At 39.8% G+C, this 60,948-nt stretch overlaps 4 protein-coding genes and 1 long non-coding RNA gene across 5 annotated transcripts; 3 read left to right on the forward strand and 2 right to left on the reverse strand.

Moving 5' to 3' along the window:
* Positions 1-2,195: 2,195 nt before the first annotated feature.
* LOC133965391 (carcinoembryonic antigen-related cell adhesion molecule 5-like) lies at positions 2,196-10,302 on the reverse strand. The gene is made up of 14 exons (XM_062399915.1): positions 10,257-10,302; positions 9,260-9,592; positions 8,015-8,275; positions 7,593-7,859; positions 6,841-7,119; positions 6,343-6,612; positions 5,600-5,878; positions 5,007-5,273; positions 4,371-4,652; positions 3,734-3,988; positions 3,540-3,663; positions 2,595-2,620; positions 2,413-2,496; positions 2,196-2,326 (listed from the first exon to the last, which is right to left on the reverse strand). The coding sequence occupies exons 1-14, from the start codon at positions 10,300-10,302 to the stop codon at positions 2,277-2,279; spliced, it is 2,823 nt and encodes a 940-aa protein (XP_062255899.1). The 3' UTR covers positions 2,196-2,276.
* Positions 10,303-13,221: 2,919 nt separating this feature from the next.
* LOC133965461 (carcinoembryonic antigen-related cell adhesion molecule 1-like) lies at positions 13,222-14,860 on the reverse strand. Its single transcript, XM_062400034.1, has 4 exons — positions 14,678-14,860; positions 14,268-14,591; positions 13,827-14,099; positions 13,222-13,735 (listed from the first exon to the last, which is right to left on the reverse strand). The coding sequence occupies exons 1-4, from the start codon at positions 14,724-14,726 to the stop codon at positions 13,482-13,484; spliced, it is 900 nt and encodes a 299-aa protein (XP_062256018.1). The 5' UTR covers positions 14,727-14,860; the 3' UTR covers positions 13,222-13,481.
* A 954-nt stretch (positions 14,861-15,814) lies between these two features.
* Positions 15,815-47,782, forward strand: LOC133965505 (carcinoembryonic antigen-related cell adhesion molecule 5-like). Its single transcript, XM_062400094.1, has 14 exons — positions 15,815-15,918; positions 16,134-16,466; positions 17,580-17,858; positions 17,978-18,232; positions 25,636-25,914; positions 26,034-26,288; positions 36,992-37,264; positions 37,384-37,638; positions 37,953-38,225; positions 38,306-38,560; positions 45,725-45,833; positions 46,352-46,392; positions 46,496-46,536; positions 46,849-47,782. The coding sequence occupies exons 1-14, from the start codon at positions 15,873-15,875 to the stop codon at positions 46,918-46,920; spliced, it is 2,766 nt and encodes a 921-aa protein (XP_062256078.1). The 5' UTR covers positions 15,815-15,872; the 3' UTR covers positions 46,921-47,782.
* On the forward strand, positions 19,251-21,462 carry LOC133965507 (uncharacterized). Its single transcript, XR_009923869.1, has 3 exons — positions 19,251-19,565; positions 19,649-19,698; positions 21,405-21,462. It is a non-coding gene; the product is annotated as an uncharacterized LOC133965507 (long non-coding RNA).
* Positions 47,783-53,024: 5,242 nt separating the features above from the next.
* On the forward strand, positions 53,025-60,294 carry LOC133965412 (carcinoembryonic antigen-related cell adhesion molecule 1-like). Its single transcript, XM_062399955.1, has 10 exons — positions 53,025-53,122; positions 53,346-53,669; positions 54,828-55,100; positions 55,220-55,474; positions 56,341-56,613; positions 56,693-56,947; positions 57,083-57,191; positions 57,459-57,499; positions 57,583-57,632; positions 58,345-60,294. The coding sequence occupies exons 1-10, from the start codon at positions 53,077-53,079 to the stop codon at positions 58,510-58,512; spliced, it is 1,794 nt and encodes a 597-aa protein (XP_062255939.1). The 5' UTR covers positions 53,025-53,076; the 3' UTR covers positions 58,513-60,294.
* The last annotated feature ends 654 nt before the right edge of the window (positions 60,295-60,948 follow it).

Consider the following 60,948-nt stretch of genomic DNA (forward strand, 5'->3'; position numbering starts at 1 on the left):
CCCCCTGCAGCCCCTGCTGGAGCCCTACCTGTTAAATTAGTTAATATTTGACAGCTGAGAAAAGCCACTGATTTGTATCTCAGACAGACGTCAGCGGTGACGTAGTAACATCGCCTGCAGGCTGACACGAACCAAACCATATAATTAAATCACACTCACTGATTTTATATCTTTACTCTCAGTAGAAGTGTTGTTTTGCACTGTACTGGTTCTTCCACTAAATGCAGGATACTATAACTTTTTTCAAAAATTCTATAGTAAAATCACTTGAAACTTGACAAACAGAAAGTGCAGGTCACCATGAACAAGAGTGAGGGGAAATATGAATGTGACCTGTGATGCCCACAAAAGTGTGATCAAATATAAGCAATATATAACTGAAGTCTACTGTTGGTAATAATTAAAAAATATTCGAAATGTTCCGCCTTTTGGAATAATTGTCTTTAAGATTGTTTATTTGGAAAGTAAACTCATTTCAAACCAAGATGATTGAGCCATTGCAGATATTCTAGATCAGTAGGGGGCAGTGTGAGAGGGAGGCTGGACCGAGGCCCTGCTGGTCTGCTAGAACTCAGCGAAGGTCAGCCACGTCTCTGGGTCTCAGTAGTCTCTCCTTTATTTCAGGTTGGTAATATGTCAAAAAGACAAGTGAGTGTTATCTTCAGGCCACTCATCATTCAGAGTATTTGAATGAAAAGGCTGGCTCTGTGTGTTATTGTTCATGTTGAATATGTTCATCATTTTTGCATAATGTTAAATATGTTTGAAATGACAAGCCACTAATACGGTTCTGCTGTCCTAGGGAGACTAAACAGGATCTATGAGCGTGCATTTATGATGCTAATATGACCAAAACATAATTGGAAAAAGTGAATGTAGAGATATTTTTGGGGAATTAATCCACTTGCTAAATTTTTGGTCTGTTCAGTCAGTCGAATCAAATTTTATAGCCCATATTCGCAAATCACAGTTTGTCTTATAGGGCTTAAACAAGGTGTGACATCCTCCGACTTTACCCCTCAGCAAGAGTGAGGAAAAACTATTTCAATAAAAAACGTATTTTTTACGTAGGAGGAAAAGTTTGCAGATAATCAGAACGAGGAGTGTTATCAACAGAACGTCGACAATTGTAGCTGTGATCATGTTAACATTCATATTTTGTTGATTTGACATCACCGTGAGCAGATGACCTGAATTTCCCCCTGTCCTTGGCCTGCTCTGACAGCCCCCTGTGGTTGAGTCAAGGCCTACCTGTAATAATACAGATGATAAGATTTCAACTTCTCTGCCAGAACGGCTCGATACACATCTGCTTGAGGGTCAAATTCATTACTACTGTCCGCAATAAATAACTGATAAAGGTCCTTTGTTTTTACGCAGGTGTCATAAAATATTTATCGCAGACATAAAATATGATCTCTGAGACAATGTTCTGTGAAGTCCATTACAAGTGATTCATTTATGGAGCTGATGGAAAAGTGATTTTCCACTTGAGTCGACACGTTTGTTGTGCTGAGGGGAAACTGGTCTGACAGTGGTTTGTCTCACCCTGTATATTTAATGGGGTTGGGATATTTTTAGGTTGCCATCAACAGTGTCGCCTCGCAGCAAGAACGTTCCCGGTTTAAATCGATGTGGTGTTTCTTTGAGGGGGTTTGCGAGTATTCCTGTGTTTACATGGGGTGTGGGGGGTGTTCTCCAGGTAATTCAGTCCAAAGACCTGCACATTGGCGAATAGGTTGACTGGAGACTCTAAATTGACTGCAAGGACTGATTGTTAGGCTATGTGTGTTGGCCCTGTGATTCACTGGCAAACTTTTTCAAGGTGTTCCCCTCCTCATGGCAAATGTCCGCTGGGATAGACTCCATCTCCCCTGTGACCCTCAAATGAGAAGCACTAAAGATTATGGATGGATGGGTGGAGGAATGGACTGATGGATCGATCATTTTAACGGTTATTACTTCTACTGCCCGTCTGGGTGATACAGAAGATTCTGAGTGTCCTTGGTCTGTTTTAAAAATGTTTATTGAATATATACTTATATACATACCATATAATAGACATTTCTTCATTTTATTTTGAAAATCCCTTGAAATAGCTATTATTGAAACTATTTACAGCTTTTGAAATATGTTACATATTTATAAGATAATCAAAGTGACTTTGAATTCAATCATTTGAGCCATCATTATTTATCGAGTCACATGGAAGTTATCAAAGTTATATTTAAATAAAGTCAAACTTAGCCAAGTGAAGGAGGCAGAAAACAGTTCATCTAGAATCTTGTAGAAATCTTCCTTTGTGGGTTTTCAGATTTTAATTCTGCTGCAGGAAGTAAAGTTTGCAGATGATTAGAATGAGGAATGATACAATCAACAGTATGTCGATAAAAACAAAAACTTTAAACTCACCGCTGAAGGACTTCAAATTGCTTTGTTTAGCTGTTCCTGTGATCTTGTACGTGTCTGAATGCTTCACCCTCACACTTAATTTATCTAAGGGGTCAAAACAGAGGTTTAGCTTCATTAGATCTTTTTTATGATTCAGATATACATCTTTCCATTGTCAGTGTTTAGATGAGACAAGGACTTACGTTTGTGACGTGCTGGGTAATTGCTGCTAAAATAAAGAAAGATCTTATTTGTCAGCAGTGAAGACATAAGGAACGTTCAATGCTCAGAAATTAATATTAAATGTGGCCATATATTATTAAAAATATAACTGCACACTGTCCTAGTGATAATTTGTAAACATTTCAGTACTAGACCTTCACTCCCTTTTCTCTGATGCACCTGTCACCTAATAGATGTGCAAAGTGATTTTAAATGTGATCATACAACATCAAATACAGATCAAATACATTATGTATGTGATTAACTTGCAATCTTACGTCATGTTTAAATTATTGTAAGTTAAACCATCAAATACATTTTTATATTGCATTACATAGCCTATCAATTAATTAATTCGCTGTGAAAAGTGAGGCCATAACCATTGTTTTACATTACATTACATGTCATTTAGCTGACGCTTTTATCCAAAGCGACTTACATTTTAAGAACACTCAACATTTTTGAGGGGCCATTTAGGGGTTCAGTATCTTGCCAAGGACACTTAGGCATGCAGATGGGACAGAGTGGGATTCAAACCGGCAACCTTCTTGTTGCAGAGCACCCGCTCTATCCCCTAGGCCACGCTCTCCCCATGTTTCATTAAAACTATTAACCATCAATAGATGAAATACATAGATGCAATTATTTAATATTTATATGTCACATATCAATTTAGTTATGTAAATTTAATACATAGAAATATCTATATATAGAAATATAAAGTACAATTTTTTGAAAATTATAAATTATACATTTAAGAGCATTATTACATTTCATTTAGCTGACGCTTTTATCCAAAGCGACTTACAATTAGTGCATTCCACCAAGAAGGTACAAACCACAACAAGAATCAAGAAAGTACAATTTTCTTCAAGAAAGCCAAACTACAAATTGCTATAGGTAAGTGCCATGTGCCTTGTGCTTACCTCCTCCTCTTCCTCACCAGACAGTACACGAATAGACCGCCCACAGCCAAAATAATGAGAAAACACCCAGCTGCGAGGATGCCCGCTCCGGCAGCAGCAGCTGAGCAGCCACAGTCTGAGAAATCTGAAAAACAACAAGAACTCGTTAAGAAAACATTTAAAAGTTTGAAATCGTCTCGTTGTTGTTCACGTACCGGTGACAGTTAAAGCGTGGTGCACTGTTTGACTCCGCCCTGTCACAGTGTTCTCAGCCGTGCAGGTGTACGTCCCGCTGTCTGAGTCTCCTCCTGATTGGATGACGTACACAGCCTCTCGTACAGCCGATGGTTTTCCTTGAAACATCCAGGTGAACTTTGCGGGTGGGACAGAAACACTGGAGCAGTAGAGCATCGTGATAACACCAGTGTGTGTGGATGTGGGTCCGACAATGTGCACGTTGTCAGGTCCATCTGCAACACGAGCAGATCAATCAGATCTTGTGGTGTTTTTGTAGAAGCTTTCGGTTCTGTTGCTAGTTTATACTCAATTCTTCTTCACCTTGTTTTGTTGTTATGGAAAAAAAATCAAGAAATGAGTACATAAAGCTTTAAGTACTCAAAAGGCACTTCTGGCAAATATAGATTTTATAATATGGGAAATGTATTTAAGTGTGTCTGTAAATACACACTTAAATACATTTTCCAAACTGTTAATGTATCTTAATCCCAATATACAAAAATAATCAGATATATTTAGGAGACTGCTATTTATAAGTGTTGCAATGTGATGGAGATCCACCAAACTAAATCTATTTAACTCAGGGATGTTTATTCGCCTTAGTCACAAACTCACATTGGATGATGATATTCATTGACTGGCTGATTCCATAAGTGAAGCCATTGGACACGTTGCACCTGAACGGTCCCTGGTCGTAGCGGGTCACATTGAAGATAGTGAGATTGGAGCCTCCGTGGCTGAGCTGAACTCTGTCGCTGGCCGTCACCTCCGAGCTGCCGTTCAGCCAGAGGAAGGAGAGCGAGGATCCAGGGGAGGAGCAGGACAGACTGACGGAGCTGTGGAACTCCAACAAAGCTGTGCTGCTGCTCTGTGTGACTGTGATGTTGGCAACCGGCACTTTGGGTTGAAGACACAACAAAAACCATTAACAGCATCATTAATGTAATATGTGGTCACTGATAGCTAGCTGATGGACAAGATGACTATATCCAAATTGTCAGTTAGATGTTCATCTCTTGACAGTGAAGCACGGCAAATTACATTTTTTTATATATTCGATAAGGGATCAAATTGAAAGAGTACAAAAGAGTTATGCAGTAAACTAAGAAATCAAAAGGTTATTTTTATCTATATAATATGTTTCATGCCAAGATTAGGGAGTCATTTGACCCAAGAGTGAATTTGTATTATATCCAGATGTTATCAGGTGTTAGTGGGTGACCAGTGGTAAAAGGGGATGAAATAACTCACCCAGTATCAACACAACAGCAGGGTCAGATGTTTCATATCTCAGAGTTTTGCTGTTGAAGGCCTGACAGCTGTATTTCCCACTGTGACTCTGCTCAATCTTCACCAGTTGGAGCTCTGGTCCTGTGGCTGACAGCCTCTCTCCATTCAGGAACCAGTGATACGTGGCTGCAGGTCTGGACACAGCCGAGCAGAGCAGCTTTATATCTGATCCTTCTTCATAGAATTGTTGTGATGGAAACAGCTTCAGGTTAATATTTTCTGGGCCGACTGTGGAGAGAAAAGACATAAAACGGTACGATCACCCATAAAATCAATGTAACTCGAGGAAAGCTGAAAAAAGCATAAAGCCGGGCTCAGAAGACGAAGAGGCCATTATGTCGTTCAAATACAGAACTGTATCATTAAGCTACATTCATATAAGCCTCGGTATCAGTACCAGACGAGCACTGCAGCAATGGAACAGCAAGGAGGAGAATAAAAAGCAATGGAGGCAAAACAAATTTGCAATTTGCAATTTCAAAGCTCTAGATGGTATTTGAATGCAAATGCTGCCATGTAAGACTGAGCGTGTACTTTAGGGCAGTACAACTCACAGCTGATGGAGAGTTTCACCGGATCACTGGTGGAATTACTGAAATCGTTGAACACGTGACACCTGAGCGGTCCCTGGTCGTAGCGGGTCACGTTTATTATGGTGAGAGCGGCGCCATCGTCGGTGAGCTGAACGCTGTCGCTGGCCGTGACCTCCGAGCTGCCGTTCAGCCAGAGGAAGGAGAGCGAGGATCCGGAGGAGGAGCAGGACAGACGTACGGAGCTGTTGAACTCGATCAAGTCTGCGGCGTCGGGAGTTATCACCACATTGGAGACGTTAGCTGGGAGAGGACATAAAGATGTTAGGAGTCACTGAAGATGAAAAGAAAGCACAAATCAAGTCTTTGTTTCTGTAGCAGGGACACATTATAAACAATGCCAATACAACACAAAACTTGCTTGAGGGGGCGGATCCAGCAAAATAGTTTTCACCCTTTTAGCATCTTAAGACATATCTCTTTTTTTACGGTGGCCCTGAAGTGTGAAACACGACAACAAACAAACAAAATAAAAACAACAAATCACATTTTGTCAGCATTTCCTGTTGAATAGATGGACAGTGCACCAGTGTCCAGCCCCTTTTGAAAGTTGGCGCCTACATTTCATAGGTTAATGCGGTTGTGATTTCTTATTTGCATTTGTATTTTGCACTTAAGAGCCTCTGTAATATTTTTTTAATGTATACTGTTTCCTAGGGATGATCTTGATTAGGTGCTATATATCTTAGGCATTGACTCACACCTACATTTCAGTACAGATAAAATAACAGGCTGAGATGTTTGACTCCTCATGGTTTTGTTGTTGAAGGCCTGACAGCTGTAGTTTCCACTCTGACTCAAATGGATGTTGACCAGTCTGAGCTCTGGTCCAGTATCCGACAGTCTGTCTCCATTCAGGAACCAGTAATAGAGCGCTGCAGGTCTGGAGACAGCTGAGCACGTCAGGCGGACGTCTGACCCCTCATCGTGGTGCTCTTGTGCCGGAGACACTGTCAGATTAATGTTTTCTGGGCCCACTGTGGCGAGAAAACATAAAAAGAAATGGCCGCCAGTAAAACAAGGGAAGTAACAACAACAAAAGGGAACATCACAGATTAATAGAGTTTGTGGCTTGATGAAAAAGGTTTATGTGATATGCAGCTTGTGCTTTCTATCGGTCAAATGCAGAAATAACCAGGACAATAACAAAAAGTTACTCAGACATATTTCATCGAACATCAGGAACATGTCCCTTAGTGACTCACAGATGATGAGGAGGTTGACTGGAGCAGTGGCGCCGCTACTGACAGGGTTAGACACGCGACACCTGAAGGGTCCCTGGTCATAACGGGTCACATTGTATATGATGAGAGAGGAGTTTCCATCTGTGAGCTGAACTCTGTCGCTGGCCGTGACCTCGGAGCTGCCGTTTATCCAGAGGAAGGAGAGCGAGGATCCAGAGGAGGAGCAGGACAGACGGACGGAGCTGTGGAACTCAAACATGACGGTGCTGCTGGCGTTCATTTCTATATTAGACACTGGAACTGTGAGAGAAGAATAGATACACTTTCATTTTATGCATTTTAAACAATGACAACACGAGTCACGGGTTTGGCAACCGGCTAGGCAGGGCAGGCAAATGCTTGGGAGACCCAAGCTCAGAGGGGGTCCCCGAGAATGGCTGGTTATGTAAGTCCACATGCATCAGCAATTTTTGGAGAACCCCCTTGAATTCAGTAATCGGAAACATGCAGGAGACTGCAGGTTCATGGTTAGAAACCACCGAACAAGGCTTCATTAGCTTCACTAGCACTAGTAATTTCAACTGTTTGGTTGAAGACTACAACGTCTAAAGGCATGTGTGTTGCGGGGGGGGGGGGGGTGGTTGGTTCAATAGAGTGCCTTTCACCTGGGGCCCCCAAAGTCCCTTGAAACACACCTGCCACCAGTTGACACTAAAACCCCATCTTGTTTAATAACGTGTCACATCGATATAAAGACGTTCATGGCGACTCACCCAGTACAGTGAGTGCTGGCACTTGAGCTGTTTGAGATCTCAGAGTTTTGTTGTTGAAGGCCTGACAGCTGTAGCTTCCACTCTGACTCTCCTGGACGTGGATCAGTCTGAGCTCCGGGCCAGCTTCAGAGAGTATGTCCCCGTTCAGGAACCAGTAATACTGGGCTGCAGGTCTGGAGACAGCCGAGCAGGAGAGACTGACGTTGGACCCTGCCGCGTGGTATTCTTGTGGCGGGTTGAGTGTGACACTGACGTTTTCTGGGCCATCTGCAGAGAAGAAGAATGAATGTGCACCAATCAAAATACTAGAAAATAAAGGAAAAAGGTATAAATGTATAAATGATCAGATGACAATATGAAGGCCCCATGAAGCTAATGTACTCCAGCTCTGGGGTTTTAAGGGAACATGCAGCCAGACTCACAGCTGATGGAGAGGCTGACTGGGTCACTGGTGCCGTTACTGACAGGATTGAACACGTGACACCTGAATGGTCCCTGGTCGAAACGGGTCACATTGACTATAGTGAGAACGGAGCCCCCGTCGCCGGCTGTGATCGCAGAGCTGCCGTTCAGCCAGAGGTAAGAGAGGGAGGATCCAGAGGCGGAGCAGGACAGACGGATGGAGCTGAACTCCACCAGGTCTGTGCTGCTGCTCGGTGTTACCGTTACCCTTGAGACCGGCACTGTGGATTAAAAACACAACACAAATCATGAAAGAGTGAATCATGACAACCACTGATGAAAATGTGTTATGCCCAGTACAGGGCAAATATATCTATTGTGTCTGTGTCAGATGCAAGTGAACAATCACAAAATAAGATTCTATACTTTTGCAGGATGGGATAATATACCCTTATGGATAACTGTAATATGGTTTTATTCACTATTATTTTTATTTATCTTTTTGATGCATTATTTTTGACTGTTTTTATCTCTGTCTTGAAAGTGACTTTGAGTGCTTTGAAAGGTGCAAATAAATAAAATCTGTTATTATTAATATTACCTAGTTGTTCCCTGTTTGTCGCTTATGCACTTACAGTATTCATGATATAATGTCATGGAAGGACCCATGGTGTTGATGTTTTCACTTATTTCCAAGACTTATTTCCAAGACAATAATTCTATAGGTGGAAGACTAAACCTCGCGTCACCTGAACAGCTTTTTCCCCATGGCAGTGGGGCTCACAAACAAGCCCCCCCCATCACACTGACTCTGCTGACCCCCCCCCCCCCACCCTCGCACATAATTTATAACACTACATTATTGGCACTACCACCAATCTTTGCACCTTAAAACCGCACACAACACATTTACTGTATATATTATTTTTTCGATATTGTTGTTTTTTATATTGATGTTTATATTGCTCTATATTGTTGTTTTTATATTGTTGTTTGTAAAGTGCACCAACCACACCAAGGCAATTTCCTGTATGTGAAAATATACAAGGCAATAAAAAGAATTCTGATTCTGATTCTGATTCTGATTCTAAATCTGGTATATTTAGGGGACTGACATTTATGAGTTTGTGCAATGTGGTGCAGCTTGATTGAATTTCAAGGGACTTTAGGGCCTTAGTGGAGGTTCACACTCTTCTGATTGCTAATCCAGTTGATAGTGTGGTCAGTGTTATGTTCTTCATTGTGACAGTTATGCATCAAATTACCTTCTAACAGCAGTCGGCAGCTTCCTTTCTGCTGCGCGCCACCAGTTGGTATGATGGTGACTTTGTATTTGCCGGTGTCGTTAATGGTCAGATTACTAAACTCCAGAGATCCAGTAGATCTGAAGAGTTTCACCCGGCCGGTGTACGCTGGTCCAATTACATCTGCGTTAGTTGAGGTTATTATATTAACACTAGAACCTTGACTATCCTCAAAACTCCAGGTGACAACCAGGAATGTTATCTCAGCTGGAGTCACGGTGGTGGTGAACATCACTGTCTCTCCGACAACGGCAGTCAGACTGTCGGGCAGCAGGCCAGCTCCATGGATTACACCTGGAGGAGACAGCCACAGGTCACTGAGAGAACGTCAACACTTAATAACTTGAAATATGTAATAACATGAACTTGTAAACAACTTGAAAAACAAGCATTAAATAAAATCCACTCTTTAATACTGTTAGTGCAAGAAAATCTAAGTCAGGTGCAACCACTTCTTTGGTAATAAATGTAAACACACACCCACACGCACACACACACACACACAAATACACACACACACACACACCCACACACGCACACAAAGAGAGCGAAGATTATTAAAGCTTATCTGTCTATCTCAAATCTCCTACTAACAAGATAAGATTTACATAAACACATGAGAACTTAGTTCTCCTGCATTTTTTCATTACCAATTTTATATCATCCAAATTGAATTATACAAAATATAAATTTGTTTGAAAACCAATTATTATCTAAACACAGCAAGTCTGAATGCTTCTAATGAATCAATATTGTCTGCTTTTAGATTATAAGAAATTAAAAATTAAAAATATATAAGAAGCATTATTCTTATGCTCTCTATAATCAACATTGAGTTGGAATAATACCGAATAACATGAGTAATTATGAGCTGACAATAATCGTGTGGTTTTGGAGTCAAATATTTCTCACAAGCAAAAGAAAAACTTTTTTAAATACTGAAATGATAAAAGCTCACCTGAGATGGCTCCCAGGAAGACCAGCAGTGTCACAGATGTCTCCATATCTATCACAGCCTCAGGAACATAGAAAGTGTTTCTTTCTGAGAGGAGGTGATGTTAACACATCTGGAGGAGGCGGAACCGTGCACTTCTTCTCTGGTGATCAACCCTGGACTCTGCGATCGAACGACAGCAGTGAAAACCAATGAACTCTATAGCCTTGCAGATGATGTGGGTTGGGTTTGTGTTGAATCTGATACATACACAAACTTCGCTGGTTTCATTAATCAACAACAAAAGTTCCACAGCAGGAATTGTTGTTGATCGAAGAACAAAATGGCAACAGCTCATAAAATCAATTAAACAGCCGAGAAAGCGAATAATAAAATAATACTTGTATTTTTCTTAATACGGACTTGAGCAAAGTGTAGAAAGAAATATGTGTCCACAGCCAATTGTATCGTGGCCTCAAAATATTTTAACATTATGTTAGTGTCACCATGTTTTCCTTTATTAGTTTTTCAGTCATTTGCAGTATCAATAAGTACCCTCAGTATTTTGATTTAAAATTGTATGCATATACAGTGAGCTGCAGCATGTTTAATTAAATCAGTATTTCCATATTATTACTTGAATTTATAACTATGATTTCTGCTGCATCAGCTTCATTGACAGGTTATGTATTCACCTCTATATGTTTGTTTATTGTCTATTTTTGTTTTGTTATCTTTAACAGGTAACAGTTGTTCAGGGAACTGATATTTGTGTGTGTGTGTGTGTGTGTGTTTGTGCGCGATTTGGTGCAGATCTAAATACATGTACCTGTATATAGTGAATTTAAATGTGGTCTCATAAGACATTTATTTTAATGAATGCAAATATTTAACTTTTCAATCAGTTTCACAATTAATTCCTTACCTACAGTAATGATGGAGAAAACCTGTTTTACATCTGCCTTAAAGACGTTGATCTTTTTATTTGATTAATTATAGTCTCAGGATCACTAAATGTAACAGGTAGTTCCTGTTCTCTGACATTTTCACATGCGTCTGAGTGTTTGCTTGGCTCCCTCAGAATGTTGCAGCCTCCTCATTGCTGATTACACTGGTTTGATTAATTTATAATCCTGTGTTCTCGCTGGTAATAAAGTAATGAAAGCACATTCTGTACATGATGTGCTTTTTATCTATAAAGATGATTATTAATTTCTCAGATTTCTCTGTAAAGCACAATTTGGGAGATTTTGAGAAAAATGTTATGATCTGCTGGTTTGACGGCCTCAGGTCTGAGGAACAGGCTACAGGGAGGATTGTAGAACTCTAAAACAGAACACCGGCACTAACCTGAATAACCTTGTCCTTGTTCGTGAAGTTAAGGCCACTCAGGGGGCAAAGGGCCTTTGTGTGGAAACTCAACGCCCGCTTCTCCCAGAGTTTTGTCTCCTGCCGTCAGGGAGGAGGTGAAGAAATCTGACCGTCTCTTTAGTTCATTTGTCCCGTCAATTGTTCTGTTTTTCAACTAACTATATAACAGGCTTTTAAACTTTTAACTGAGAAAGTGACTCTTAATGTTTTCATATTTCATTGTCATTTCAAAGTGATGGCTCCCAATGCACGTCTATGTATTTTTATAATTTCCTCTCGTTGATTTTCTGTAAGGTGCATTGTCTTTTTACTACTGTGGGTTATATAGTCCACTGGGAGAGAATATAGATCTATGTGCATCCATCCACCATCTGGCAGCTAACACTTCCCAACTGAAAAAATAAAACTAACTAAATCTATGTCACCTGTGAGACACAAAGGTATACGTTTCTATGCGAACAGTGTTTCATATATAATGTAACGGCTGTAAAGACATTTATCTCGTCCACTGGATGAAGTCAGAGAGTTGTCTCTTTGACCACCTACCTTGACCGACGGGCGGGTTTCAGGTAGCTCATGCTGCTTGTCAACATTCCAACTGACTTTGATAAAGGGTTTGATAGGAAGGTGATAAAAGTGATAAGACGGTGATAGTCCCATCGGCTTGTGAGTTGTTGCAGATAAAGATATACAGTCATAAAACTTGAATTACAGATGTTGCTGGTAGAATAAGGGAAGAACAAATTTATCAGAGGATAATTAATCAAATTTGTTGTCTTGTGTTGCTGCTTCAGACGACTGGATTAAAGGGTGAAGAAAGTGTTGGTATAAATCAAGAAAACAGGTCCATCAGGAAATGACACTGGATGTTCAGATTCTAAAAAGACTTATCTCCCATTTTCAGTAGCAAAACAATAACTAGTCGAAATCACCATTAAAGGAATGTACTGTACATTGAGTTGATTATATGTTTGGTTTATGCTACTTATATGTTATATGGTTTGAATTGTGATCTTTTACTTCTAGAATTTGATAAATACTCTAATCAACCATTAGTCCATTTAGTATTTTTGGTTATATACATATATGGATATATGATTTTATTAATACTATACTTTGGACATGAAGTAAAATAAGATGAAACTACTGTTAAATAGTCCCTAACCTATTGTTGTCTTCTGTTTGGAGTTGATACGCAGTTGGCACCTGTGACCAAAAACAGCACTAGGCTGAGTCTCTGTTGCAGCACAAGGGCGCATCCTTGTGGAACATGAGAGCAGAGCTGGGTGTTGCCTGATAGTGTTTATGAGGACAGTGACACCATGACAAGATGTTATCAGGCTGCTGCTGGTGTGAAACAGCATAAGACATGTTATCATGTTGTTGAAGGTTGAATGAAACTGGAACAAACCTGGGAAGTCGCGTATTGTGAAGATTTATTTATTAAAACTGGATTTGTATCAAAAAAACAATAAAATATCATTTATTTGTTTGATTATAGAATATAAAGACATTGTAACAAGGCTGTGACTCAATGAATACAATTAAAAATAATAACGACTGCCACAGTTTAGTATAACCAAAGAACTGGAGATAATACAAATACAAAAGATTATTGATTAGTCATTTATTATTTTACATTTCATCCACATTAGAAACTCGATGGGGCAGAGCAGTAATATTCTACAGATGTAAGTGTTGAGTCTATATCCACAGACACAATGCAGTCTTTACATCAACATGAGTCCCACCAAGCTCAGGACAGTGCAAACCATTGTGGAAATAGAACCACTGATGGCAGTGGATGAGTCTGGATCAGAAAAAGAAAGACATTACTCCACAAACAGATCCACGGCATGCAAAAGAGAGAAAGAGAGCTTAAGTACCATGCAGTTTGTGGACCTCAGAGGTCTCCAGACCAGTGACAGAGTTTTGGGCGGTGCAGGTGTACTTCCCCAGGTGCCTCTCTTCCATCTCGTGGATGAAGTGCACAGGCCCGTACATCAGCATGTGTTTGAATCTCCAGTAGTAAGTCGCCTTTGGCAGTGAGTCAGCAGAGCACCTCAGAGTGACCCTATCCTCCAGCTCTGCTCCGATTGGCGTCTGATCGATTATCGGTCTGTCAGGTCCATCTGCACGGATGAGGAAAGAGATCTTTAAGAAGGCTGAAAAAAAGGAGCTTGAGCAGCTGAATGTTAATAAAGTAGAAATTAAAGTACATACAGAAGACTTTGAGACTGCAATTGGTTGTTTCAAAACTGATATCATTGCTGACGTTGCAGAGAAACCCTCCAGTATCCATCCGGTCCACTGGGCTGATGGACAACACTCTGTTGCCCTCGTGAAAACTGAATCTGCCTCCAGGAGCAACAGGTTTTCCATCTTTCATCCACTCTCTGCTCACCAAGCCGTTGGCATCACAGGCTAGTTTCACAGAGGTTTTGCCCTCTATTAAGTTCCCTGTGGGACAGGCCATGGTGGGTTCTGACACTGGGGCTGTGCACAAAGGAATACATCAAATGAAAAGACGATGAGACACCATAAACCAAGCAATGTGACCTAATGTGTCCTTAGACTCAGACTTGTCATTCCAAACACATCGATAAAACACAAGCATTATTTGAACCTTTTTAAAGAGGTTTTGGATTCGTACATCTCACTTACTCAATACTTCCAGCTTGGCAGTTCCTTGAATCTGCTCTCCTCCATTTGGGATGATCATCAACTCGTATTCTCCGCTGTCTTTCTCTGTCAGATGTCTCAGCACCAGAGATCCAGTGGATTTATCCACTTCAACCCGGTTCTCGTAGCCTTGTCCCACGACGTCCGCAGTGGTGGAAGTGATCACATTGGTGGTGCCGTTGAAGCCCCAGGTCAGTGCCAGGAACGGCTCTGTGGTCGGTTTCACAGATGTTGTGAAGGTCACGCTCCCTCCTGTTATCCCACGAAGGACGTCAACAGTGACGAAACCGGCTCCATGGCAGAGACCTGCTGAGACATGCACGTATCAACCAACATGTCACAACTTTTAATTCTATCGATGAGACATTTGATCAATATTCCCAAAGTCTTACCTGAGGACAGAAGCACCAGTGTGGCTGACCAGAGAAGTGAGTATTTCATGGTGTATTGTCAGTTTGGTCCTCTTCTGATGTTGTGTGACCTTCTGGCTCCTGTGTTAGTGCCACAATGGAACAACTGCCCTGAAGATTATCTGTAATAAATGAAATGTCATCAAGATGTCCACAGGCCTGCCATGCTTAATTATTACCTACACTCACCTTTGATTATTGTTGTCGCACTGACTTACGTAAGCTAATAAAACAACTGAATATCAGAAATGATGATAACGATCCTTCATCAGCTCATCGTGAGAGAGACTACAGCTCTCTGAGATGGACACTTAGTAGGCACAGACTTTCTTTGAGCTAAATGCTGATAGTATATATAAACACACTCACGGAACTTTGTGTGTTTTCCATGGTTGAACCAGGATTAAAACATTTCATGACTCATAATATTTTAGAAATAAGGCAAAAGTGAAAAGGAATCATTATCCTCAATAAAAGCTTCACCTACGTTCAGTACTGTGCACACTTGTTTGTCTGTGACAGTGTAAACTATAAGCTCAGGCTTTTTTTAACATACTTATTATGGCATTTCAAATTAACTTAAAGTAAAGTGAGCAGGAAATGGGAAGAGAGAATTGAGGAAGATTCGCAGCAATTTACAGTCAGCCTTTTTTCTATGATTATTAATAATATAATGTTAATATCTGAGCAGTTTCAGATATCAAGATTTACCAAACTACTTTAAGACCTTACTACCAATTATTCTCAAGACTCAAAATTTGTATTTTGTATTGAAGGTGAGATTATAGAAATGAAACCTCTTCCATCTTATTTAAACTTACTCCAGGAGTTGATCTGATTAAGTATCACTTTTTCCTGTTTAATGGGATTGATTGAAAAGGAACTAAATATGATGAAGTTCAATATACAAAATATTATAGTTTTCGTTAGAAGGACAGAAAATACTTTTCATATGATGTATTTTAAAGAATATTCATATAATTGTCACTTGTATATTTTGTCCTGGTGATCCTTGATGTTCAAGTTTCACCAGAAGAGGGAGACATGTTGCAGCCTCTCCACCACAGACTTGAATGTGTTGCTTCAGTTTCGTTGGGTTGCTCTCATGGTGCAAAGGTTGTTGGAACAGTGTCAGTGTTGAGCTCTTCTCATCTGCACGTCTCAGGAAGAGGGAACAATGAACCTGTTGATTTCACTTTGCATTCTTTGTGCGACCTTTAAAGGTAAGAAGCAAGACCATGTGACATATTCACTGTTTTGTGGTTGTAGAAAAGTCGTGTTTTTTTTAACCAACATTAGTATGAATTAGTATGACAACTGTTTTCAACTAAATCAAAAACAATCTGGATTATAAGACTCCAAGAAATTAAAAGAGACTTTAAATAGTTAATGATACAGAGTCTCCTTTAAGGTTCCGTTATTAATTTGTCTCCTCCAGGTTTGTGTGAAGGCGCAGGGCTGTTGGTTGACGATCTGCTGAATGCACCTGTAGGAGGGAAGGTGCTGTTCACCACAAACCTGACGCCACAAGATCCACCTGTGATTTTCAACTCTGTGATCTGGAGCTTTGAAACTCTTCAAAGCATAATAACCTCGCTCCCACATGTGAATAAAACTACACCAGGGTATGAAGGCAGGATCACCCTCTTCATGTCTACTGGATCCCTGGAGCTCAGGAATTTGGCTCTTAATGACAGTGGAGAATACACTGTTACCATTGTAACACTTGACGGTGAAGCTCAAACAGGAAGCACCAAACTGATGATATATGGTGAGCACATATTCAATTCGAGCAATAAATGTGTGTGTTTTTCCTTATTGAGGCTTTTATTGACCTCTTAGAAATACTGTTTAGATTATTGGGGCAGTTTTTAGTCTCACATGGCTTCATTTCAATTATCTACAGATGCAGCTGTGAGACCTGTAGAAATAACAACAATAAGTAAAGAGTAGTGGCCTCCCTGCTGTGACTGATACATCTCCTTCCACCACCAGGACTGAAGTCTCCCAAACAATCACTGAATTCAACATCTAATGTTTTCATACAATGGTTGAAAGGCAAAAGTTTACAAAAATGATTTTAGTTTTGGGAAAAGTTAAAACTAAAACGATGTGGGAGTTAGTTCAACAATGGACCTTTGCTGGTTAGGGGCGTGTCAACAGTGCAAAGCAGACAATTGCCTGGCATCACAATCTAGGCTGCCCCAGACAATGGCTGATGTTAGTCCACAGCAAAGACAATTTTTTGAGAACCCCTTCAATTCTATGATCGTAAAGGAGAATGCAACAAGGCCCCATAACTGTTCTGGAAGTTTTCTGAAAGCTGGTGGAAGAAGGACTCAGGCAGCAGCTGATGTCTTATGCAGAACATTTTAATGTAGATTTGATGCATCAAGGAGAACAGAAGGTGGAACAATAAACAAACGCTAACAGATTAACATGAGCAATTATTGACCCCAAATGTGAAGATGTCTCCCACAGCATCCCAGTATATCTTCCACTTGCATCACCCATCCCAACAGCACATCCATGAAGGGCTAGAAATGCTGTCACTCTCCATGTAGGTGTTTGCATATTATTGGATAGTTAGGTCTAAAGTATGCATTCCTAAATCAGATTATGTCCTTACATCCTGCCACTGATAAAATACGCAAAAAAGTTGAAGTTGGTGAGAGGAGAAGTTGGTGCCTCTCTGTCTGGCATATTTGAAAGTTCCTGTACAATAATGATGTCAAGGTTTGGTTGAAGATAAGACAAAATAAATGTGTGTCACAGATGGTGGTCAAACATCAGCTATAACTTTCATGGTTCAGATGGAAATCATTCCTCGTCATTGTGGTGTTGGCTTTTACATTTGTTTCCCCTTTATCTCCTCCGCCCACAGAGCCAGTCTCCAATGTGACGATAACAACCAGCAGCCTAGACTTGGTAGAGTTCATCAGCTCTGTCCATCTGTCCTGCTCCTCCTCTGGAACCTCGCTCTCCTTCCTCTGGCTGAACGGCAGCTCAGAGGTCACAGCCAGTGACAGAGTTCAGCTCACTGGTGGGGGCTCCAATCTCACTATCTTCAATGTTACCCGTTACGACCATGTAACGCTCAGGTGTCGTGTGGTAAATCCTATCAGTACCGGCACCAGTGATCCAGTGTTCCTCTCCGTCAGCTGTGAGTGAATAACCTGCACCTCACTACGAGTCAGGGTGTGGGCCCTGCGCCTTTTCATTTCTCTTTCAACTAACGTTACATCTTGTTGATTTTCTTCTCTGCTGTTGTTCTACTTTCAGTTGGCCCAGAAAAAACAAGTTTAAATCTGTCTCCATCTGAACATTATTATGAGGACGGCTCGAACGTCAACCTGACGTGCTCAGCTGTCTCCAGTCCTCCTGCTCACTTTCAGTGGATTGGACTGTCTGTTTCTGGACCAGAGCTCCCACTGCTCAACATGAATATGAACCAGACTGGGAACTACAGCTGTCAGGCCTTTAACAACAAAACAAACAGAAGTCAGACATCTCAGCCTGCATTCATCTCTGTGCTACGTAAGTTTGAGTCAAAGTTTTTCTGGGTTTGTTTCAGGGCTAAAAAAGGAATCTATTTCCTACAAAAAACTGAGCTTGTTTTAATTTCCTTCAGTTGGCTCATAAACACCCGACTAACTACAAAAACACTTTATGTTTTAAATGTGTCAACTGTTTGAGAAACCTGTGGTTTTAAAGAAACACTTCATCATGTCTCCACATCGACAGCAAGTCGTCCGGCCTCTTCCTCTGAACACAATGTCTCAAGATCACCTCAACGGAATTGCTTCAAATTTGGCCGCAACCTTCACTCAGATTTAAGGAAGAACAAATTAGGAAGAATCAAAGTCAAAAGTCAATGATCAAGGTCACTGTGTTTGGTAACAAGTTGTGAATATACAAATGACAACAGGCTCACATTATTATACCTAGCTATATCAACTCATCTGAAGATAAAACTCATCTTAGATAGTTTGACAATTTTAAATCATGTTCGAATGATTTCTCTTTTTGATTTAGTCAAACGACCTCCAAGTTGTAACTCTGGTTGCATTAATGGAATAAAATTTGCTTGCTGTCTCCTCGTTGGACTTTGTGCTGGTGGATGGTATTTTGTTTCTCGAAGAAGGTAAGTGACCAACAGCTTTGTAATAATTCCCCGATTGGTGTGTTTGTGTCTTAGCCAAGTCATGACACACAATGCTGGAAGTTGATAAGTTTAACGTCTACTCTTCACGTACAAAACATGTTTTTTTTTACTTTAAAGGACCCATCATATGCCCATTCTACCACAGTTGATATGGTTCCTTGGGGTCTTAATGAAATGTCTGTAACATATTTTGGTCACAATACCACAGGGATCATTTAAAACAGCATCTTTTTAAAGATTGACCTGTTTTGAGTGCCCCACCCCCCATTCAGCGGCAGCTCTGGATGTTACTGGCGGGGAGCTTCCGCGAGCAGCCCAGCCCAAGTTGGCCTCTGGTGGAAGGGGGGGGGGGGCTCCGGAGGCTCAGGTAGCCTCCGAAGGAGTCCGGCCCACCGGCCCGGCTCCGTCGGCACGGTCTCTGTTTTTTCGAGAGTTTTTGGGACGGTAGACATGCCAGATACCCAAATTAAGGTCTAGAAGCACTACAAAAGTGGAATTTTCATAATATGTGTATCTTGAGTTAAATGATTAACTCAAGATACTATATTTTAATTTTATTACTGTAACCAAGAACTACAATTTGAATTTGCTAATGTCAAACTTCGTTTTTGCAGCTCAGATAATGCATGACTGTATATAATAATGACTCACACCCTCTAAACAGAAAACAGCCCAAAAATCTGTCTCATGGAGACACCAGAACAGGTGAGTTTATAACAAGTTTGTGAATTTATGCATTATTATTTACTCCCTTGATTGATTTCCTCTTATCACTGTTTCTTCTCCAGGTTCTACAGGAGCTGGAATCCAGAACAGTGTGGCATCGTCACGTAATCAGGTAAAATTCAATAGTGGGTTCACTTTCACTCAAGAAGCTCAGAAGTTTCAGTTCAACTTTAAAATATCAAGCCGTCATTGAATATGTCAATACTCCAATAAATGTGAAGTAAAAGGGGAAAAAACGACATGCAGTTTTTTAATTAAAGTAGCTGACTTTACTCCAATGGGATTCAGTCCATGTTATGTCTTTGTTGTGTTTTAGAGGCATAAAAGGGCAAAAGCTACAATTCTGCATCTCACAAAATCCTAAATTAATTATAACTGTATTAACTGTAATCCTAGTATGAAACAATGTGCATTAAATTGCATGAAATTCTGAAATTAGAGTTCAGGATCTTTACTTTAGATATTTTTTTTTTACAATTAGCTTTCATACATTTGTGGGCAAAGTATGGGTGACACGGAGCTCAGTGACTCACCTGCTGCTTCTTATCAGTGGAAACAGGGAAAACACAGAGTTTCTCTGGTCTCAGCTGCTCAGAGATCAGTGCAGAAGCTTCTTGATCAGAGCAGAAGCTGCAGGTGGTTTGTACCGAGCCACAGTTTAGGTGTCCGCCTCCAGTCTCTGACCTGCTGTCACGTTTTGTTTTAATATTTCGTCAACTAAAATATGCGTCCCATCCTATTACATCTACGGTCCAGCGCTCTTCCCTGCAGGTCGCTAATCTAGAGTTTCCGACCGGGCCTCGGTAAACTAACAAAGGATAAATCCCAAAAAAGAAAAGTCTGGGAGGAAAATAGAGTTTAATTCTGCGAGGATAGATTAATTTGCTTTCACTGCCAACGATGCAGGTTTACCTGTATGCTTGAAGTGTGGCGAGGAATTGGCAAACAACAAAAAAATCGAATGTTTAAAGACATTTCCAGAGCAAGCACACAGCATCTGCTGAAAAGTACCAAGCTGGAGATGAGCAAAAAAAGCATAGTTCTGTGTTTCATTTATTTCAAAGTAGGCCTACACATGTATTTGGTTCTGCTCTTCATACAAGTGTTGTGTTTTCCTTTTTTGTAACAGCGAAAAAAATAGCAATAAAATCTCCACCTATTTTTTATTGTCGTTCTATAATTTAATAAATGCAACAAACTATAGTTTTTATATAAATATTGTATAACTATATATATAACCTGTGTTATGGAATATGTTTTGCAACTCCAGACAGATTTTATTTGGGGGAAGAGGGGGCAAAATGTCTCTTTCGATAGTAAAGGTTGCCTACCCCTGGTTTACATTACATTACATTACATTTAGCTGACGCTTTTGTCCAAAGCGACTTACATTTTTAGTACACTCAACATTTATGAGGGGCCATTTAAGGGTTCAGTATCTTGCCAAGGACACTTCGGCATGCAGATGGGGAAGAGTGGGGATTAAACCGGCAACCTTCTTGTTGGAGAACGCCCGCTTTACCCCCTAGGCCACATTGCCCCGGTTACGGTTAGGGGTGGGGTTAGGGTTAGGGGTTATGGTTGTTTGTGCTTTTGCTTGAGTTTCCTCCAGGTTCCCCGGGTTTCCCTCGCTTTTGCTAATTGGAGACTCTAGATTGTCAGTAGGTGTGAGTGTGAATGGTTGTTTGTGTCTGTATACTGTCCCTTTGATAAGGTCTCACCCTATGTCAGCTGACAAACCAACTTTACACCAGGGAAGCAGTTATTCACAGTTGCCAAACATATATTTTTATAGGCTCACTTTATCATCTTTTGCAGGATGGGACCTACGAAAACATTGATTCCTTAAGGAACCAAGATGGTGGGACGGTGCAGCTGGAGTTAGAGAAAATCTCCTCCTCATAATCCTGAGGTCAAAGTGAAGAACAGGGATCCCGCAGCATCCTCCACTGACGCTCATGTGGAGCAAATGAACGAAGCCGCTCCACAGTCCGGTGCAAACTGTGCACAGACTGATGCTCAAGACCCAATGACCTGATCCCAGTGGATACGGTGGAAGAGAGGCAGCTAAAGTGTCACGATACCAACACACACTTCCCTGTCCTTTGTTTGTTTGTATAATCTGTAACGGTTTTCCAATAGTTTGGTTTATTGCTTTATCTGCGCTCTGTGAATGCAAATGTTAGTTAAAATTGGTGTCATCGATTTTTGCATAGTGTTGACACTGCTATGACCTATCTTTGACATGTAGAGGGAATTCTCCAAAGTTTAACTTTAATGTAAAGAAAAACAAGAGTTGATAGTCAACATTGTAATAATCTCCAAGAGGTTGTTTTTTATACATGTGCAATAAATGCCACAATTCTCAGGTAAGGAAAACCTGTGGCCTCAATCAGCACAGGTTTATAGTAAATGTCAATAAGTTAGTTGTTAAATAGATGATAAGGTGTTTTCACCAGGAAGCCTCAGAAGAAACAGTAACTAACTTGAAAAGCGTATTAGAAAAAGAGAAGCTAGTTGACATGGTTCATTTCTAACACCATACATGGTTTCATATGCAATAAAAAATAATTCAGTTTCTCAACACAGCACAACTTGATGCTTCTTAGGGCAAGTTCAGTTTGTAGATGTCAGGTGTCAGATCTGACACCTCAGTATTGTGCCCTGACAGTATGTTTCTGTGTAGATGTCTGGGAGGTTTTAAATATAAATGTATAGACGGAGTGACTTAATGGTATCTGATCTGAAATCTGAAGTCTGAACAAATCTGTAATTGTGTTTGTATTGTAATAATAATATGCCCTAACCCATTGAGAGGCAGGAGGTCATTGTTTTCACTTCCTTCAATTGGTCCAAAAACACCTGATTAATTGCAAAACATGTTATGTTTTAAATGTGGCAACTGTTTGAGAAACCTGTGGTTTTAAAGAAGAACTTCATTATGTCTCCACATCGACAGCCAGGCGTCCGGCCTCTTCCTCTGAACACAATGTCTCAAGAACACCTCAAAAGAACTCCTTCAAATGTTTCCAGCAACCTTCACTCCGATTCAAGGAAGAACAAATTAGAATCAAAGTCAAAAGTCAATGATCGAGGTCACTTTGACCTCACAAAACCCTTCTTATAAGCCTTGTGAGAAAATGAGATGAAACTCTGTCAAAGAGTCCCTAACTTATTATTGTCTGCTGTTTGGTGTTGACCTGTATACGTAGTTGGCAGCTGTTACCAAAAACAACACTATGAATCTGGTGACTTTGAACTTAAAAGAACGAGTAGTGTAGATAATGTCTGAATAGATTAAAATAGGTAAATGACACCTACTCCTACTAACTCTGCCAATCAGTTGTCCTTGAACACTTTCCAGTGTTCCAGTTGCTATTGTCTTCTTCTGAACTGTGATTATCTTTCTACTGTTGACTGAAGCTCTGTTGCAGCACAAGGGCGCTTCCTGGTGGAATGTTCAGTACTGTGCACACTTGTTTGTCTGTGACAGTGTAAACTATAAGCTCAGGCTTTTTTTAACATACTTATTATGGCATTTCTACTTTACGTACAGTTAAGAAAGCAGGAAATGGGGGGAGAGAATGGAGGAAGATTCACAGCAATTTACAGTCAGCCTTTTTTCTATGATTATTAATAATATAATGTTAATATCTGAGCAGTTTCAGATATCAAGATTTACCAAACTACTTTTAGACCTTACTACCAATTATTCTCAAGACTCAAAATTTGTATTTTGTATTGAAGGTGAGATTATAGAAATGAAACCTCTTCCATCTTATTTAAACTTACTCCAGGAGTTGATCTGATTAAGTATCACTTTTTCCTGTTTACTGGGATTGATTGAAAAGGAACTTACTATCATGAAGTTCAATATACAAAATATTATAGTTTTCGTTAGAAGGACAGAAAATACTTTTCATATAATGTGTTTTTAAAAATATTCATATAATTGTCAATCCTATTTTTCCCTGGTGATCCTTGATGTTCAAGTTTCACCAGAAGAGGGAGACATGTTGCAGCCTCTCCACCACAGACATGAATGTGTTGCTTCAGTTTCATTGGGTTGCTCTCATGGTGCAAAGGTTGTTGGAACAGTGTCAGTGTTGAGCTCTTCTCATCTGCACGTCGCAGTAAGAGGGAACAATGAACCTGTTGATTTCACTTTGTGTTCTTTGTGCGACCTTTACAGGTAAGAAGCAAGACCTTTGACATATTCACTGTTTTGTGGTTGTAGAAAAGTCGTGTTAACCTTTGTTTTTTTTAACCAACATTAGTATGAATTAGTATGACAACTGTTTTCAACTAAATCAAAAACAATCTGGATTATAAGACTTCAAGAAATTAAAAGAGACTTTCAATAGTTAATGATACAAAGTCTCCTTTAAGGTTCCGTTATTAATTTGTCTCCTCCAGGTTTGTGTGAAGGCGGTGGGGTGTTGGTTGACGATCTGCTGAATGCACCTGTAGGAGGGAAGGTGCTGTTCACCACAAAGCTGATGCCACAAGATCCACCTGTGACTACCGACACTGTGATCTGGAACTTTGAAACTCTTAACATAATAACATTCACAGGTACGAATAGAACTACACCAGGCTATGTTGGCAGGATCACCCTCTTCATGTCTACTGGATCCCTGGAGCTCAGGAATCTGACTCTTCATGACAGTGGAGAATACGTAGTTGCCATTGTAACATCTGACGGTTCATCTCAAACAGGAAACACCAGACTGATGATATATGGTGAGCACATATTCAATTCCAGCAATAAATGTGTGTGTTTGTCTCCGCAAACTAAAAAATTATGCATTTTCATTGAAAACAGAATCTTTTAAGTCCCATATGTTATTATAAAGAAGCTTATTGAAACTTTTATTGACCTCTACAAAATACTGTTTAGATTATTGGGACAGTTTTTAGTCTCACATGGCTTCATTTCAATTATCTACAGATGCAGCTGTGAGACCTGAAGAACTAACACCAATGAGTAAAGAGTAGTGGCCTCCCTGCTGTTACTGATACATCTCCTTCCACCACCAGGACTAAAGTCTCCCAAACAATCACTGAATGCAACATCTAATGTTTTCATACAATGGTTGAAAGGCAAAAAAATCTATGTTTTTAAAAATGATTTTGTTTTGGGAAAAAAGTTAAAACTAAACTATGTGGGAGTTAGTTCAACAAAGGACCTTTGCTGGTTAGGGGCGTGTCAACAGGGCAAAGCAGTCTAGGCAGCCTCAGACAGTGGCTGATTTTAGTCCACAGCAAAGACAATTTTTTGAGAACCCCTTAAATTCTATGATCGCAGAGGAGAATGCACAAGGCCCCATAACTGTTCTGGAAGTTTTCTGAAAGCTGGTGGAAGAAGGACTCAGGCAGCAGCTGATGTCTTATTCAGAAGATTTTAATGTAGACTTGATGCATCAAGGAGAACAGAAGGTGGAACAATAAACAAACGCTAACAGATTAACATGAGCAATTATCGACCCCAAGTCTGAAGATGTCTCCCACAACATCCCAGTATATCCTCCTCTACTTGCATCACCCATCCCAACAGCACATCCGTGAAAGGCTAGAATTGCTGTCACTCTGTAAGTTAGAGAGGAGAGGAGAAGTTGGTGAGAGGAGAAGTTGGTTGAGGGGAGAAGTGCCTCTCTCTCTGGCGTATTGGAAAATTACGGTGAAATAATGATGTCAAGGTTTGGTTGAAGATTAGAAAAAATAAATGTGTGTCACAGATGGTGGTTTGCTCTTGAACATAACTACTCCACTGTTGTGTTTTTGTATATATAATATGAAGATTGAAATTATGTGGTTTGATCGGAGTCTTCACAAGTCAGAAACGATAACTTGAACTGACGACTGATGGGGGGGGGGGGGGGGGGGGGGGGGTCAGATGTATCGGTAGCCTGCTCCTGCGATCTTTTCCAGGGTTACAAACCTAAGATTTAAAGCTGTTATCTTACACAATTTATTTGTTCAGATGGAAGTCATTCCTCGTCATTGTTTGCTTTTACATTTGTTTCCCCTTTATCTCCTCCGCCCACAGAGCCAGTCTCCAATGTGATGATAACAACCAGCAGCCTAGACTTGGTAGAGTTCATCCGCTCCGTCCATCTGTCCTGCTCCTCCTCTGGATCCTCGCTCTCCTTCCTCTGGCTGAACGGCAGCTCGGAGGTCACAGCCAGCGACAGAGTTCAGCTCACTGATGGGGGCTCCAATCTCACTATCTTCAATGTGACCCGTTACGACCATGTAACGTTCAGGTGTCGTGTGGTAAATCCTATCAGTACCGGCACCAGTGATCCAGTGTTCCTCTCCGTCAGCTGTGAGTGAATAACCTGCACCTCACTATGAGTCAGGGTGTGGGCCCTGCGCCTTTTCTTTCTCTTGCAACTAACGTTACATCTTGTTGATTTTCTTCTCTGTTGTTTGCTTTACTTTCAGTTGGCCCAGAAAATACACGTTTAAATCTGTCTCCATCTGAACATTATTATGAGGACGGCTCGAACGTCAACCTGACGTGCTCAGCTGTCTCCAGTCCTCCTGCTCACTTTCAGTGGATTGGACTGTCTGTTTCTGGACCAGAGCTCCCACTGCTCAACATGAATATGAACCAGACTGGGAACTACAGCTGTCAGGCCTTTAACACCAAAACTAAGAGAAGTCAGACATCTCAGCCTGCATTCATCTCTGTACTCAGTAAGTTTGAGTCAAAGTTTTTCTGGGGTTGTTTCAGGAGGCTGTGGTCCATCAGGACCAAAACCTCATGCCACAAGACCAGCTCCTTCCCGGCTGCAGTTGGCCTTATCAACAAGGCCTGCGACCCCCATCTGACTTGGACTCTTATCCCGCCCCCACGCCTCAAGTCTGTGTTACATTAACACAAATAACAAAATATTGCATATTGCACATCTAACTTTCTCTCCTGTTTTGCATTTAACTTTTTATTTAACTTTTTATATCTTGTATATATTTTTGTTTTGTTTTATATATAGTTATCTCCTTCTTATGTGAAGAACTTATTGTGTTTTTATGTTTTATGTTCAATGTATGCACCTTTTTTACCAAAGAAAATTCCAGGTAGGTGTAAACCTACTTGGCAATACATCCTTTCTGATTCTGATATGGGTTTGGCCTATTTAACATGATATCTCAAGTTTGCCTTGAGGGAATTTATCTCAATTTTGACCAGTGGTCACTTGGACTCAGCGATTAACTGATCAAAGTTCAAAGGTTAGGGTGCCCTCATATGAATCTAAAAATAATATATGTGGCCTGAAACAGAGCTGGTTGGCCGTTGTAAAAAGACAGTAATTCATTAGTCTTCTCCATTATTTTGTGACACTATCTTCTGACCTTGTAGTAAAGTCAAGGTTGTGTGATTTATTCAATTCAATATTAGTGATATGATGAGTATATAAAGAGTATAGGAAGTTTAAAGCTGTCGATGTTATAATAGCAGATGGACAATCAGCAGTTTACCTCTTCACAAGTTCCTTTATATTCATACACTCAGTCACCTCTCAGGTGCATTTGTTCCTGTTTTCATATTCATCTCACAAAATCCTGTATCTTGTCTCCAACAGAGGGAATGTCAGGTGCTTCTGTCAATTCCACAACAAACCAGGCAGTTGAGGGAAACTCTGTGAATCTGACCTGTGAGGCCGCTGGCTCAGTCTTCAGCAGACAGTGGAAGAAGGACGGCTCTGATCTGATCCTGACCGCCAACATGACACTTAACAGAGAGGAGAGCGTGTTGTCTTTTCAGTCACTGAAGAGAACGAACAGCGGACAATATTCCTGCAGAATCACTAACCCCATCAACAGTGTTGAAGCTGAATACAACATGGTTGTAAACTGTAAGTGTCACGTTTGTGCACATTTTCCCCTTGTTTGTGTGCGTCTGTGATGAAACTATAAATCTCTGTGTGTCTTTCAGATGGACCAGATGGTGTCCAAATCACTGGTCTACTTGAGATTAATGTGAAAGACACCTTAACATTAACCTGCTCCGCTGAGTCCACACCATCGGCTACCTACACCTGGTCTCTGAACACGACAGAGATACTCAGCGATTCTGCCGAGTTCACCAAACCCGTCACTGAGTTTTCTGACAGTGGATCCTACACCTGCACTGCAACGAATAATGTAACAGGGAGATGGTCAACCGCAGTGCATGCATTGTCCGTGACAGGTAACGAGATGTGAATATACAAATGACAACTGGCTCACATTATTTTACCTAACTATATCAACTAATCTGAAGATAAAACTAATCTTAGATAGTTTGACAGTTTTAAATCATGTTCAAATGATTTCTCTTTCTTATTTAGTCAAACAACCTCCAAGATGTAACTCTGGTTGCATTGCTGGAATAACAATCGCCTGCTGTCTCCTCGTTGGACTTTGTGCTGGTGGATTGTATTTTGTTTCTCGAAGAAGGTAAGTGACCAACAGCTTTGTAAGAAGTCCCCGATTGGTGTATTTGTGTCTTAGCCAAGCCATGACACAAAGTGCTGGAAAGGTGTAAAGTTTAACGTTTACTTTTCACCTACAAAGCAAGTTTTTTTAACTTTAAATTATTAACTTAAAGGGGACATATAATGCCCATTTACCGCAAGTTGATATGGTTCCTTCGGGTCTTATTGAAATGGTCAAAATACCACAAGGATCCTTTAAAACAGCACCCTTTTTACCCTGTCTAAAACAGCCCTCCTCTGAGTGACCTGTTTGAGTGCCTGTTCCTATAAAAGCTAATGAGCCAGCTTCATTTGCTTCATGTTGCTAGCTAGCTATTCAAGGTGTATCCGAGGTTTGCAAAAAGGAAGTGAAGTGGTTTGGCAAATATTGTATTTATAATGAGTGTAGGCTGGGCGGGGGGGATGAGAAGGTGGTGGCAGGCAAGCACTAAAATTAGTTTTGCTAATGTCAAGCTTCATTTTTGCAGCTCAGATAATGCATGACTGTATATAATAATGACTCATTCTCCATCTAAACAGGAAACAGCCAACAAATCTGTCTCAAGGAGACACCAGAACAGGTGAGTTAATAACAAGTTTGTGTTGTACTTCTGTATTTATGCATTATGATTTATTCCCTTGATGGATTTCCTCTTATCACTGTTTTTACCCCAGGTTCTACAGGAGCTGGAATCCAGAACAGCGTGGCATCGTCAAGTAATCAGGTAAAAATCCTCAGTGGGTTCATTTTCCCTCAAGTAGTTCAGAAGTGTCAGTTCACCTTTAAAATGGGTTTAGGGTTGTTTGTGGATTTGCTTGGGATTCCTCCAGGTTCCCCGGTTTCCTTTCGCTTTGGTTAATCAGAGACTCTACATTGTCAGTAGGCGTGTGTGTGAATGGTTGTTTGTGTCTGTATACTGTCCCTGCGATAAGCTCTCACCCTATGTCAGCTGACAAACCCACTTTACACCAGGGAAGCAGATATTCACAGTTGCCTAACATATATTTTTATCTGCTCACTTTATCATCTTTTGCAGGACGTGACCTACGAAAACATAGATTTCATAAAAAGCCAAGATGGTGGGACGGTGCAGCTGAGGTCAAAGTGAACAACAGGCTTCCTGCAGCATCCTCCACTGACGCCCATGTGGAGCAAATGAACGAAACTGCTCCCAGTGGATCGATGGAACAGGCCAGAGGCAGAGAAAGTGTCACCAGACCAACACACACTTCCCTGTCCTTTGTTTGTTTGCATAATCTGTAACAGTTTTCCAATAGTTTCACTTATTGCTTCATCTGCGCTCTGTCAATGCAAATGTTAGTTATTCAACATTGTAATAATGTCCAAGAGGTTGTTTATTATACATGCAATACTTTTTCATTTTCATTTTCATGACTGACTCCAGTGTTTCACCATTCGGCATAAAATATTTCCACTGTCTCTTATGTTTACATTATAATCAAAGTCAAGGGTTAATGATGTGTCTTGACAGAATCATGTGAAATTTTGCACAAGTGATGTGATTTGGGTTGACAGAGGTCTCAATGTTCCCTGATTTTTTTTATTGAAATAATTTAATGTTAATATACTGTAACTATGGATAATGGTTTGATGTTACACTGTGCAGTTTGTTGATTCACGCTGAAGAAATGCTGTTTTACAACCTGAGCTCTTGAATCAGATTGTGTCACCAGGATGTGACCCAATATGCACACACACACACACACACACACACACACACACACACGACTGTAGTTAATCATGGCTAGAGATCAAATTCCCATGGTTGATCTCAGCTGCATCAACACTTTTACCACACCACCACACCTTGTTTATATTGCAACGTCATTTATTTACCTGTAACTTCTGTGAGCTTCTGCTTGACCTGAATCTGTCACATGGAAGTGAACGTGTGAGGAATGTTTGACAGAAATAGGATTGTGATACATTTCCTGATTAATAAACTGCTGTTTTCAGTCGCTGATTACTGAATATCTGGTTCTATATCAAAGCCTGCAGGTACGCTGGTGTAGTATTTAAACAATTCAAGTCAGATTGACTGTGCATCCTGCTATAGTCAGTGTGAGTAATGCTCAAGTAATGAGACACTGTTTTGAGACACTGCCCTCTAGTGTTTCATGCAATGCACTGACCTGAACCAGAAACATAGCTGCTCATCTTCTCTCCTCTTATCACTGAACTCCTAATTTTTATAAACCATAATCAATTTTTGAATTTTTTTTATAAAAAAAATGCACCACTTTATTATATAAATAAGAAAGAAATATTTATATTTGTCCTCATCTTCATCATTGAGAGTGTAGCTTAAGAGAAACTGAGATAAGTGGTGTTTCAGCAGTTGTACAGTAAATCTGGTTTAAACACGCAGTGGAGTCTAACATGAGATGAGCAGATACATGGTTTAAAGGTTAAAATAAATCACCCTTTGTGATCATTGGTTTTCCGTTGGATTTTAAAGTTTAGAGATGTTGCGACTGAATGTGTTCCTGTTCTGTGTTCCTCTTTTTTCTCCTCTAGCTGCACCCTGATAAAAGAAGTGCAAATAGGGTAGTGTTGAAAATATATTCTTACTGTTTGCATAACAGAGCACGACAAGGATATCCGGGAGAAGAAAAACACAATTGAGGCTTAATAAAATATACTTAAGGCGTTTAAGCCTGCGACAGGTACTCACTTGATTCCTTTCTGCGAGTCCTCTTTTTAGTTTTGAATGATTCAGTTGGACTTTCTGATTTCTGAAATTTGGCCTTCAGCAAAATTGACTGTGTCCAGTGATTTTTTCTTCTCTGTACTAGCACTGTGGAGGTTATTAACCAAAGAGAAACTATCTTATTTTGTGTGCCTAAAACTTGTTTACCTTTAATGAGTTATCATAAGGGGCATTGTGTATCATTCCTGCTACTGATGAAAGGTCCATGTTTATTGATATTTAGAGTATTATTTAGTGGTTTTACTGTGGACTATTAGTGTTCTTAGGTAGACACAAGAGGCACTTGTTTATTCTGTTGTGGTGATTATTTGTTGTCCCTAGAAGTTCAGATGCAATAGTCCAATACTATTTAAACCTCAGAATCTGGGGTTCCAAATTTGTAAAATTATGCATTATATGTATTTTGTTGTTATAATTTTTCTGTCAGTTGAAATAAATCCTGAAGAGAACAATTTTGGGTTGTTTTGAGTCTGTATAGACCATTAAAATCACTTTGCATTTTTAATTTTGGTACTTTTGGCTGTCCTCATAATAGTGTTCAGATGGAGACAGATTTAAAATGAAAAGGAGCAGGGCCCCCACCCTGACTCGTAGTGAGGTGCAGGTTATTCACTCACAGCTGACGAAGAGGAACACTGGATCACTGGTGCCGTTACTGACAGGATTTACCACACGACACATGAACGGCCCCTGGTCGTAACGGGTCACATTGAAGATAGTGAGATTGGAGCCCCGATCAGTGAGCTGAACTCTGTCACTGGCTGTGACCTCGGAGCTGTTGTTCAGCCAGAGGAAGGAGAGCGAGGATCCAGAGGAGGAGCAGGACAGTTGGACGGAGCTGATGAACTCTACCAAGTCTGTGCTGCTGGTTGTTGTCGTCACATTGGAGACTGGCTCTGTCGGCGGAGGAGATAAAGGGGAAACTAATGTAAAAGCAAACACCACAATGACGAGGAATGATTCCATCTGACCCATGAAAGTTATAGCTGTTGTTTGACGTTTGATTTAATTAATAAGGCAATAATTTGATTTAGGAATGAATACTTTAGACTTAACTATCCAATAATATGCAAACACCTGTAACAAAGAGAGTGACAGCAATTCTAGCCTTTCACGGATGTGCTGTTGGGATGGGTGATGCAAGTAGTGGAAGATATACTGGGATACTGTGGGAGACCTCTTCAGACTTGGGTTCGATAATTGCTCATGTAAATCTGTTAGCGTTTGTTTATTGTTCCACCTTCTGTTCTCCTTGATGCATCAAGTCTACATTAAAATGTTCTGCATAAGACATCAGCTGCTGCCTTTGTCCTTCTTCCACCAGCTTTCAGAAAACTTCCAGAACAGTTATGGGGCCTTTTTACATTCTCCTCTACGATCAGAGAATTTAAGGGGTTCTCAAAAAATTGTCTCTGCTTTGGACTAACATCAGCCACTGTCTGGGGCCCCTTAAAAACTGCCCTAGTAATCTAAACAGTATTTTGAAGAGGTCAATAAAAGTCTCAATAAGGAAAAACACACACATTTATTGCTGGAATTGAATATGTGCTCATCATATATCATCAGTCTGGTGTTTCCTGTTTGTGTTACATCGTCAGATGTTATAATGTTAACACTGTATTCTGCACTGTCATGAAGAGCCAAATTCCTGAGCTCCAGGAATCCAGTAGATATGAAGAGGGTGATCCTGCCTTCATACCCTGCTGTGGTACTATTCAAACCTATGAAGGTTATTATGTTATGAAGAGTTTCAAAGCTCCAGATCACAACACTGAAAGTCACAGGTGGTTCTTGTGGCATCAGGTTTGTGGTGAACAGCACCTTCCCTCCTACAGCTGCATTCAGCAGATCGTCAACCAACACCCCACCACCTTCACACAAACCTGGAGGAGACAAATTAAAGGCGGACCTTAAAGGAGACTTTGTATCATTAACTATTGAAAGTCTATTTTCATATGTCAAAGGTCTTGCTTCTTACCTGTAAAGGTTGCACAGAGAACGCAAAGTAAAAACAACAGGTACATTGTTCCCTCTTCCTGAGACGTGCAGATGAGAAGAGCTCAACACTGAACCTTTGCACCATGAGAGCAACCCAATGAAACTGCAGCAACACATTCAAGCCTGTGGTGGAGAGGCTGCAACATGTCTCCCCCTTCTGGTGAAACTTGAACATCAACATCAAAGATCACCAGGACAAAACATTGGAGCGACAATTATATAAATATTTTTAAAAACACCTTCTAACGAAAACGTTTTATAAACGTACTAGTTCAAATAAACACCCAAACAAAACTTGTATCTCACACTTTCTCCTAACAGTTCCTATAATATCTTGAGCTTCATCATAGAAAGTTCCTTTTTAATTTTTCCCCGTAAACAGGAAATAGTGATACTCAGATCAACTCCTGGAATAAGTTTAAATGAGATAGAAGAGGTTAAATTTCTATAATCTCACATCTTCAATACAAAGTAAAAATGTATTCCAGAGCAGTCTTGAGAATAAATCATAGTAAGGTAAGAAAAGTATTTTGGTAAATTCTGATATCTGAAACTGCTCAGATATTAACATTATTATTATAAATAATCACTAAAAAAAGGCTGAATGTCAGTTGCTGCAAATCTTCCTCCATTCTATCCTCCCATTTCCTGCTCACTTTACTCAAGTTAAGTTGAAATGCAATAATAAGTATGTCAAAATAAGCCTTAGCTTATAGTTTACACTGTCACAGACAAACAAGTGTGATCAGTACGGCACATAGGTGAAGCTTTTATTGAGAATACTTTATTCCTTTTCAATTTTGCCTTATAAAAACATTTCAAGACCGAATTTTTTTTTAATCCTGGTTCAACCATGGAAAACACACAAGGTTCTCTGAGAGTGTTTATATATAACATGAGCATTTAGCTCAAAGAAAGTCTGTGCCTACTAAGTGTCCATCTCAGAGAGCTGTAGTCTCTCACAAGGTGAGTTAATGGATAAATCCACTGTATCTCTGGTGCTGAGACATCTGACAGAGAAAGACAGCGGAGAATACGAGTTGATGATCATCCCAAATGGAGGAGAGCAGATTCAAGGAACTGCCAAGCTGGAAGTATTGAATAAGTGAGATGTACGAATCCAACACCTCTTTAAAAAGGTTCAAATAATGCTTGTGTTTTATCGATGTCTTTTGAATGAGAAGTCTGAGTCTAAGGACACATTAGGTCACATTGCTTGGTATATGGTGTCTCACTGTCTCTTATTTTCATTTTGTTGAAAATCTGGCTCCTGTGTTAGTGCCACAATGGAACAACTGCCCTGAAGATTATCTGTAATAAATGAAATGTCATCAAGATGTCCACAGGCCTGTCATGCTTAATTATTACCTACACTCACCTTTGGTTATTGTTGTCGCACTGACTTACATAAGCTGATAAAACAATTGAATATCAGAAATGATGATAACGATCCTTCATCAGCTCATCGTGAGAGAGACTACAGCTCTCTGAGATGGACACTTAGTAGGCACAGACTTTTTTTTAGCTAAATGCTCATGTTGTTTATAAACACACTCACAAAACTTTGTACGCTTTCCATGGTTGAACCAGGATTAAAACATTTCAAGACTGACAATATTTTACAAAAAAGGCGAAAGGGAAAAGGAATAAAATATTCTCAATCAAAGCTTCACCTACGTGAAGTACTGTGCACACTTGTCTGTCTGTGACAGTATAAACTATAAGATTGGTCTTTTTTTTATCATACTCATTATGACATTTCAACTTAATTTAAGGTAAAGTGAGAAATGGGAGGACAGAATGGAGGAAGATTCGCAACAATTGACATTCAGACATTTTTCTATGATTATTAATAATAATAATTTTAATATCAGAGCAATTTCAGATATCAAGATTTACAAAACTACTTTTGTTACCTTATTACGATTTATTCTCAAGACTGCACTGGAATACATTTGTATTGTGTGTTGAAGAGGTAAGATTATAGCAATTGAACCTCTTCGATAATATTTAAACTTATTCCAGCAGTTGATCTGATTAAGTATCACTATTTCCTGTTTACTGGGAATGATTAAAAAGGAACTTACTATGATGAAGCTCAATATACAAGATATTATAGGAACTGTTAGGAGAAAGTGAGAGAAGCAAGTTTTGTTTGGGTGTTTATTTGAATTAGTACATTTCTAAAACGTTTTGTTAGAAGGACAGAAAATACTTTTCATATAATGTGTTTTTAAAAATATTTATATAATGGTCGCTCAAATATTTTGTCCTGGATTATCTTTGATGTTCAAGTTTCACCAGCAGAGGGAGACATGTTGCAGCCTCTCCACCACAGACTTGAATGTGTTGCTGCAGTTTCATTGGGTTGCTTTCATGGTGCAAAGGTTGTTGGAACAGTGTCAGTGTTGAGCTCTTCTCATCTGCACGTCTCAGGAAGAGGGAACAATGAACCTGTTGATTTTACTTTGCGTTCTTTGTGTGACCTTTACAGGTAAGAAGCAAGACCTTTCACGTATTATCTGTTCTGTGTTTGTAGAAAAGTCGTGTTAACCTTTGTTTTTTTATAACCAACATTAGTATGAATTAGTTTGACAACTGTTTTCAACAAAATCAAAAACAATCTGGAATACAAGACTCCAAGAAATTAAAAGAAACTTTCAATAGTTAATGATACAAAGTCTCCTTTACAGTCCGTCTTTAATTTATCTCCTCCAGGTTTTTGTGAAGGCAGTGGGCTGTTGGTTGACAATCAGCTGAATGCACCTGTAGGAGGGAAGGTGCTGTTCACCACAAACCTGACGACACCTTTGACTTTCCAAGCTGTGATCTGGAACTTTGAAACTACTAACATAATAACCGTCACAAGTGTGAATATAACTACAGCAGGGTATAAAGGCAGGATCACATTCTTTATGTCTACTGGATCCCTGGAGCTCAGGAATTTAGCTCTTCATGACAGTGGAGAATACACTGTTAACATTGTAACATCTGACGGTTCACCTCAAGCAGGAAACACCCAACTGATGATATATGGTGAGCACATATTCAATTCCAGCAATAAATGTGTGTGTTTTACTGACCAAACTTAACAATTATGCATTTTCATTGAAAACAGAATCTGTTCAGTCCCTCATGTTATTATAAAGAAGCTTATAGAGGCTTTTATTGACCTCTTCAAAATACTGTTTAGATTATGGGTCAGTTTTTAGTCTCACATGGCTTCACTTCAATTATCTACAGACGCAGATGTGAGACCTGTAGAAATAACACCAATGAGTAAAGAGTAGTGGCCTCCCTGCTGTTACTGATACATCTCCTTCCACCACCAGGACTGAAGTCTCCCAAACAATCACTGAATGCAACGTCTAATGTTTTCATACAATGGTTGAAAAGGCAAAAAAAACTATGTTTTTAAAAATGTTGTTTTATGAAAAAAGTTAAAACTAAAACTATGTGGGAGTTAGTTCAACAATGGACCTTTGATGGTTAGGGGCATGTCAACAGGGCAAAGCAGACAATTGCCTGGCATCACAATCTAGGCAGCCCGAGACAGTGGCTGATGTTAGAACCCCTTAAATTCTATGATCGTAGAGGAGAATGTAAAAAGGCCCAATAGCTGTTCTGGAAGTATTCTGAAGGCTGGTGGAAGAAGGACTCAGGCAGCAGCTGATGTCTTATCCAGAATATTTTAATGAAGACTTGATGCATCAAGGAGAACAGAAGCTGGAACAATAAACAAAGGCTAACAGATTAACATGAGCAATTGTCGATCCCAAGTCTGAAGATGTCTCCCACAGCATCCCAGTATATCTTCCACTACTTGCATCACCCATCCCAAAAGCACATCCATGAAGGGCTAGAAATGCTGTCACTCTCTATGTTACATGTAGGTGTTTGCATATTATTGGATAGTTAGGTCTAAAGTATGCATTCCTAAATCAAATTATGTCATTACATCCAACCACTGATAAAATACGCAAAAAAGTTGAAGTTGGTGAGAGGAGAAGTTGGTGCCTCTCTGTCTGGCGTATCTGAAAGTTCCTGTACAAAAACAATGTCAAGGTTTGGTTGAAGATAAGACAAAATAAATGTGTGTCACAGATGGTGGTCAAACATCAGCTATAACTTTCATGGTTCAGATGGAAATCATTCCTCGTCATTGTGGTGTTGGCTTTTACATTTGTTTCCCCTTTATCTCCTCCGCCCACAGAGCCAGTCTCCAATGTGATGATAACAACCAGCAGCACAGACTTGGTAGAGTTCATCAGCTCCGTCCATCTGTCCTGCTCCTCCTCTGGATCCTCGCTCTCCTTCCTCTGGCTGAACGGCAGCTCGGAGGTCACAGCCAGCGACAGAGTTCAGCTCACTGGTCACAATCTCACTATCTTCAATGTGACCCGTTACAACGAGGGAACGTTCAGGTGTCGTGTGGTAAATCCTGTCAGTAACAGCACCAGTGATCCAGTGTTCCTCTCCGTCAGCTGTGAGTGAATAACCTGCACCTCACTACGAGTCAGGGTGTGTGCCCTGCTCCTTTTCATTTCTCTTTCAACTAACGTTACATCTTGTTGATTTTCTTCTCTGCTGTTGTTCTACTTTCAGTTGGCCCAGAAAATACACGTTTAAATCTGTCTCCATCTGAAAATTATTATGAGGACGGCTCGAACGTCAACCTGACGTGCTCAGCTGTCTCCAGTCCTCCTGCTCACTTTCAGTGGATTGGACTGTCTGTTTCTGGACCAGAGCTCCCACTGCTCAACCTGAATATGAACCAGACTGGGAACTACAGCTGTCAGGCCTTTAACAACAAAACTAAGAGAAGTCAGACATCTCAGCCTGCATTCATCTCTGTGCTACGTAAGTTTCAGTCAAAGTTTTCCTGGGGTTGTTTCAGGGCTAAGAAAGGAATCTATTTCCCGCAAAAAACTGAGCTTGACACTATCTTCTGACCTAGTAGTAAAGTCAGGGTTGTATGATTTATTCAATTCAGTATTATGAGTATCGATAGAGTATAGCTAGTTTAAAACTTTCAATGTAAGACTACCAGATAGACAATCAGCAGTTTACCTCTTCACAAGTTCCTCTATATTTATACACTCAGTCACCTCTCAGTTGCATATGTTCCTGTTTTCATTTTCATCTCACAAAAACCTGTATCTTGTCTCCAACAGAGAGAATATCAGGCACTTCTGTCAATTCCACAACAAACCAGGCAGTTGAGGGAAACTCTGTGAACCTGACCTGTGAGGCCGCTGGCTCAGTCTTCAGCAGACAGTGGAAGAAGGACGGCTCTGATCTGATCCTGACCAACAACATGACACTTAACAGAGAGGAGAGCGTGTTGTCTTTTCAGTCACTGAAGAGAACGAACAGCGGAAAATATTCCTGCATAATCACTAACCCCATCAACAGTGTTGAAGCTGAATACAACATGGTTGTAAACTGTAAGTGTCACGTTTTTGCACATTTTCCCCTTGTTTGTGTGCGTCTGTGATGAAACTACAAATGTCTGTGTGTCTTTCAGATGGACCAGATGGTGTCCAAATCACTGGTCCACGTGAGATTAATGTGAAACACACCTTAACATTAACCTGCTCCGCTGACTCCACACCATCGGCTACCTACACCTGGTCTCTGAACACGACAGAGATACTCAGTGATTCTGCCGAGTTCACCAAACCCGTCACTGAGTTTTCTGACAGTGGATCCTACACCTGCACAGCAACGAATAATGTAACAGGGAGAAGGTCAACCACAGTGCATGCATTGTCCGTGACAGGTAACGAGATGTGAACATACAAATGACAACTGGCTCACATTATTATACCTAACTATATCAACTAATCTGAAGATAAAACTCATCTTAGATGGTTTGACAGTTTTAAATCACGTTCGAATGATTTCTCTTTTTAATTTAGTCAAACAACCTCCAAGATGTAACTCTGGTTGCATTGCTGGAATAACAATCGCCTGCTGTCTGATCGTTGGACTTTGTGCTGGTGGATTGTATTTTGTTTCTCAAAGAAGGTAAGTGACCAACAGCTTTGTAAGAAGTCACTGATTGGTGTATTTGTGTCTTAGCCAAGTCATGACACAAAGTGCTGGAAAGGTGTAAAGTTTAACGTTTACTTTTCACCTACAAAGCAAGTTTTTTTAACTTTAAATTATTAACTTAAAGGGGACATATAATGCCCATTTTACCGCAAGTTGATATGGTTCCTTGGGGTCTTATTGAAATGTCTCTAACATGTTTTGGTCAAAATACCACAAGGATCCTTTAAAACAGCACCCTTTTTACCCTGTCTAAAACAGCCCTCCTCTGAGTGACCTGTTTGAGTGCCTGTTCCTATAAAAGCTAATGAGCCAGCTTCATGTTGCTAGCTAGCTATTCAAGGTGTATCTGAGGTTTGCAAAAAGGGTTAAAAAACTTCTCTTAATTACTTTAATCAAGCACTAAAATTAGTTTTGCTAATGTCAAGCTTAATTTTTGCAGCTCAGATAACGCTTGACTGTATATAATAATGACTCATTCTCCATCTAAACAGGAAACAGCCAACAAATCTGTCTCAAGGAGACACCAGAACAGGTGAGTTAATAACAAGTTTGTGTTCTACTTGTGTATTTATGCATTATGATTTATTACCTTGATTGATTTCCTCTAATCACTGTTTCTACCCCGGGTTCTACAGGAGGTGGAATCCAGAACAGCGTGGCATCGTCAAGTAATCAGGTAAAAATCCTCAGTGGGTTCATTTTCCCTCAAGTAGTTCAGAAGTGTCAGTTCACCTTTAAAATGGGTTTAGGGTTGTTTGTGGATTTGCTTGGGTTTCCTCCAGGTTCCCCGGTTTCCTTTCGCTTTGGTTAATCAGAGACTCTACATTGTCAGTAGGTGTGAGTGTGAATGGTTGTTTGTGTCTGTATACTGTCCCTGCGATAAGCTCTCACCCTATGTCAGCTGACAAACCCACTTCACACCAGGGAAGCAGATATTCACAGTTGCCTAACATATATTTTTCTCTGATCACTTTATCATCTTTTGCAGGATGTGACCTACGAAAACATTGATTCCTTAAGGAACCAAGATGGTGGGACGGTGCAGTTGAGGTCAAAGTGAACAACAGGCTTCCTGCAGCATCCTCCACTGACGCCCATGTGGAGCAAATGAACGAAACCGCTCCCAGTGGATCGATGGAACAGGCCAGAGGCAGAGAAAGTGTCACCAGACCAACACACACTTCCCTGTCCTTTGTTTGTTTGCATGATCTGTAACAGTTTTCCAATAGTTTCACTTATTGCTACATCTGCGCTCTGTCAATGCAAATGTTAGTTAGTATTGGTATCATAGATTTTTGCATAGTGTTGACACTGATATGCCCTATCTTTGACATGTACACTGAGATCCCAGTTTGCAGCTTGGTTATGAATTAATTATTAACACCTTAAAAATGCCTCATTGTGCTTGTCTGAAAAACAGCAACCAAGCTTATAAATATAGTTTATAGTAAAAACTTCACAACAGTAGCAACAACGAGGGAAGTCTCCAAAGTTGAACTTGATGCAAAGAAAAACAAGAGTTTATATTCAACATTGTAATAATCTCCAAGAGGTTGTTTATTATACATGCAATACTTTTTCAGTTTCATTTTCAAGACTGACTCCAGTGTAACACCATTCGGCATAAAATGTTTCCACTGTCTCTATTGTTTACATGTTGACCCAGTGTGACTGCTGTCCCCTTCTTACAGAATGGATGTATAAATTGCTTGAGGTTGTCCACTGACCTTAATGGTTACTGATTCACCGCCATACTGTTTAGGGGCTTTCATTAAGTCAGCTTCTTTCGAGAAAAGATAAAGTTTGGAGCATGACTCACGTATACTGATTTGTTTTTAAAGCTCCTGTCGTCTATTACATATCGATCTCTCTCTCTCTCTCTTCTGAAACTGAACAAAGAGGAACATGCAGAGCAAACAGACGAGGGAGACCGAGGCTTTTGCAGCTGGTGGGATACAACAATAGAATCTGTCCTTTTTTAGTTACACACCAAAGTTGAACATCTGGGCTTTATTCAATTCACCCAACACTAAGTACGTGAAGCAAATCTGCTTTTTTTTATTGTAAACTAAAAATGTATGGCGGTGATACAGATATAAGAAAAAAAAAGGACTGCCCCTGTGTAGCGTCAGAACTGCTTCAATGCCTGATCTGATCTGATCACTGATCTGTATATGTTGTTTGATTTCCAGAGGGAGGCGCTTTGATCTCAGATACAACAAAGGGGAATAAAATGAATGATCTGAATGAGATTTTTTTGTGTGTAATCAAGACAGAAGCTATGAGAGTTATGAAAGGTTTTAAAGCAACACTATGTCACTTAATTTCCACCTTTCGCAGCTTCAGAATTAGTTTGATGGTTCAGTAACATGGAATATGGAGAATGTTTCATCTTCCATTCCCACTCCTCATCCCGAGCGTCTGTTCTTGCTCTAGGTCGCTTTGGTGAGCGGGTACCATCTCCTGTGAGAGGTGTGGAGCTGAACCGACTGATAGTCACAGATTCAATTGTCAGAATCAGAGTCATTCCAATCCATAAAGCTGTTGAAAAGACTTAGAAGCAATTAAAAACCAAAGTTTATTTCCAATATTCAGCCAGGAAACTTTGATAATAAGTTTGTTTGTTGCAGCGTGGTTAGGACCAACAGAATGAATCCCTACATGCAGCTGCAGGTGGCGCTGTTACTCAGTGTAAGTTACGTAATGTTGAACACAGTGATGGATGATGACATGGCTTTTAAAGAGGGAGATTACCATCTGGTGATGGCGAGAGGCTGGGTGCTCCCTGGACCAGTCGTAAACCTCTTCTGTAATATTTAAACTTATTCTAGGAGTTTATCTGATTAAGTATCACTATTTCCTATTTACTGGGAACGATTAAAAAAGAACTTACTATAATGAAGCTTAATATACAGGATATTATAGGAACTGTTAGGAGAAAGTGTGAGATGCTAGTTTTGTTTGGGTGTTTATTTGAATTAGTACATTTCTAAAACGTTTTCGTTAGGACAGAAAATACTTTTCATATGATGTATTTGAAAGAATATTCATATAATTGTCACTTTTATATTTTGTCCTGGTGATCTTTGATGTTCAAGTTTCACCAGCAGAGGGAGACATGTTGCAACCTCTCCACCACAGACTTGAAAGTGTTGCTGCAGTTTCATTGGGTTGCTTTCATGGTGCAAAGGTTGTTGGAACAGTGTCAGTGTTGAGCTCTTCTCATCTACACGTCTCAGGAAGAGGGAACAATGAACCTGTTGATTTTACTTTGCGTTCTTTGTGCGACCTTTACAGGTAAGAAGCAAGACCTTTGACATATTAACTTTTTTGTGGTTGTAGAAAAGTCGTGTTAACCTTTGTTTTTTCCAACAAACAAAATTGAATTATTATGACAACTGGTTTTCAACAAAATCCAAAACAATCTGGTATAAAACTACAAAAAATGAAAAGAGACTTTAAATATTTAATAATAAAAAGTCTCCATTACAGTCCGTCTTAATTTATCTCCTCCAGGTTTGTGTGAAGGCTTTGGGGTGGTGGTTGATGATCTGCTGAATGCACCTGTAGGAGGGAAGGTGCTGTTCATCACAAAGCTGACACCACAAGAACCACCTGTGACTATCTACACTGTGATCTGGAGCTTTTATACTAGTACCATAATAATATTCACTGCAGATGTGAATAACACTACACCAGGATATGAAGGCAGAATCACCCCCTTCTTATCTAGTGGATCCCTGGAGCTCAGGAATTTGGCTCTTAATGACAGTGGAGAATACAGAGTTACCATTGTGCCATCTGACCTAAACAGTGAATCAGGAAACACCAGACTGATGATATATGGTGAGCACATATTCAATTCCAGCAATAAATGTGTGTTTGTCTCCGCAAACTTAAAAAATATGCATTTTCATTGAAAACAGAATCTGTTCAGTCCCTCATGTTATTATAAAGAAGCTTATTGAGGCTTTTATTGACCTCTTCAAAATACTGTTTAGATTATTGGGGCAGTTTTTAGTCTCACATGGCTTCATTTCAATTATCTACAGGCGCAGCTGTGAGACCTGTAGAAATAACAACAATGAGTAAAGAGTAGTGGCCTCCCTGCTGTTACTGATGCATCTCCTTCCACCACCAGGACTGAAGTCTCCCAAACAATTACTGAAAGCAACATCTAATGTTTTCATACAATGGTTGAAATGGCAAAAAATCTATGTTTTTAAAAATGATTTTGTTTTGGGAAAAAAGTTAAAACTAAAACTATGTGGGAGTTAGTTCAACAATCGACCTTTGCTGTTTTGGGGATTGTCAACAGGGCAAAGCAAACAAATTGCCTTGCATCCAATTCTACGCGGCCTTAGAATATGGCTGATGTTATTCCACAACAAGAAAACAATTTTTAGAATCCTTAAATTTCTATGATCATAGAGGAGAATGCAACAAGGCCCCATAACTGTTCTGAAAGTTTTCTGAAAGCTGGTGGAAGAAGGACTCAGGCAGCAGCTGATGTCTTATGCAGAAGATTTTAATGTAGACTTGATGCATCAAGGAGAACAGAAGGTGGAACAATAAACAAACGCTAACAGATTAACATGAGCAATTAACGACCCCAAGTCTGAAGATGTCTCCCACAACATTCCAGTATATCTTCCTCTACTTGCATCACCCATCCCAACAGCACATCCGTGAAAGGCTAGAATTGCTCTCACTCTCTATGTTACAGGTGTTTGCATCCTATTGGATAGTTAAGTCTAAAGTATGCATTCCTGAACCAACTTCAAATTATGATTTGAAGTTATAATTTGAAGTTATGAAATTATGATTTGAAGTTGGTGAGAGGAGAAGTTAGTGAGAGGAGAAGTTGGTGCCTCTCTCTCTGGCATATTTGAAAATTACGGTGAAATAATGATGTCAAGGTTTGGTTGAAGATTAGAAAAAATGAATGTGTGTCACAGATGTAGGTTTGCTCTTAAACATAACTACTCCACTGTTTTTGTTTTTGTATATATATTATGAAGATTGAAATTATGTGGTTTGATCGGAGTCTTCACAAGTCAGAAACGATAGCTTGAACTGACAACCTCAAACATCAGCTATAACTTTCATTGTTCAGATGGAAGTCATTCCTCGTCATTGTTGGCTTTTATATTTGTTTCCCCTTTATCTCCTCCGCCCACAGAGCCAGTCTCCAATGTGATGATAACAACCAGCAGCACAGACTTGGTAGAGTTCATCAGCTCCGTCCATCTGTCCTGCTCCTCCTCTGGATCCTCGCTCTCCTTCCTCTGGCTGAACGGCAGCTCGGAGGTCACAGCCAGCGACAGAGTTCAGCTCACTGGTCACAATCTCACTATCTTCAATGTGACCCGTTACGACGAGGGAACGTTCAGGTGTCGTGTGGTACATCCTGTCAGTAACGGCACCAGTGATCCAGTGTTCCTCTCCGTCAGCTGTGAGTGAATAACCTGCACCTCACTACGAGTCAGGGTGTGGGCCCTACACCTTTTCATTTCTCTTGCAACTAACGTGACATCTTGTTGATTTTCTTCTCTGCTGTTGTTCTACTTTCAGTTGGCCCAGAAAATACACGTTTAAATCTGTCTCCATCTGAACATTATTATGAGGACGGCTCGAACGTCAACCTGACGTGCTCAGCTGTCTCCAGACCTCCTGCTCACTTTCAGTGGATTGGACTGTCTGTTTCTGGACCAGAGCTCCCACTGCTCAACATGAATATGAACCAGACTGGGAACTACAGCTGTAAGGCCTTTAACAACAAAACTAAGAGAAGTCAGACATCTCAGCCTGCATTCATCTCTGTACTACGTAAGTTTGAGTCAAACTTTTCCTGGGGTTGTTTCAGGGCTAAGAAAGGAATCTATTTCCTACAAAAAACTGAGCTTGACACTATCTTCTGACCTAGTAGTAAAGTCAGGGTTGTGTGATTTATTCAATTCAGTATTATGAGTATATATAGAGTATAGCTAGTTTAAAACTTTCAATGTAAGACTACCAGATAGACAATCAGCAGTTTACCTCTTCACAAGTTCCTCTATATTTATACACTCAGTCACCTCTCAGTTGCATTTGTTCCTGTTTTCATTTTCATCTCACAAAATCCTTTCTCTTGTCTCCAACAGATAGAATATCAGGTGCTTCTGTCAATTCCACAACAAACCAGGCAGTTGAGGGAAACTCTGTGAATCTGACCTGTGAGGCCGCTGGCTCAGTCTTCAGCAGACAGTGGAAGAAGGACGGCTCTGATCTGATCCTGACCAACAACATGACACTTAACAGAGAGGAGAGCGTGTTGTCTTTTCAGTCACTGAAGAGAACGAACAGCGGAAAATATTCCTGCATAATCACTAACCCCATCAACAGTGTTGAAGCTGAATACAACATGGTTGTAAACTGTAAGTGTCACGTTCGTGCACATTTTCCCCTTGTTTGTGTGCGTCTGTGATGAAACTATAAATGTCTGTGTGTCTTTCAGATGGACCAGATGGTGTCCAAATCACTGGTCTACTTGAGATTAATGTGAAGACACCTTAACATTAACCTGCTCCGCTGAGTCCACACCATCGGCTACCTACACCTGGTCTCTGAACACGAAAGAGATACTCAGCGATTCTGCCGAGTTCACCAAACCCGTCACTGAGTTTACTGACAGTGGATCCTACAACTGCACAGCAACGAATAATGTAACAGGGAGAAGGTCAACCGCAGTGCATGCATTGTCCGTGACAGGTAACGAGATGTGAACATACAAATGACAACTGGCTCACATTATTATACCTAACTATATCAACTAATCTGAAGATAAAACTCATCTTAGATGGTTTGACAGTTTTAAATCACGTTCGAATGATTTCTCTTTTCGATTTAGACAATCAACCTCCAAGATGTAACTCTGGTTGCATTGCTGGAATAACAATCGCCTGCTGTCTGATCGTTGGACTTTGTGCTGGTGGATTGTATTTTGTTTCTCGAAGAAGGTAAGTGACCAACAGCTTTGTAATAAGTCACTGATTGGTGTATTTGTGTCTTAGCCAAGTCATGACAAACAATGCTAGAAAGTTGATAAGTTTAACGTCTACTATTCACCTACAAAACAAGTTTTTTTAACTTTAAATTATTTACTTAAAGGGGACATATTATGCCCATTTTACCGCAGGTTGATATGGTTCCTTGGGGTCTTATTGAAATGTCTCTAACATGTTTTGGTCAAAATACCACAAGGATCCTTTAAAACAGCACCCTTTTTACCCTGTCTAAAACAGCCCTCCTCTGAGTGACCTGTTTGAGTGCCTGTTCCTATAAAAGCTAATGAGCCAGCTTCATGTTGCTAGCTAGCTATTCAAGGTGTATCTGAGGTTTGCAAAAAGGGTTAAAAAACTTCTCTTAATTACTTTAATCAAGCACTAAAATTAGTTTTGCTAATGTCAAGCTTAATTTTTGCAGCTCAGATAACGCTTGACTGTATATAATAATGACTCATTCTCCATCTAAACAGGAAACAGCCAACAAATCTGTCTCAAGGAGACACCAGAACAGGTGAGTTAATAACAAGTTTGTGTTCTACTTGTGTATTTATGCATTATGATTTATTACCTTGATTGATTTCCTCTAATCACTGTTTCTACCCCGGGTTCTACAGGAGGTGGAATCCAGAACAGCGTGGCATCGTCAAGTAATCAGGTAAAAATCCTCAGTGGGTTCATTTTCCCTCAAGTAGTTCAGAAGTGTCAGTTCACCTTTAAAATGGGTTTAGGGTTGTTTGTGGATTTGCTTGGGTTTCCTCCAGGTTCCCCGGTTTCCTTTTGCTTTGGTTAATCAGAGACTCTACATTGTCAGTAGGTGTGAGTGTGAATGGTTGTTTGTGTCTGTATACTGTCCCTTTGATAAGCTCTCACCCTATGTCAGCTGACAAACCCACTTTACACCAGGGAAGCAGATATTCACAGTTGCCTAACATATATTTTTATCTGCTCACTTTATCATCTTTTGCAGGACGTGACCTACGAAAACATAGATTTCATAAAAAGCCAAGATGGTGGGACGGTGCAGCTGAGGTCAAAGTGAACAACAGGCTTCCTGCAGCATCCTCCACTGACGCCCATGTGGAGCAAATGAACGAAACCGCTCCCAGTGGATCGATGGAACAGGCCAGAGGCAGAGAAAGTGTCACCAGACCAACACACACTTCCCTGTCCTTTGTTTGTTTGCATAATCTGTAACAGTTTTCCAATAGTTTCACTTATTGCTTCATCTGCGCTCTGTCAATGCAAATGTTAGTTATTCAACATTGTAATAATGTCCAAGAGGTTGTTTATTATACATGCAATACTTTTTCATTTTCATGACTGACTCCAGTGTTTCACCATTCGGCATAAAATATTTCCACTGTCTCTTATGTTTACATTATAATCAAAGTCAAGGGTTAATGATGTGTCTTGACAGAATCATGTGAAATTTTGCACAAGTGATGTGATTTGGGTTGACAGAGGTCTCAATGTTCCCTGATTTTTTTTATTGAAATAATTTAATGTTAATATACTGTAACTATGGATAATGGTTTAATGTTACACTGTGCAGTTTGTTGATTCACGCTGAAGAAATGCTGTTTTACAACCTGAGCTCTTGAATCAGATTGTGTCACCAGGATGTGACCCAATATGCACACACACACACACACACACACACACACGACTGTAGTTAATCATGGCTAGAGATCAAATTCCCATGGTTGATCTCAGCTGCATCAACACTTTTACCACACCACCACACCTTGTTTATATTGCAACGTCATTTATTTACCTGTAACTTCTGTGAGCTTCTGCTTGACCTGAATCTGTCACATGGAAGTGAACGTGTGAGGAATGTTTGACAGAAATAGGATTGTGATACATTTCCTGATTAATAAACTGCTGTTTTCAGTCGCTGATTACTGAATATCTGGTTCTATATCAAAGCCTGCAGGTACGCTGGTGTAGTGTTTAAACAATTCAAGTCAGATTGACTGTGCATCCTGCTATAGTCAGTGTGAGTAATGCTCAAGTAATGAGACACTGTTTTGAGACACTGCCCTCTAGTGTTTCATGCAATGCACTGACCTGAACCAGAAACATAGCTGCTCATCTTCTCTCCTCTTATCACTGAACTCCTAATTTTTATAAACCATAATCAATTTTTGAATTTTTTTATAAAAAAAATGCACCACTTTATTATATAAATAAGAAAGAAATATTTATATTTGTCCTCATCTTCATCATTGAGAGTGTAGCTTAAGAGAAACTGAGATAAGTGGTGTTTCAGCAGTTGTACAGTTAATCTGGTTTAATCACGCAGTGGAGTCTAACATGAGATGAGCAGATACATGGTTTAAAGGTTAAAATAAATCACCCTTTGTGATCATTGGTTTTCCGTTGGATTTTAAAGTTTAGAGATGTTGCGACTGAATGTGTTCCTGTTCTGTGTTCCTCTTTTTTCTCCTCTAGCTGCACCCTGATAAAAGAAGTGCAAATAGGGTATTGTTGAAAATATATTCTTACTGTTTGCATAACAGAGCACGACAAGGATATCCGGGAGAAGAAAAACACAATTGAGGCTTAATAAAATATACTTAAGGCGTTTAAGCCTGCGACAGGTACTCACTTGATTCCTTTCTGCGAGTCCTCTTTTTAGTTTTGAATGATTCAGTTGGACTTTCTGATTTCTGAAATTTGGCCTTCAGCAAAACGTGACTGTGTCCAGTGATTTTTTCTTCTCTGTACTAGCACTGTGGAGGTTATAACCAAAGAGAAACTTATCTTATTTTGTGTGCCTAAAACTTGTTTCCCTTTAATGAGTTATCATAAGGGGCATTGTGTATCATTCCTGCTACTGATGAAAGGTCCATGTTTATTGATATTTAGAGTATTATTTAGTGGTTTTACTGTGGACTATTAGTGTTCTTAGGTAGACACAAGAGGCACTTGTTTATTCTGTTGTGGTGATTATTTGTTGTCCCTAGAAGTTCAGATGCAATAGTCCAATACTATTTAAACCTCAGCATCTGGGGTTCCAAATTTGTAAAATTATGCATTATATGTATTTTGTTGTTATAATTTTTCTGTCAGTTGAAATAAATCCTGAAGAGAACAATTTTGGGTTGTTTTGAGTCTGTATAGACCATTAAAATCACTTTGCATTTTTAATTTTGGTACTTTTGGCTGTCCTCATAATAGTGATCAGATGGAGACAGATTTAAAATGAAAAGGAGTAGGGCCCCTACCCTGACTCGTAGTGAGGTGCAGGTTATTCACTCACAGCTGACGAAGAGGAACACTGGATCACTGGTGCCGTTACTGACAGGATTTACCACACGACACATGAACGGCCCCTGGTCGTAACGGGTCACATTGAAGATAGTGAGATGGGAGCCCCGATCAGTGAGCTGAACTCTGTCACTGGCTGTGACCTCTGAGCTGCCGTTCAGCCAGAGGAAGGAGAGCGAGGATCCAGAGGAGGAGCAGGACAGTTGGACGGAGCTGATGAACTCTACCAAGTCTGTGCTGCTGGTTGTTGTCGTCACATTGGAGACTGGCTCTGAGGGCGGAGGAGATAAAGGAGAAACAAATGTAAAAGCAAACACCACAATGACGAGGAATGATTCCATCTGACCCATGAAAGTTATAGCTGTTGTTGACGTTTGATTTAATTAATAAGGCAATAATTTGATTTAGGAATGAATACTTTAGACTTAACTATCCAATAATATGCAAACACCTACATGTAACATAGAGAGTGACAGCAATTCTAGCCTTTCACGGATGTGCTGTTGGGATGGGTGATGCAAGTAGTGGAAGATATACTGGGATGCTGTGGGAGACCTCTTCAGACTTGGGTTCGATAATTGCTCATGTTAATCTGTTAGCGTTTGTTTATTGTTCCACCTTCTGTTCTCCTTGATGCATCAAGTCTACATTAAAATGTTCTGCATAAGACATCAGCTGCTGCCTGAGTCCTTCTTCCACCAGCTTTCAGAAAACTTCCAGAACAGTTATGGGGCCTTGTGCATTCTCCGCTACGATCATAGAATTTAAGGGGTTCTCAAAAAATTGTCTCTGCTTTGGACTAACATCAGCCACTGTCTGGGGCCCCCTAAAAACTGCCCTAGTAATCTAAACAGTATTTTGAAGAGGTCAATAAAAGTCTCAATAAGGAAAAACACACATTTATTGCTGGAATTGAATATGTGCTCATCATATATCATCAGTCTGGTGTTTCCTGTTTGAGTTACATCGTCAGATGTTATAATGTTAACAGTGTATTCTGCACTGTCATGAAAAGCCAAATTCCTGAGCTCCAGGAATCCAGTAGATATGAAGAGGGTGATCCTGCCTTCATACCCTGCTGTGGTACTATTCGAACCTATGAAGGTTATTATGTTATGAAGAGTTTCAAAGCTCCAGATCACAGCGTTGAAAGTCACAGGTGGTTCTTGTGGCATCAGGTTTGTGGTGAACAGCACCTTCCCTCCTACAGCTGCATTCAGCAGATCGTCAACCAACACCCCACCACCTTCACACAAACCTGGAGGAGACTAATTAAAGACGGACATTAAAGGAGACTTTGTATCATTAATTATTGAAAGTCTATTTTCATTTTGTTGGAGTCTTATTCCAGATTGTTTGGGATTTTGTTGAAAACAGTTGTCATACTAATTCATACTAATGTTGGTTAAAAAAACAAAGGTTAACACAACTTTTCTACAAACACAGAACAGTTCATATGTCAAAGGTCTTGCTTCTTACCTGTAAAGGTTGCACAGAGAACGCAAAGTAAAAACAACAGGTTCATTGTTCCCTCTTCCTGAGACGTGCAGATGAGAAGAGCTCAACACTGAACCTTATCACCATGAGAGCAACCCAATGAAACTGCAGCAACACATTCAAGCCTGTGGTGGAGAGGCTGCAACATGTTTCCCCCTTCTGGTGAAACTTGAACATCAACATCAAAGATCACCAGGACAAAACATTGGAGCGACAATTATATAAATATTTTTAAAAACACCTTCTAACGAAAACGTTTTATAAACGTACTAGTTCAAATAAACACCCAAACAAAACTTGTATCTCACACTTTCTCCTAACAGTTCCTATAATATCTTGAGCTTCATCATAGAAAGTTCCTTTTTAATTTTTCTCTGTAAACAGGAAATAGTGATACTCAGATCAACTCCTGGAATAAGTTTAAATGAGATAGAAGAGGTCAATTTCTATAATCTCACATCTTCAATACAAAGTAAAAATGTATTCCAGAGCAGTCTTGAGAATAAATCATAGTAAGGTAAGAAAAGTATTTTGGTAAATCCTGATATCTGAAACTGCTCAGATATTAACATTATTATTATAAATAATCACTAAAAAAAGGCTGAATGTCAGTTGCTGCAAATCTTCCTCCATTCTATCCTCCCATTTCCTGCTCACTTTACTCAAGTTAAGTTGAAATGCAATAATAAGTATGTCAAAATAAGCCTTAGCTTATAGTTTACACTGTCACAGACAAACAAGTGTGATCAGTAGGGCACATAGGTGAAGCTTTTATTGAGAATACTTTATTCCTTTTCAATTTTGCCTTATAAAAACATTTCAAGACCGAATTTTTTTTTAATCCTGGTTCAACCATGGAAAACACACAAGGTTCTCTGAGAGTGTTTATATATAACATGAGCATTTAGTTCAAAGAAAGTCTGTGCCTACTAAGTGTCCATCTCAGAGAGCTGTAGTCTCTCACAAGGTGAGTTAATGGATAAATCCACTGTATCTCTGGTGCTGAGACATCTGACAGAGAAAGACAGCGGAGAATACGAGTTGATGATCATCCCAAATGGAGGAGAGCAGATTCAAGGAACTGCCAAGCTGGAAGTATTGAGTAAGTGAGATGTACGAATCCAACACCTCTTTAAAAAGGTTCAAATAATGCTTGTGTGTTATCGATGTGTTTTGAATGAGAAGTCTGAGTCTAAGGACACATTAGGTCACATTGCTTGGTATATGGTGTCTCACTGTCTCTTATTTTCATTTTGTTGGAAATCTGGCAACTGCCCTGAAGATTATCTGTAATAAATGAAATGTCATCAAGATGTCCACAGGCCTGTCATGCTTAATTATTACCTACACTCACCTTTGGTTATTGTTGTCGCACTGACTTACATAAGCTGATAAAACAATTGAATATCAGAAATGATGATAATGATCCTTCATCAGCTCATCGTGAGAGAGACTACAGCTCTCTGAGATGGACACTTAGTAGGCACAGACTTTTTTTTAGCTAAATGCTCATGTTGTTTATAAACACACTCACAAAACTTTGTGTGTTTTCCATGGTTGAACCAGGATTAAAACATTTCAAGACTGACAATATTTTACAAAAAAGGCGAAAGGGAAAAGGAATAAAATATTCTCAATCAAAGCTTCACCTACGTGAAGTACTGTGCACACTTGTCTGTCTGTGACAGTATAAACTATAAGATTAGTCTTTTTTTTTATCATACTCATTATGACATTTCAACTTAATTTAAGGTAAAGTGAGAAATGGGAGGACAGAATGGAGGAAGATTCGCAACAATTGACATTCAGACATTTTTCTATGATTATTAATGATAATAATTTTAATATCAGAGCAATTTCAGATATCAAGATTTACAAAACTACTTTTGTTACCTTATTACGATTTATTCTCAAGACTGCTCTGGAATACATTTGTATTGTGTGTTGAAGAGGTGAGATTATAGCAATTGAACCTCTTCGATAATATTTAAACTTATTCCAGCAGTTGATCTGATTAAGTATCACTATTTCCTGTTTACTGGGAATGATTAAAAAGGAACTTACTATGATGAAGCTCAATATACAAGATATTATAGGAACTGTTAGGAGAAAGTGAGAGATGCAAGTTTTGTTTGGGTGTTTATTTGAATTAGTACATTTCTAAAACGTTTTGTTAGAAGGACAGAAAATACTTTTCATATAATGTGTTTTTAAAAATATTTATATAATTGTCGCTCAAATATTTTGTCCTGGATTATCTTTGATGTTCAAGTTTCACCAGCAGAGGGAGACATGTTGCAGCCTCTCCACCACAGACTTGAATGTGTTGCTTCAGTTTCGTTGGGTTGCTCTCATGGTGCAAAGGTTGTTGGAACAGTGTCAGTGTTGAGCTCTTCTCATCTGCACGTCTCAGGAAGAGGGAACAATGAACCTGTTGATTTTACTTTGCATTCTTTGTGTGACCTTTACAGGTATGAAGCAAGACCTTTCACATATTAACTGTTCTGTGTTTGTAGAAAAGTCGTGGTAACCTTTGTTTTTTTTAACCAACATTAGTATGAATTAGTATGACAACTGTTTTCAACTAAATCAAAAACCATCTGGAATATAAGACTCCAAGAAATTAAAAGAGAATTTCAATAGTTAATGATACAAAGTCTCCTTTAAAGTCCGTCTTTAATTTGTCTCCTCCAGGTTTGTGTGAAGGCGCTGGGGTGTTGGTTGACGATCTGCTGAATGCAACTGTAGGAGGGAAGGTGCTGTTCACCACAAACCTGACGACACAAGATCCACCTGTGACTATCGACACTGTGATCTGGAACTTTTATCTTAGAAACATAATAACCTTCAGCTCAGGTTCGATTAGACCTGGACCAGGGTATGAGAACAGGACCACCCTCTTCATGTCTACTGGATCCCTGGAGCTCAGGAATTTATCTCTTAAAGACAGTGGAGAATACACTGTTAACATTTTAACTGTTGAAACTCTGGCAGGAAACACCAAACTGATGATATATGGTGAGCACATATTCAATTTCAGCAATAGATGTGTGTGTTTGTCTCCGCAAACTTAAAAACTATGCATTTTCTTTGAATGTTCAGTCATGCATGTTATTATAAAGAAGCTTATTGAGACTTTTGATGACCTCTTCAACAAACTGTCTCACTTGGTTTCATTTCAATTATCTACAGAAGCAGATGTGAGACCTGTAGAAATAACACCAGTGAGTAAAGAGTAGTGGCCTCCCTGCTGTTACTGATACATCTCCTTCCACCACCAGGACTGAAGTCTCCCAAACAATCACTGAATGCAACGTCTAATGTTTTCATACAATGGTTGAAAGGCAAAACAAATTATGTTTTCAAAAATTACTTTGTTTTGGGAAAAAAGTTAAAACTAAACTATGTGGGAGTTAGTTTAACACTGGACCTTTGCTGGTTAGGGGCGTGTCAACAGGGCAAAGCAGACAATTGCCTGGCATCACAATCTAGGCAGCCTAAGATAATGGCTGATGTTAGTTCACAGCATTTTTTTAGTGAACCCCTTAAATTCTATGACCGTAGAGGAGAATGCAACAAGGCCCCATAACTGTTCTGGAAGCATTCTGAAAGCTGGTGGAAGAAGGACTCAGGCAGCAGCTGATGTCTTATGCAGAAGATTTTAATTTAGACTTGATGCATCAAGGAGAACAGAAGGTGGAACAATAAACAAACGCTAACAGATTAACATGAGCAATTAACGACCCCAAGTCTGAAGATGTCTCCCACAACATCCCAGTATATCTTCCACTACTTGCATCACCCATCACAACAGCACATCCATGAAGGGCTAGAAATGCTGTCACTCTCCATGTAGGTGTTTGCATATTATTGGATAGTTAGGTCTAAAGTATGCATTCCTAAATCAGATTATGTCTTTACATCCTGCCACTGATAAAATACGCAAAAAAGTTGAAGTTGGTGAGAAGAGAAGTTGGTGTTTCTCTGTCTGGCGTATTTGAAAGTTCCTGTACAAAAACAATGTCAAGGTTTGGTTGAAGATAACACAAAATAAATGTGTGTCACAGATGGTGGTCAAACATCAGCTATAACTTTCATGGGTCAGATGGAAATCATTCCTCGTCATTGTGGTGTTTGCTTTTACATTTGTTTCCCCTTTATCTCCTCCGCCCACAGAGCCAGTCTCCAATGTGACGATAACAACCAGCAGCACAGACTTGGTAGAGTTCATCAGCTCCGTCCATCTGTCCTGCTCCTCCTCTGGAACCTCGCTCTCCTTCCTCTGGCTGAACGGCAGCTCAGAGGTCAAAGCCAGTGACAGAGTTCAGCTCACTGGTCACAATCTCACTATCTTCAATGTGACCCGTTACGACGAGGGAACGTTCAGGTGTCGTGTGGTAAATCCTGTCAGTAACAGCACCAGTGATCCAGTGTTCCTCTCCATCAGCTGTGAGTGAATAACCTGCACCTCACTACGAGTCAGGGTGTGGGCCCTACTCCTTTTCATTTCTCTTCCAACTAACGTTACATCTTGTTGATTTTCTTCTCTGCTGTTGTTCTACTTTCAGTTGGCCCAGAAAATACACGTTTAAATCTGTCTCCATCTGAACATTATTATGAGGACGGCTCGAACGTCAGCCTGACGTGCTCAGCTGTCTCCAGACCTCCTGCTCACTTTCAGTGGATTGGACTGTCTGTTTCTGGACCAGAGCTCCCACTGCTCAACCTGAATATGAACCAGACTGGGAACTACAGCTGTAAGGCCTTTAACAACAAAACAAACAGAAGTCAGACATCTCAGCCTGCATTCATCTCTGTACTACGTAAGTATGAGTCAAAGTTTTCCTGGGGTTGTTTCAGGGCTAAAAAAGGAATCTATTTCCTACAAAAAAAACTGAGCTTGTTTTCATTTCCTTCAGTTGGCTCATAAACACCTGACCAACTGCAAAACACTTTATGTTTTAAATGTGTCAACTGTTTGAGAAACCTGTGGTTTTAAAGAAACACTTCATCATGTCTCCACATCGACAGCAAGTCGTCCGGCCTCTTCCTCTGAACACAATGTCTCAAGAACATCTCAACGGAATTGCTTCAAATTTGGCAGCAGCCTTCACTCAGATTTAAGGAAGAAAAAATTATCAAGGTCACTGTGACCTCACAGAACTCTTCCCTTTAGCCTTTTGAGTGACTTATCCCAAGAGAGTCTGACAGAATTGTGCGTGATGCGATTTGGGTTGACAGAGGTCAAAGGTCACATTGGCCTCACAAAATATCGTTTTTGGCCTCTTTAACATGATTTCTCAAGTTTCCCTGGAGGGAATTTATTTCCATTTTGACCAGTTGTCGCTTGGTCTCCGCGATTAACTCATCAAAGTTCAAAGGTTACGGTGACCTTGGCTGAGGCAAAACAAACACAGAGCAGTTATTCTATAGTCTTCTCCATTATTTTGTGACACTATTTTCTGACCTTGTAGTAAAGTCAGGGTTGTGTGATTTTATTCAATTCAGTATTATGAGTATAGCTAGAGTATAGCTAGTTTAAAACTGTCAATGTAAGACCAGCAGATAGACAATCAGCAGTTTACCTCTTCACAAGTTCCTCTATATTTAAACACTCAGTCACTTCTCAGTTGCATTTGTTCCTGTTTTCATATTCATCTCACAAAATCCTGTATCTTGTCTCCAACAGAGAGAATATCAGGTGCTTCTGTCAATTCCACAACAAACCAGGCAGTTGAGGGAAACTCTGTGAATCTGACCTGTGAGGCCGCTGGCTCAGTCTTCAGCAGACAGTGGAAGAAGGACGGCTCTGATCTGATCCTGACCAACAACATGACACTTAACAGAGAGGAGAGCGTGTTGTCTTTTCAGTCACTGAAGAGAACGGACAGCGGAAAATATTCCTGCATAATCACGAATCCCATCAACCGTGATGAAGCTGAATACAACATGGTTGTAAACTGTAAGTGTCACGTTCGTGCACATTTTTCCCCTTGTTTGTGCGTCTGTCATGAAACTATAAATCTCTGTGTGTCTTTCAGATGGACCAGATGGTGTCCAAATCACTGGTCCACGTGAGATTAATGTGAAAGACACCTTAACATTAACCTGCTCCGCTGAGTCCACACCATCGGCTACCTACACCTGGTCTCTGAACACGACAGAGATACTCAGTGATTCTGCCGAGTTCACCAAACCCGTCACTGAGTTTTCTGACAGTGGATCCTACACCTGCACAGCAACGAATAATGTAACAGGGAGATGGTCAACCGCAGTGCATGCATTGTCCGTGACAGGTAACGAGATGTGAATATACAAATGACAACTGGCTCACATTATTATACCTAACTATATCAACTACACTCTGAAGATAATCTTAGATAGTTTGACAGTTTTAAATCATGTTCGAATGATTTCTCTTTTTAATTTAGTCAAACAACCTCCAAGATGTAACTCTGGTTGCATTGTTGGAATAATAATCGGTTGCTGTCTGATCCTTGGACTTTGTGCTGGTGGATTGTATTTTGTTTCTCGAAGAAGGTAAGTGACCAACAGCTTTGTAATAAGTCACTGATTGGTGTATTTGTGTCTTAGCCAAGTCATGAGAAACAATGCTGGAAAGTTGATAAGTTTAACCTCTACTATTCACCTACAAAACATGTTTGTTTTACTCTAAATGATTAACTTAAGATACTATATTTCTCTTTATTACTTTAATCAAGCACTAAAATTAGTTTCAAGCTTCATTTTTGCAGCTCAGATAACGCATGACTGTATATAATAATGACTCATTCTCCATCTAAACAGGAAACAGCGAAACTATCTGTCTCATGAAGACACCAGAACAGGTGAGTTAATAACAAATTTTTGTATTTATGCATGATGATTTATTCCCCTGATTGATTTCCTTTTATCACTGTTTCTACCCCAGGTTCTACAGGAGGTGGACACCAGAACAGCCAGGCATCGTCAAGTAATCAGGTAAAAATCCTCAGTGGGTTCACTTTCACTCAATAAGCTCAGAAGTGTCAGTTCACCTTTAAAATATCAAACCGTCATTGAATATCTCAATATTCCAATAAACATGAAGTAAAGGGGGGAAAAAAATTACATAAAGTTTTCAAATTAAAGTACCTGACTTTACCCCAATGGTATTCAGTCTATGTTATGTCTCTGTTGTGTTTTAGAGGCATAAAATGGCAAAAGCTAGAATTCTGCATATTAACTATAATCATAGTATTAAACAATGTGCATTTAGTTGCATGAAATTCCAAAATTAGCCTGCAAGACCTCTATTTGAGATTTTTTTATAATTAGTGTTCATATCTTAGTGGACAAAGTATGGGTGACAAGGCGGTGCTGTCTTAAGGGGTTAGATTTAGGGGTTAGGGGTTAGGGGTTAGGGGTTATGGTTAGGGGTTGGGGGTTGGGGGTGAGGGGTTATGGTTGTTTGTGCTTTTGCTTGGGTTTCCTCCAGGTTCCCCGGTTTCCTCTCGCTTTGGTTAATTGGGGACTCTACATTGTCAGTAGGTGTGAGTGTGAATGGTTGCTTGTGTCTGTATACTGTCCCTGTGATTCGCTTGTCAACAGACAAACCAACTTTACAACAAGGAAGCAGATATTCAATTCACGCTTTACTCAAAACAGTTGCCTAACATATATTTTTATTCGCTCACTTCATCATCTTTTGCAGGATGTGACCTACACAGACATCAATTTCTTAAGGAAAAAGGATGGTGGGCCGGTGCAGCTGGAGTTAGAGAACAACTCTGAATATGCTGAGGTCAAAGTGAAAAACAGGGATCCTGCAGAATCCTCCACTGACGCTCATGTGGAGCAAATGAACAAGGCCGCTCCATAGTCTGGTGCAAACTCTGCACAGACTGATGCTCAGGACCCAATAACCTGATCCCAGTGGATACGGTGTAACAGAGGCAGCTAAAGTGTCACCACACCAACACACACTTCCCTGTCCTCTGTCTGTTTGCATAATCTGTAACTGTTTTTCAAGAGTTTTTTTGCTTCATCTGCGCTCTGTCAATGCAAATGTTAGTTAGTATTGGTATCATAGATTTTTGCATAGTGTTGACACTGCTATGCCCTATCTTTGACATGTACACAGAGATCCCAGTTTGCAGCTTGGTTAAAAATGCTTCGTTGGGCTTGTCTGAAAAACAGAAAACCAAGCTTACAAATGCAGTTTATAATAACAAATTAACAATAGAAGCACAAGGAATACGCAACAACGAGGGAATTCTCCAAAGTTTAACTTGAATGTAAAGAAAAACAAGAGTTTATAGTCAACATTGTAATAATCTCCAAGAGGTTGTTTTTTTATACATGTGCAATAAATGCCATCATTCTCAGGTAAGGAAAACCTGTGGCCTCAATCAGCACAGGTTTCCAGTAAATGTCAGTAAAGTTTATTGTTAAATAGATGATGAGGTGTATTCACCAGGAAGCTTCAGAAGAAACAGGAAACTAATTTGAATAGTGGGATGAGAAACGAGAAGCTAGTTTACGTGGTTCATTTCTAACACCATATATGGTTTCATGTGAGATACAAAAGAATCCAGTTTCCCAACACAGCAGAACTTGATGCTTCTTAGGGGAAGTTCAGTTTGTAGATATCACCGGTCAGATCTGACCCCTCAGTATTGTGCCCTGACAGTATGTTTCTGTGTAGAGGTCCGGGAAGATTTAAATGTAAATATACATGTGTAGATGGAGTGACTTAATGGCATCTGAACTGAAGTCTTAAAAACAAACGTGTGATTGCGTTTGAATTATAATTATAACATGACCTAATCCATTTAGAGGCAGGAAGTCATTTTAACACTTCCTCAATTGGTCCAAAACCACTGGCTAATTGCAAAACACGTTATGTTTTAAATGTGTCAACTGTTTGAGAAACCTGTGGTTTTAAAGAAGAACTTTATCATGTCTCCACATCGACAGCCTGTCGTCCGGCCTCTTCCTCTGAACACAATGTCTCAAGAACACCTCAACAGAACTCCTTCAAATGTTTCCAGCAACCTTCACTCCGATTCAAGGAAGAACAAATTAGAATCAAAGTCAAGGGTTAATGATGTGTCTTGACAGAATCATGTGAAATTTTGCACAAGTGATGCGATTTGGTTTGACACAGGTCTCAACATTAATCTCATCAGATTATTGTTCCCTGCTTTGTTCTTTTGAAATAATGTAATTGTAATATACTGTAAATATTGATTATGGTTTACTCTTGCACTGTGCAGTTTGTTGATTCACGCTGAAGAAATGCTGTTTTACAACCTGAGCTCTTGAATCAAATTGTGTCACCAGGATGTGACCCAATCTGCACACACACACACACACACACACACACACACACACACACACACACACACAAAAACACACACACACAAATACGACTGTAGTTAATCATTGCAAGAGATCAAATTCCCATGGTTGATCTCAGCTGCATCAACACTTTTACCACACCACCACACCTTGTTTATATTGCAACGTCATTTATTTACCTGTAACTTCTGTGAGCTTCTGCTTGAATCTGTCACATGGACGTGAACGTGTGAGGAATGTTTGACAGAAATAGGATTGTGATACATTTCCTGATTAATAAACTGCTGTTTTCAGTCGCTGATTACTGAATATCTGGTTCTATATCAAAGCATGCAGGTACGCTGGTGCAGTATTTAAACAATTCAAGTCAGATTGACTGTGTGCATCCTGTTTAAGTCAGTGTGAGTAATGCTCAAGTAATGAGACACTGCTTTGAGAAGCTGCCCTCTAGTGTTTCATGCAATGCACTGACCTAAACCAGAATCACAGCTGCTAATCTTCTCTCCTTTTATCACTGAACTCCTGATTTGTATAACCCATAATACATTTTTGAATAAAAAATTAACCTTCACTTTATTATATAAATAAGAAAGAAATATTTACATTTGTCCTCATCTTCATCATTGAGAGTGTAGCTTAAGAGAAACTGAGATAAGTGGGGTTTAAGCAGTTGTACAGTAAATCTGGTTTAAACACGCTGTGGAGTCTAACATGAGATGAGCAGATACATGGTTTAAAAGTTAAAATAAATAACCCTTTGTGATCATTGGTTTTCTGTTGGATTTTAAAGTTTAGAGATGTTGCGACTGTCTGTGTGCCTGTTCTGTGTTCCTCTTTTTTCTCCTCTAGCTCCACCCTGATTAAAGGAGTCATCGATGAGGAGCACCTATTATTTACTCACATTTTAGTGCAGATTCTATACTGTGCATATATTAACGTCTTAACTTTCATTTAT

Source organism: Platichthys flesus, chromosome 11, assembly GCF_949316205.1.
Source record: "Platichthys flesus chromosome 11, fPlaFle2.1, whole genome shotgun sequence".
Classification (NCBI taxonomy): domain Eukaryota; kingdom Metazoa; phylum Chordata; class Actinopteri; order Pleuronectiformes; family Pleuronectidae; genus Platichthys; species Platichthys flesus.

Bases quoted from the DNA above. Each gene is read 5' to 3' on its own strand.
- LOC133965391 (XM_062399915.1), bottom strand. From the start codon at position 10,302: ATGGAGACATCTGTGACACTGCTGGTCTTCCTGGGAGCCATCTCAG. The intron at 9,593-10,256 runs GTGAGCTTTTAT...TGTCTCCTCCAG, and splicing joins CTTCCTGGGAGCCATCTCAG to GTGTAATCCATGGAGCTGGC. The intron at 2,621-3,539 runs GTAAGCACAAGG...TCTTTATTTTAG, and splicing joins CTGGTGAGGAAGAGGAGGAG to CAGCAATTACCCAGCACGTC.
- LOC133965461 (XM_062400034.1), bottom strand. From the start codon at position 14,726: ATGAAATACTCACTTCTCTGGTCAGCCACACTGGTGCTTCTGTCCTCA. The intron at 14,592-14,677 runs GTAAGACTTTGG...ATGTCTCAGCAG, and splicing joins ACTGGTGCTTCTGTCCTCAG to GTCTCTGCCATGGAGCCGGT. The intron at 14,100-14,267 runs GTAAGTGAGATG...CTTTGTGCACAG, and splicing joins TGCCAAGCTGGAAGTATTGA to CCCCAGTGTCAGAACCCACC.
- LOC133965505 (XM_062400094.1), top strand. From the start codon at position 15,873: ATGAACCTGTTGATTTCACTTTGCATTCTTTGTGCGACCTTTAAAG. The intron at 16,467-17,579 runs GTGAGCACATAT...CTCCGCCCACAG, and splicing joins CACCAAACTGATGATATATG to AGCCAGTCTCCAATGTGACG. The intron at 46,393-46,495 runs GTGAGTTAATAA...CGGGTTCTACAG, and splicing joins TCAAGGAGACACCAGAACAG to GAGGTGGAATCCAGAACAGC.
- LOC133965412 (XM_062399955.1), top strand. From the start codon at position 53,077: ATGAACCTGTTGATTTTACTTTGCATTCTTTGTGTGACCTTTACAG. The intron at 56,948-57,082 runs GTAACGAGATGT...TTTTTAATTTAG, and splicing joins GCATGCATTGTCCGTGACAG to TCAAACAACCTCCAAGATGT. The intron at 57,500-57,582 runs GTGAGTTAATAA...TTTCTACCCCAG, and splicing joins TCATGAAGACACCAGAACAG to GTTCTACAGGAGGTGGACAC.